The 72,089-nt window shown below is 42.2% G+C and overlaps 1 protein-coding gene and 2 pseudogenes across 1 annotated transcript; 2 read left to right on the top strand and 1 right to left on the bottom strand.

Moving 5' to 3' along the window:
* Window positions 1–19,796: 19,796 nt before the first annotated feature.
* LOC147435267 (pentatricopeptide repeat-containing protein At3g16610-like) lies at window positions 19,797–23,344 on the bottom strand. Its single transcript, XM_086488343.1, has one exon. The coding sequence runs from the start codon at window positions 23,274–23,276 to the stop codon at window positions 20,664–20,666; it is 2,613 nt and encodes an 870-aa protein (XP_086344469.1). The 5' UTR covers window positions 23,277–23,344; the 3' UTR covers window positions 19,797–20,663.
* Window positions 23,345–48,993: 25,649 nt separating this feature from the next.
* On the top strand, window positions 48,994–49,411 carry LOC147435266 (small ribosomal subunit protein eS27y pseudogene; annotated as a pseudogene).
* A 297-nt stretch (window positions 49,412–49,708) lies between these two features.
* On the top strand, window positions 49,709–50,147 carry LOC147435265 (large ribosomal subunit protein uL15x pseudogene; annotated as a pseudogene).
* Window positions 50,148–72,089: the final 21,942 nt, after the last annotated feature.

Below are 72,089 nucleotides of genomic sequence, written 5' to 3'. Positions count from 1 at the left end.
TTTGTTTCCTCTCTTCCCTTTTGGAGTGACAAGGATAAGGACTATGGGTTTTGACCGTTTCCTCTTGGGAGGAGTTGGCAATCGTCTAGACCACCATCTTCGTGGTGCCACATCTTCAGAGGAACTTAGGGATTTGCTTCTTTCTCGTTCTTTGGATTTCTCCTCTCTTATGGGAGAGAGTCTTCTTTTGGGGGTCTCATCAAGAGTCCTCCTAAGCTCTCTCTCCTCTTGGAGAGGAAGGGAAATCCCAGAAGCACAAAGTTATTGAGCAACTTCGGCTTGCAAAGCAGGGTTGCCCATAGCTTGATGCAACCTAGTAATAAGATAATTGACAAACATGGGGGCATCATCATTAGCACCTTCATGTGAAAAATCAAAGTTATCAATGTTATTTCTACTCTCTTTTTTACTGTCAGCCATGCTAATTAAACGTATGTATAGATCACTTTGTGCTTTGGTACCCTCAAAAACCTTAGTCGCTACTCTTCTTTACCTTTGAAAATTAGTTCTCAAGCAGCCACACCCGTGGTTTAGACACTATTGATTGCAAAGACTAGTGGAGAGGGTCTAACTTTTGCTCGATTTGATTATGGTTCCTGTTGAGCTTGCTCGTAGCTCAACAATGGTTAGGCCAAAGGCAAGCCTTGAGAGGCTCCATTATTAAGACTATAGTTCCCAACGGTGTACCTTGAACTAAGTCCTTCTCAACCAAGTTAATAGATCCATGCCCCACTTACCCTATTGCAATAAACAGGCCCAACCTTTCCAGTGGACAACTTAAGGATCTCTCTTCTTAAGCAAGAAAAGAGAAACCAATAGCTCTGATTCCAATGTAATGGAAATGGCCTATGAACTTTGAGAATACCAAAATTAAGAGAACTAGAGTGAGTATTTTTATGAGACTACTTTGAGAACATAGAGGGTGAACTTAATTAGTGGTAGCAACATAGCCATATTACTTAATTAACTTGGCATGAACAATAATTTTGCAAGAGAGAGAGAGAGAGTTTAGAGAACTTGACAACAACTCAGGACTAGATTTATGTGGAGCCGGTCCCCCCTCAAATAGGCTTTTGTATTATAGATTCTCCCATCAAGAGAGACTTGGTACAATACAATCTTTGTGTTCCTTGTGACCTAGGTGATGCAATGAAGATGGAAAGCTTCAAGCATCACGAGCATAGCATAGGCTTTGTAAAAAGAATTAACCATCCCCAGACTGAGTCCCAAGGCCTCAAACACCTTCAAAGGTGGAGAGAGATAGCGGGAAATGAGGATAGGGAAGAGGAAGAAAAAACATTCATAGGAGAAAGAAATAGTTCCTCACTTATCATCACTCTTCTTTCTAGCATACATAATAGCATAGTAATGAAGATGGAGAAGATGGCAAGCTTAAGCATTGAAGCATGGCTCTTGGTTGGATTTGCATTCCATAGCAAAGAGTGTTGGTGTAGGCTCTCAACTTCTCTACAAGCTTGAAGAAGGAGATGGAGCTCTTGCACTTTGCGACTCACACAATGAGTGTTGTATGGTGTGTGGGAGTGTGTACCCCCAAGCTAGCCCCCTCCTTGCTTTGGTCGACCCCCTCTTCTAGCACTAGCTTGCACTTGATTGCACCTCCTCATGCTTAGTGCATATCAAGCAACAAGGGTAGCCTTGGGACAAGTGTCCCTCTTTCCCCTTTGAGAGAGAGGACTTGATAAATGCATAAACAATTAATTAGATTAACTAAATTATCATTGGACCCTTTGGGAGGCCAACCAATAGGTTTAGGCACACTATGAGGGCAACATGAAGAGGACCTTGACAAGTGTCCTATTTGCTTTCTTTATACCAAGCTTGCCTTGTGTGAGAGTGTGTGTGTTCTCTCTCTAGATCCTACAAAGAGGGCTCGCCCCCTCATGAGTAGGGATATGATTTGACTTTTGAACACCTTAACCCCTCAAGCACCTTATTCATGGAGCACCTTAGCACCTTAGTCATTCAGCGCCTCAAGCACCGTAGTCAGCAAGCACGACAAGCACCTCAACAGCCGGGTTCCCACCTCAAGCACAGCCCTAGCTTGCCTAAGGTCAAAGGACTTTTAACACTAACCATATGGAGGTCTTTAATGAAGATAACCCTAATGTATTTAAGCTCCATTATCTAGCCTTGCTCTTTGAAAAACCATCTCTCATTTGGACCCCTTTACCATTGGCCCCATGTTGAGATAGATCTCTAAGCACATGTCTATATTCTAACCCTTGTTCCCATTTATTCTCCCACATTAAATGATCGGTTTAATATGAGAAGATCATATGGTTTGGCTAGATATTAGATTTTATGACGGAAGTAATGAGTATGTTTGACACCTATCATACAAATGACTGATGTCCACCATGAGAACAAAGCCATTAGCATGCTCAGCGAGAGCTTTCATCTGTACAATATTTAAATTAGATCTTTCAAGCATATATTTGAGAATGTTTTTCGGATATATCTAAATTAATTTATACAACACAAATGTACCTTGCAATCATTCATCCAACTAAGATTAACACATTGTAGTAGACACACATTCATATCAAAATTGAATGGGCCACATTCTAAAAACATGCCAATAGCTAGAGAAATACTAAACTGATATCCATGGCACGTCTTATACTTTTTCCATGATGACTTAAGTACACTCAGTTGCCTTTTGTGATGCCCCCTTACTGAATGCCATCTCATGTTGAAACAACTACCCAACTCCTATTTTCTTGGAGTGGATGTAAGTGCATTGATTTACATTCATAATAAACGAGCATCTCTTTTTATGAGCTTGCTTCGTTTTCCAAATCTTTGTTTATCATATGCAACCGGATCTCACTGAGATGTAGCCAAGTCGGGTTGCCAAGCCATCTCTTCACTTCATACCCTAGCAAGCAAGAGAATGAACAAGATTCTAGCCAGAGGAGCTCCAAGCTATGACACAATATGATGCCCATGGAAAACTCCTCACAAAATTACTTTCCCCATTGTATTAAATCATGATAGCTATATAGATCATGTCTTTGGTAGCATGCGTCCTCTAACAAAAAGTTATTAAATTACTTGTTATGGAAGCACTATAAAAGTTTCAAAACGTTTACCGTGGCCCTTTACCATGTTTTGTAGAGAGAGAGAGAGAGAGAGAGAGAGAGAGAGAGAGAGAGAGAGAGAGAGAGAGAGAGAGAGAGAGAGAGAGAGAGAGAGAGAGAGAGAGAGAGAGCCAAATGGGGTTGCCAAAGGGGAGAGAGGGGAGCAGGATCAAGGATTTATTTTGTAAATCAAATACCATGATATGAACCCTAGCCAAAACACTTCATAATAGTATATACTCACACACACAAACATAATTATTCTAAGTGAGGAACTCCTCACCTTTAAATATCCTCGATTGCCCCATATACAAGAGATGCACTTACTTGCATGTGTGCCATGATTGATCTTCATAGAGGAGGATGTGGGTCGCATTGAAGAGGCCACTATAATTTTTGCTCCTTTCTTCCTCTCTCTCTCTCTCTCTCTCTCTCTCTCTCTCTCTCTCTCTCTCTCTCTCTCTCTCTCTCTCTCTCTCTCTCTCTCTCTCTCTCTCTCTCTCTCTCTCTCTCTCTCTCTCTCTCTCTCTCTCCAATATGGGTAATGAGTGCGCAATGTCCGGATGCATGCATGCATGTGCGGGGAAGGGGAAGAGCAAGAGAGTATTTTGTGGGTGGACCAGACCTCGGACCAGACCTCAGAGTGGATGGCTGGATAACAGATGTTTGGCCCTACACAAAGGCACATTGTTTTCAACCCAACAACCTCTCACTTAGAGGTGAATGTACCAATAAGTGGGTGCTACTAAGCTTACGTCCACTATCTTTCTCACTTGATTACATGTAGCCATATCGGCTTTAGTGATAGGCGAGCGTGCATATCCATGCTAGAGCCTGCATGCAAACCCCATAGACAACTCTGTATGGTATGCATAGCTCCACAATGCATCATGCCAGCGTTAGTCATTGTACAACTGACATTCCTTGCTACAAATGCTCCCATTGTAGTTGCTTAGTTGGGACTCTACACTAGTAGTTCGTACATGAGACGGCTGAAAATTGACAAAATTTTTCACAAACCTGGTTGTACTAGCCTTCTCACTGCTATCTGCATGCATTGCATCATAAGGACTACCCATCACATATGGATGTGTCATCGCCGACACTGAGATGGCTGTGTTCCTCTCATCCATATGAGGCACTATGTGTCCTCACATCAACTCTTTAGCTTCTAGCATGCGCATATGAAAGAATTCCATATCCATAATCTCTACTTGTGTCTCTAGGGAGCAGACCCGCTCTATCTTTGTCTGCACAGACTCTGGTAATACCTATTGCATCATAGATAATTGATAACTGAGTTGGTTTTATAGAATGGAATCAAAGGCTATAATGTTTCAAGTCAATCTCAATAGTATTTGATTGCTTGCATAATGCTTACATCATGGATTTCAAGTCCTAGGTATCTATTGAGTGGTATTTTCTATCTTCTTTCCAAATATAACAACTACAAAATGGTAGTGTTGATCTTCATATAATCACAAACCTTGTTGGGTCTTGGTTTTTTCCTCCTACTTTGCAACTTTACCATTGCAAGGATGACAAAGGTCTCAAGTACTATACAAAAATATAGGTTTAGTGCGATATCACCTGCAAATTTTAAAATTTTCCCCTAAGTTTTAGATTTGAAGGTATGAAAACCTTCAAAATATAAACTTATAACTCCATGTGACTTATTTTGGGCAGTTAAAAAACTTTAAAGAGCAGCTTGACAACAAAACTTCTGCATGAAATGTAAAGTGATAGCTTGGAAGTGGAGGAATTGTGCATCTTATTTTTTATCTCTTGATGCAGCAAGTTCCCCTTTGAAAACCACTCCAAATCCTCTCTTGTCCACTAAGTTGGTGAAGGAGCATGTATCAGATTCTATAAACTTTTATGAATACTCCATTAGACGTTTTGATTGACCAACTAGGTCAATCAGCATCGACTCGCCAATATTGTCTGCAATGTCTGAAGACTGTCTTTCCAATAGATCCCTCCTTTTCAACTTAGGATTCCTCATCGATCTCCTCCCACACAGATAGGCAAAGCAACAAATGATAATAAGGAATAGAAAGTCTTCGACACATATTCCTCCAAACATAACAAGTATTTTCCAACAATTTGTAGTTAGAAAATAGGACATAATATGACGCTACAATTGTTTTGCCAAAAAACGTGATGGCTATCTTATTTATTTCTCTCACTATTCCAAGTGCAATTTTGAGTGCAACATTCAGGACACCTGCTATAAAATCAAGTGAATGCTGAAAATCTTACAAGGCCTTACCATCATAAACATTGCAAGAGGTAGCATCATCAAGGAATTCGAACTGGCAACCTTTCGTGCATTTGCAGTCTTGGTAACTACCACAATTTGAGGCACCAGCATTCACCATTGTAGTATTGATATTACACACATTCAGTGAAGAGTAGAAGTTGCATATCTCTCTCTCTCTCTCTCTCTCTCTCTCTCTCTCTCTCTCTCTCTCTCTCTCTCTCTCTCTCTCTCTCTCTCTCTCTCTCTCTCTCTCTCTCATGCACAACCACAAAAAACAGCTGATAGTAGTAGCATACCCCCAAGCAGGAGTATTTGAGGAGGGCACACCATGATCAACCTTGGAAACACCTTCTCCCAAAACATTTGCATCCTCGACAAATATAGTCTGCAATGAGCAATCATCAAAAGGAGCTCCAAGAGAGTACATGGGGGAGGACTTTGAATAGCAGATGAAAAAATCTTTCTTGGTTGTTCTCCTACTTTTGAGGGGCCAGCCCATTGTGCACCGGCTACGGAGCAAAAGGGATGATGCAGGACCTCCATTCATATTGTTGGTCTATAGTTTGATATAACCCATCGTTATTGCAACTTTATATGCTTGATGTAATCTCTCTCTAGCCGCAGATGTCAACGTGTCTACTATATATATATATATATATATATATATATATATATATATATATATATATATATATATATATATATATATATATATATATATATATATATATATATATATATATATATATATATATATATATATACATCTATATATATGTATATATATAGAGAGAGAGAAAGAGAGAGAGTGGAGGACTAGGAGGCTCAATGTAATCTCTCTTTAGTAGCACACATCGATGTGATTTGTGTGTGTGTGTGTGTGTGTGTGTGTGTGTGTGTGTGTGTGTGTGTGTGTGTGAGAGAGAGAGAGAGAGAGAGAGAGAGAGAGAGAGAGAGAGAGAGAGAGAGAGAGAGAGAGCATGGAGGATTAGGACTCAAGAGGCTTTGGTGAGTGAGAGATGAGAAGAGAGAGAAGAGGAGATAGAGAGATTGAAAATTCCCTCTCTAGCAGTCCACACCAGCGTGCGCTACTAGAGAAAGTTTAGCTTTTAATAATTCATGATCATTAACCAATTGAGAGAGAAGAAGAGGAAAAGAAACTTTAACTTCCTAGAGAGAGAGAGAGAGAGAGAGAGAGAGAGGGAGAGAGAGAGAGAGAGAGAGGATCCAAGCGGGATGGGAAGTTTGATCAAATTGTTGTTCTTACAAAATTTGGACTCTCTAGCACTCCACACTGACGTGCACACACACACACAGAGAAGGCAACGTAACCAATCCTCAAAATCGCAGCATCCCACATCTTATAAAGGCTACAACACTCGAACCCATTTAATATTTTGCAAGGCATAGTTGCAAAAGCCGTTGCACAGGTCTACTATGCTCAAAGCCTTCTCGCATGACCATGGGGGCATTATTACAAGAGGTAATTGATAGTGTGACCATGCTCTAAGCTTTTTCACAAAAGGTAGTACCAAATATTTTGCTTGGTCTGTGCCTAAATGGTTGTCTCAAAATGAGAAGGCTTGGAAATGAAGGTGTTCAATGGTACGTTGCGAACTAATACAAGAATGAGACGTCTTCGCCACACATGAATATGGCTATGATATTTTCGACGAGAGTATATTGGCATTGAACCTACAATGTCACGTATTTATCCAACTTGCTTGCATGATATCTACTCATATTCCTTGACCCTCAACTAACATATTAAAATATAGCAAGACAAAGATTTTATAAATGAGAGATTTTTGGTATTGGAGGGATTGGGTCTTCAAGTTGTAAAAAATTATTTTCCTGTTGAATGTCCACCTTGGTTTGAGAACATCCATCAACTTTGTCATGTTGGGTTACCTACAAAGATGCTATCTATAAAAAAATGTGGGATGCCACACTCAACACCACACTTATCTTTTACGCAATTACCATGATTTACAAATTAAACTATTTTCCTATTTTGCTCTCCACATGGCCAATGCTAAGGTGTAGACACCATATCATATACAAATAAAGTATTAAATAGAATGCATAAATCCTAGAAAATCTCCATACACACTATAATTAAACCATTAAAATATTGACATTAAACAAAAATGTTTGAGTCAGATAGAAACACATACTTTCATCCTCTCATTGTGATGCTTAAAGTGGATCAAAATACACTTTGTTTTTAGGATTCCTCCTAAAGAGTCTATTGACATGTCCTGCACAACTATGCTCTGTCTCCTAAGAATATTGAAGCTCACTAGCGAAGCTAACATGTCTTGTCTCTTGCTTATCACATGCCAACAACAAAATCAAAACTATGTTGTCTCGTACCTCAAATGCATGCATAGGATATACCAAGACACTCCGGCTTCTCTGACAATCAATCTCCAATCACTAGCATGATCCTTAATGTATCTGGAACAACTACTCAATAAGCAGTATCTAATGCCCACAATCTGTTAATTGTCTCATTGAGATCAAACTTTGTTTTAGCTGAGAAACGTATTGCATACATCATAACATATAGGATGCACCACTAGATAATGATAAGCAAACATCTCCTGCACCTGCAATGTCAAACACCGAACCATCATGTACACAACCAAAGCTCCCACTAGAGAAAGTGCTAAACCACTCACGATGTGGTGCAATGTTGTCGTGCCGTGGCACGTACATAGTGTGAAATAAAAACATTCACCTTACTTTTGACACTTCTCGATGCATGGAAAAAAAAGCAATAATGTACATATTGTGATATATGCTAAAGCGGCTACTACGGTCGCTATCATGTGCATACCTATCCGGGGAATCCTGGCCCTGGATGTGGCACCTTTGTGTGCTTTCCCACTTGATAAGATTGTTAATTTGGTTTGAAAATATACATATTCCAAGTGTTTTATGGTGGCACACTCATCTCGCCTATAAAGACTGATGCGGGCAAAAACTGCCAAAAAAGCAGCTAATAAGCGTCGTTGCAGGATTGCATGGAAAGTGACCCAAAATGGTATATTGATGAAAAATGATGCTTTTCTATGCTTTTTATGATTATGTAAGTGATCCCACAAATTTAGGAATTTTTCTGACTCCGTTTGGGACTTTTTCGCATCAAAAATGGCATTTTTTGGGTCAAAAATGAGTTGAAAATGACCTAGTTTTGGTCCAAAGTGGCAAAATGGCCCAAAAATTGACACATCAGCTGAGAATACGGTGGGTAAGAGAGAGAGGGCTGATTTTTACAGAAAAAACCTTCATTTTTTCTCTAGTGTGCAATGGCTTCCATGGTTGCTCAATCGATGTGTAGGGCAATCCCACCTCTTCGTAATCTTGTATTTGGGCTTGTGAGGGAGTGTATTAGGGTTTTCCCTTATCAAAATGGTGTGTGGGCTTCACTTTAAAAGCTCTTAAATCTCTACAAATTCATAAAATGGTCTCCATGAAGGTGGAAGCTCTTGCACTCCTTTCAGCTATTTGATGTTACGACTATGTAACTGGGGGTGAAGCTACATGATACCATGAAAGAGGTTTGGGTTTTGATTGAAAGTTGTGCTTCTATGAGAGTTGAAGTTTAATGGCTGAAATTTTAGTGTTATTAATTTCTCTTTTTTAATAAATTTCAATGTGAATTGGTGATCATTTCATCACGAACTCGTCTATGAAAACAAGCAATTTCCAAGCATAATAGGGGGGGAGAGGGTTTGTGACTATCTTGTCACGAACGCTCTTAGATTTCTATACATCTTTAGAAAGAGAGTTGGTGATTTTCCATAAACTCTTTATCTTAAAGTGTTTGTGACTTTCATCATGAACTCTCACAGCCAGAGATTCTGCATCTTCCCAGCTAGACCGCACACATTCCGACAATTCTGGTGAACCCGACGCAAAGTTGCTGGGGTGGGAGTTTGTGAATTGATCTAAACACTTTGTTAGCCATGGATGAAAATCTAGAGACACGTGGGATGTACTTTGATCTTGCAGTCATGCAGATGTTTCAAGCATTTGCCATGTATATGCAGCAACAACAAGCAGCGGAAAGAAGCTAGATTTCAACCACCAAAGCACTGCAGTCCATTGTGAAGAGAATTGACCAGTTTGATGGCAAGGACATCACAAAGTATCTATGAGATAATATGAAGGAAATGGAGTTGAACCAAGTGTGTGAGGAAGACGTGGTTTGAAGTTTTGAGCTAGTTTGTGTCCCAGAGATCAGAGACCATATTAGGGCAATTCAAAATGCTCATGGAAGAAATTGGGAGGAATTCAAGCTTTCTCTAAAAGAAGACTACTTTATGGAGGACTCTGAGAGGGTGACCAAAATAAATTTCTTAGATTGGGTTGCAGAGCCTAAATAAGGGGTTTCTGCTACAAAACTTCTCAAAGAGTTTGAGCGACACTATGCTCAACTATCACAAATTGAACAAGCTATGCTCAACTATCACAAACTGAACAAGCTTCCTTGGATAGGGAGAAGGTAGAACTTTTCCTACAAGCAGTGGGCCTTTGAGTGCAGTGGTACAGGAAGAAAAAGGTTCTTGCCTGATCCGAAGGGAGACGAACCTTTTTCTACAGGTGCCCTAGTAGCAAAGGATGATCAGTATCTTTTATAATGCTTGGATATTTAAAGAAAGGACAAACAATATGTAAATAGTGTATAGAGAAAATACAAAAACCATGATTTGCTAGATGAAGACGAGTACATTTCAGGTGTTTTTGAAGAGGTTTTTTTGTAGATACTATGGGTGATCTCAATGCTATAACAGGTTCTAGTTTTCAACAAGAAAATAACGTGGTAAAAGTAGCTTCTATGGACATGTATAGGATCATTGAGTCTTTCAAAGATGAGGAGTGCTTCAATGTGCAAAAAGATCTAGAAGTACAAGTGGAGACAAAGTACAAGACTATAGCAAATAAGGTGAAACCAATGGCATTGGCTTTGCCTACAGATTGCAAGGAAAAGATGGATCATGCTTCTTTGCAACCTAGTCTCCGAGATCCAAAAAGAATTGGACACAAGTTTACGTAAGAGTCATTGAAGATGTTAAAAGTTGGAAGCAATGACTCCTTGGTAGAGATTAAAAGAAAATGCTTTGAACAGACACTCTTCAAACATGGAAAATCTTTTGCATTTGAGCCACATGAGATAGGGTATGTGGATCCATCTATAGTCGAACCAATGGTAATATTCAATGTATCTCATGTGCCTTGGAATCTACGACCAATTCCAATGCCAAAATCACTCTTGCCAAAGCTTATAGATTTACTCAATGAAAATATAAAGATGGGGATTTTGGAACCTTCATGTCCCCCTACTCAAGCAGATGGTTCACTGTACCAAAGAAAAATGGAGCTCTACGCTTCATTCAAGACATGAAGCCTGCCAACAAAGTCACAATCAGGAATATGGGTATAGGACCAATTGTAGATGAGTTTGCAGAAACAATTTGCAAGAAGGGTAATATATTCTATGGGGGATTTGTACTCAGGGTATGATCAGTTCCAACTAGCAAAGGAAAGCAGGGACTTGACTACCATGAGAACGCCCTTGTGTGCACCTTATCGCAAGGAGAAACCAACTCGGTTGCACACATGATGAACGGTATGAACAAAGTCCTACGTGACTTCATACCTCAAATTACAATGCCTTTTCTTGATGACGTGCCAATCAAAGGATGTGACTTAGCTAAAAAAGATGAGGCTCTGGATTCGAGGGGTGCCGTAAATATGTGGCAAACCACATCAATGATTGTGATAGAATTTTAACAAGGCTGGAAGATGTGAACCTTACATTATCTAGACAAAAGTCAGTGTAAGGGTTGAAGAAATATTGATAGTGGGACATCTTTGTAGTCCTCATGGTCGCCGACCTTGTCCAACTAAAGTGGATGCAATACAGAGGATGAAGGAATTATGCGTAAATACCACAGAGGTAAGAAGGTTTCTAGGTGCATGTGTCTTCTATCTCATATGGATTCCACATTCTGCACATGTCGCAGATCCTCTCTATCAATTGCTAAGGAAGAACCAAAGGTTTCAATGGAATGATGTACATGTAAAATCCATGAGAAAGTTGAAGCAATTGTTGTTGTCTTCACCAACTTTGAGCAAGATTGACTATGAGTGTGGAAGACCGGTGATTGTGACAGTGGACACTAGTCCAACGGGAATCCAATGGGAAATAGGACAAGACGATGAAGAGAAACACATGTATGTGGTGAGCTTTGGGGCCAAGGTTCTAAGCTCTCGCCAAAGAGCATATCCACATGTAAAAAGGGATTTATGGGGGGTGGTTACAACATTAAAGTGTGACAAAGAGTACTTCATTGGAGCATCTGTAGTTGTGGAGACCGATTGCTTACCACTTCTAGGGATGATTGCAAGCTGCTCTACTCCTGATATTGCTATGCTTAGGTGGATTGCTTATATAAAGTCCTTGAACCCAGAATTGAATCACATTGCAGGAAAAGATAATTCAATGGAAAATATGCTTTCAAGGGCAAGGTATGAAAATGAGAATGATATGATTGATGTGGGCACAAAATTCTACAATTTCTCATGCAAAGTGTGATGATATATGCATTGTATCTTCACTTCAGTCCTTTTTAGAGGAGTTCTATGAGGATGAATGGTTGCTCATAGGTTGCTACCTAAGTACTTTATAAAAGCAAAATGATTGGACTAAATCAGAATTCAAAAGGATCAGAAAGAAAGCATATGGATTCTTCTTGAGGGATGGCTACTTATGGAAACATCCTAAAGAAGAGATGGGACTCCATTGTGAGTAGTATGTGATAAGCCTATTCAGCTCAAAATTATCAAAGAGCTTCATGAAACCTATATGCTGGACATCGAGGTGTATGGGCTACTATTTTCAAAGTGAAAGAAGATATTGGTGGAAAGGCATGTATAAGGATGTAGCAGATTTTGTGGAGTCTTTGTCACATGCCAAATGTATTCCAATGTATGCCATTGTGATGGATTGCATCCTACATGCCCATTAGCCATGCACTATAAATGAGACAAACCAAGTAGAAGGGCGTGCATTGAGGACAAAAGCTACAGAAGCTGTTTGTAAATTTTTGCTTGAAGATGTAATTTTTCGCTATGGCTGTGTGGGAAAGATAGTTGTTGATAGAGGTGAGTTAGATGCAGATGAAGCAAGGGATTTCCTTACAAGAATTGGTATCAAGCTAGCCCTAACTTGTGCTTATAATCCAGAGGGAAATGGAAAAAGTGAAAGAGGACATCCTCCTATTGTCAAAGCTTTGGCTAAGGCATGCAAAGGAAGAATGCGTGAATGGCCAAGGTTTCTACCATATGCTTTATGGGCTGACCGTACAACTCATAGCTCAGTGACTGGTTACATGGCTACTGAATTGATGTATGGTCAGAAGCCAGTCATGCCAATTGCCAATTGAGGATGTAGTTCCTACTTGGAACATGTTACCTTGGGAAGATGGTGTAAGTAGAGAGAATCTACTTGCTTTGGGCATAAAACAATTGGAAAGAAGAAAGGAAGCTATAGACATTGCAAAAGCTTGATTGAAGGATGCAAGACTAAAGAATACAGACAGGTTTGATAAAAGACATAGGCTTCAACCAAAGCCTATTGAAGAGGGTGATTGAGTCCTAATGTATGACAGTAGCCTTGACAACCAGCACACCACACAAAGAAAATTTGCAAAAAGGTGGTTTGGTCCCTATGTTGTCAAACATGTGCATGGAAATGCTACATATACTTTGAGGGGGCTCGATGGAATAGAGCTTAAAATTCCCATAGCATGCAAAAGAATCAAGATGTTCAAGAGGAAACATGATAATGATCCTTTTGATTCACAACAAGGCGATGATAAAGAACCTAATGACATTTCTACAGATGAGGATAAAGAAGCAGAGGATGATCTTCCAGACTTTGCAGAAGATGAAAATGACATCCAAATATTTGTGGATCTTAGTGACGATTAAACTTACATAAGGAAAATGTTGGCACATGCCCGAGGATGTGAAGGTTCAGAGGGGGTGGATGTCGTTCCATGGCACGTACATAGTGTGAAATAAAAACATTCACCTCACTTTTGACACTTCTCGATGCATGGAAAGAAAAGCAATAATGTACATTTTGTGATTTATGCTAAAGCGGCTACTGCGGTCGCTATCATGTGCATATTTATCCAAGGAATCGTGCCGCCTTTGCGTGATTTTCCACTTGATAAGATTTATAACTTGGTTTGAAAATGTAAATATTCCAAGTGTTTCATGGTGGCACACTCATCTCGCCTATAAAGACTGATGCGGGCAAAAACTGCCAAAAATAACAGCTAATAGGCGTCGTTGAATTGCATGGAAAGTGACCCAAAATGGTATATTGATTTTAAAAAAATGATGCTTATCTATGCTTTTTATGCTTATGCAAGTGATCCCATAAATCTAGGGATTTTTTTTACTCCGTTTGGGATTTTTTGCATCAAAAATGGCATTTTTTGGGTCAAAAATGACTTGAAAATGACCTAGTTTTGGTCCAAAGTGACAAAATGGCCCAAAAATTGACACATCAGCTGATAATTCTGTGGGTAAGAGAGAGAGGGCTTCTTTTTACCAGAAAAACCTGCATTTTTCCTCTATTTTGCAATGGCTTCCATGGTTGCTCAATCTATGTATAGGGCAATCCCGCCTCTTCGTAATCTTGATTCTGAGCTTATGAGGGAGTGAATTAGAGTTTCCCCTTATCAAAATGGTGTGTGGGCTTCACTTTAGAAGCTCTTAAATCTCTGCAAATTCAGAAAATGGTCTCCATGAAGGTGGAAGCTCGTGTATTCCTTTCAACTGTTTGATGTTACAACTATGTAATTGGGGGCGAGGCTACATGATACCATGAAAGAGGTTTAGGTTTTGATTGAAAGTTGTGCTTCTAAGTTTCATGGCTGAAAGTTTAGTGTTCTTAATTGCTCTTCTTAAGTAAATTTGGATGTGAGTTGGTGATCATTTCATCACAAACTCATCTACGAAACCAAGCAATTTCCAAGCATAATAGGGGAGAGGGTTTGTGACTATCTTGTCACGAACGCTCTTAGATTTCTAGTCATCTTTAGAAAGAGAGTTAGTGATTTTCCATAAATGATTTATCTTAAAGTGTTTGTGACTTTCATCATGAACTCTCACAGCCAGAGATTCTGCACCTTCCCAGCTAGACCACACACATTCCGACAACGTGAAAAATTGGATCCTCATCTAGCAAGCAATGGGGATAAGTTCCACCTCTCGAAGACATGTAAGTAGGAAGAGTGTTAAAGATAAACGTGACATCACCTTCACTAACATATGAATCCATCACTTCCTATGTGTTGAAACCATCTCTGCATCTCATATACATCATTTCCGATGCCTTATATGTCAAAAGCAATGACGCCTAATGTGTTCCGTGTTGACCACAATGCCAACAACACAAGTATCGACATGAAGGAGACCTCCGTCTCTCACGAGCCATATTTGTAGACTCTGAAACATCACATGTATTAGCCAAATGGATGTCAAGAAACCAAAGCTATGGAGAGAAATCCTGGGAAAAAACCAATAGAATCTCCCTTATAAACTGAGCAAAAACTCAAGCAGAATCTCAACCATAAATCGTGTCAAAATGGCAACAAAGTGGGAGATCACTCGACCACTACATAATCAACTGCATCAATTTGATACTCGCATATGCATAAAACGGGTCTATAATTCGTAAACATAAAAATCATCACTAAACCAAGTGAGCTCAATCTGAAACAAACAGCTCAATCAAGCGTAACGTGCATCGCCATATACGCAAGTAGTGAGCAAACGCGATGCTCAAAAGACGTCCATAAACAAATTGTCTATAAAGATGTGACACCGGTCCAAAAATCTATAGGACCTAGAAAGCATGTGGTTGTCTGTAATTTGTAGCCACACAAGCATATGTAACTCTCACTCCTGCAAGAGTGGGTACAACAACACTAAATCCGTGTCCAAATTGACAAGAACCTATCAAAGTGAGTAAAAACTCGATCACTGTCAAAGTGGGAGTCACACTTGTGAAGGGCCTACACCCTAATGTCTTGTGTGCTTACACACTTTGTGATATGCAACCACCACCCACATAGGGGAGGATTGTTGGGGTATGGGCTTTTATTGCATCTCTTGTGTGAACAATCTCTTTCACCTAGAATTGTATCAATAACCCATGTGAAGAACCTCTTACAACCCATGTGCAAAGACTAACCACTTGTGTTTGTGCATAGGCAACCACATCTTATGCTCATGTGTCAAAAAGTTGTCTCTTTGTACATGCCTATGCAAAGGCACATTATACTGAATAAAAGTAAGCCTATCATTTTGCAACTATACCATATTGTCCCTAAGCTAACTCTATTCTAATCATGTTTATTCCATGAATGGCACAGTAACCTATCCACCTTAACCCAACACCGAGTTAATGCGAAGCAAAAAAGTGTCGTCGTCGATCCCGAGAAGAGGACGATGCTGGGAAAAATGCACCTCCAACGTATCGGGATGTGACCGCCACTGCCAGGGATACCAGGCTAATGCTGGGGGATGCCCGAGCTTCTAGCCCGTATGCTAGCCGCTCGCATGAGCCGCTTTTGGTTGCTTGTAATTTTTAGCAACGGTGCCATGTCCATGTATGCTAGGCTATTGCTCTCATTAAGCTCTTTGTTGGGACACGTTTCAACTTGACAATATGTAACCAAATAGGACTTGCAGCATCGATCAGTGGCTTTTACAGCCTAGCTCTCTCGAATGAGTGTTGAAGTGTCTTTCAAACATCACGAACTCATTGCATTGCATCCTTTCTGAAGTGCAACTACCATTGCATGGATTGAAGGTAGACATATATGATCATAATAGTAATGATGTGTGTATAAATGATCACTACTTACTAGTAATTTCCTCATCAAAATGGCTTGCTCAACCTTAGTCATCAATTTGAGTGCCAACCTAGCACCCTTATCGTTATCTTGGTTGAATCTGGGTGTAGCTTTCAATTGCGATCTCCAAGAATCTATGCTACGATGATAGTAGAATCTCTCACATTTGAGTATTTAGGTGGTTCAAGAAAGAATGGAAAGGAAAAACAAGGCTTACTCTCAGGTGCTCAATAGCAACCATGTGACTAGGTTTACAACCATCTATTTATGATTTTATTCTCAAACTTACATACAATTTACATGCGTTATTGTTCACATTTACAACATGCCCAGCAACCACAGAAAGAATTAGAAATTTTCACATGTAAGAAAACGGAGTTTTTCCATTGTTTTTTATACGATGCATTACATCATGAGCTTCTGCTCGGGAGGCACTGCATACCTAGCTAGGTACGATTGGGGGCATGGAACCGTCAGCCCCTTTCCCCCAATTGTACCTAGCTAGGTATGCAGTGCCTCCCTCATAAAAGCTCATGATGTTGAGATAAGTCATTATCGTGAGAATTCGTCCAAAACTGGCCTTCACTTGCCGTTGCCATGCAGACTAAATGCGGGCAAGTATTAGTAGTATGTAGAAGCTTCTGTGAGCCAGCCAAACCTTGTTATGGCACATGAGCCGCTAGCAGCTGCACCCTCTCAACATTCGTTGTTGTCAGTGCTCTTCTTGACTGCTGCAACAAATTAGCGTGAACTTCTTTGCAACCGATGGCGTAGTTTATAGCTTTTGCAAACCATAAGTAGCAGTCCAACCTTAAGTCAATCTGTACAAACCATATTGCATTAACTTCACAAGCATTACTATCAAGAGGGAGAGGGAGAGGGGAGTTGAGAGAGAGAGACTCTCTCTAAAGGTATCCATTTCCACCTCACGATGTGAAGTGCAGTACATCATGAGACTGGCCGTTAAAGGCTATAGGGCATTGCAATGAAGAAAGCATGCATATAGCCAGATATGGCCGACTTGTTGTGTCCACAAACCTATTTTGCCTGCACATGTTGTTTAAGAGAGATGCACAGGCAAAGAGAGAGCAGCATAATGAGTAGGTGAATAATACTGAGAAACCAAGTTAAAAGTAGTGGGTAGAAGAATCTTAAAAGTGAGATATGCCTTGCGTAGTGAGACTTTCCCATGAGCACTCAACACTCAATAGTAATAGTAAGACTCCCATCAAAAAGAATTCAAAGAAAATGCAAAATATGTCATAGGCCTAGTTCCTTTTTTTGTTGTCTTCACTCTTGATACGATTGTGCTATTACAAGTCTTTTGTTTTACCAATAGGATAATTTTTAAGGATAGTATCACAAATTCTCATATTTTTAGTTAGCAACAAAAAACGAGACTGAACACTATAGCCCAAGAGTGAGACTCCTACCCCCTTGGGCGGTAGTGCCACCAACAAGTCGTAAAACATTGGTGTTGTAGAAAAGCTTCATTCACTTGGAAGTCTATTGAGGCATCATGTAGCAAGTATAATGCATCCTATCTCCCAAACCACTTCTTTATGTCTTGCATCCATCCTGTGCTCTAGATCTTGCTTTTATGCGTCTTTTGAACTTTTTTGTTTGCTTCCCATGCAATGGTAGGAAGTCGATGTGAGGGGCTTTGACAAATCTTTATCATGTACTCCACAATCCTTAACCTCAGATCCCGATTCAAGAAGGTAGGAGCATATATGATGTTTGTATATTAACTTGAAGAAAATTTATAAGAAGACGCTTTTGGACACGATCTCAATTGTGTGTGATCATGCATCACCACAGGACATTTGAAGCAAGGGGCGCTACCCAGTTGTGTAAGCCTTGCAACTGGCTGCCCGCATTCAATGCTTGCTTTCCTTAATTCTCTACAGATTCCCACTATCGCTCTCGATTCTGCCTTAATACAATGCTTTGAATTTCCCTGCTCACCTTCTAAGGCTTCCAATGCTCACATCTTTCTCCCAACTCCACTGCACCTGCCCGTTAGTTCTGCAAAACCTGCAGTCGCTGCCTTGCTTTGCTTTGACTAATGGAGCCTACAATTTCTACAATGTGTGTGTTTGTGTCTGTGTGTGTGTGTGTGATCACACACATACAATTTCTACAATGTGTGCGTTTGTATGTGTGTGATCAATCTGCTCTCGACTTGCTTGGCCTGCACAGCTGCCTTCTACTCGATCCACAAAGCCGAATTCTGCTCCTCCTTGCCCACTTCTCACGAGCTTGAGTGCTTTCTCCCAAGCTTTGCCTGATCGCTCTGCCTCCTTCAAGCTCTACAAAGCTCTGCTCGATTCCTTGCAGAGATCCATTCTTTCAAGATTCCATTGAAGCTGCAAGGGGAGTTGCACGTGCTGGGAAGCTCCAAACTCTCCGATTTGCTCACTCTTTGCCGGATCTACCGCCGCCAAGCACCGAGCTCCTCCGCTGCTATTGAGAGCTTGCCGAAGAGAAAGGAGTGCACCGCTCCCGATCATCGCCACGGCTCTGATACTAGTTGTGCGCGGATGCATGCGTGTGTACAAGGAAGGGGAAGAGAAAGAGTGTTGTGTGGGTGGAGCAAATCTGAAATGAAGAGCTCCTTATTAGTTTGTATATATACAAACTAATAAGGATAAGTATGGACAATGGGCGATCGGTCGGACACCTGATGTCCGGCCCCAAGCAAAGACACGTCACCTTTACCCCAAATGCGGGTGCGGTGCATCCAAGCAAACTAGAAAACATCTGATAGCTTCACTTAACCTAAGTTGCATACAAACAATAGCCTTTAATGAAGGGGATAAGAGAGTGCATGCATAAAAACATACTAAGAAACATCTTATAGCTCACTTAGCCTAAGTTGCATCTCTCTCTCTCTCTCTCATCACAATGGATGCTAGAACCATCAAAGCAAAAACTTCTCTCTGCTGTTTTCTCTGTTGTGCCCTCCTCAAAAAAACAAGGTTAGATCCATGCACCCACCCTCACTCCTTGTGCCCTCTGCAAAAAGCAGACATAAACCTAAGAACGAAGGGCATTGACCTCCTTAGGTCCCAATTCATGGTTGTGAATCTTCATCACCCATACCCTTCGCAAAAAAGTGGATGTTTAACACTGGCACCATTCACTCTATCCTCTACAAAAAAGCAATGTAAACTTGTGCATCAAGGACATTGATCTCCCTAGGTCCGAGTTCATGGATGTGAAACCTTATCACCCACATGCCCTTTGCAAACAAGCAAAGATTAAAACACTAGCATCCTAAACCCTGATTCACCCTGTCGAGAGTTAAACCCAACCCATCAAAGGCATTAACATCCCTAGGCCACCTGTGATGCGACAGAGCAATAGATGCATGAAAGGTTTTCTTCTCCCCCTATTGTGTCTTCCTCTCGCTTCTGCAAACACCCAAAAGAACTAAAAAAAACACACACGACAATATCTTATTTCTCGATTACCAATAGGACATGTGAGAAAGCTAAAGAGAGGCCATTGAAGAGAGGTTCCAAGCATGCAAAATAAGGGAGGGAGTAACCATGGAGAAGAGGGAGCAGCTTGGGAGAAGAGGAGTAGCCATAACTATGGTGAGGAGGGGAATCTTGAGAAAGGAGGGAGAAACCATAGCCAAGGGGAAAACCATAGCTAAGGAACAAATTCAAAATTTGAAAATGCTCTCCCTCACGAGTGGTTGCCTTTGACCGACCTACCCCACTAAGTATTTAATGACTCCAGCGTGGACTGCCCCCATCATCACTCATAGCCTCACCACATGGCTCACCCCTAATTCCAAACTTGTGTGGGTTTACGTTTGGCAGTGGGCAACACTGCCCTCAGCGCCGAAAGTCCCCACCACCACACAAATGGCCGAGATCCTTTTGCTTTCCACGACCCACTTGTGCACCCCTCAATGCCATCAAATAGACTTGTCACTTCTAAACAGGAGATAGTCCTAAGAAGCACCGTATCTTCTCAATAGCCAGTGCTTTCTCTCCAAACCGCCTTCTCTTGGATAGATCAATGTGCTCTTGGGAATGTTTCCCACGATGTTAAAATTTCTTCTCTTGTTCATGTAGGCTTCTTCTTCAAAAAACCGGTTGTGATCAATGTGACCTTGTATGTAGGGGGGCAGGGGCTTCCAAAATTAGTTCATTGCACTCGCCTCGCTCCATAGCCATCCTCGAGAGCTAGATGTCAATGCATAGCAATAATGTATCCACACCAATGGGTTTTAACAAAGCCAACCTCAGACAAAGCTCAGACGAGTTCTATCAAACTTCTAAGAGCTACCCTAGAAAAAACCTTGCCCTTGCCCTAAGATTCCAATGGCCAGGCATCTCAGTCCCCACCTTGATTCCTCACTAATGCTGCAGCCTCAAACCTGCCAGCTGCAGCATAAATGTTTGACATCAACACCTGTGGGGCACGATTAGTTAACTCCAGTCTAGATAAGCTCTTCACAACACCTTCCCCTCTTTTCACATCTACATGGACCCTGCATGCACTTAGCAAGCTCATCCACGAGTGCAAATCTGGTTTAAAAGAAACCTGGGCAAGCATGTCCTCAACCTTGTCCAGACATCCTGCTCGCCCAAAGAGATCAATCAAGCAATTGTAATGTTCTACCGTGGGTACCAGGCTATTATCACCTGCCATTAAAAGGAAGTAGTTCAAAGCCTCGTCAACAAGCCCAGCATGGCTAAATGACGAGACAATAGTAAGAAAGGTGATCTCATCAGGTCTTATACCATCATCCTGCATTTGAACAAATAATGTGCAAGCCTTGTCAATATCCCCAATATGGCAAAATGTTGCTATAATGGAGTTCCAAGCAGCCACATTCCTTTGTGGCATCCTCTCAAAAATCCGTTGTGCATCTTCCACGCTACCACACTTACCATAAAAGTTAACAATGGCAGTCCCTAACACAACATCTGGTTGCACACCACCCACCAATAAGAGCTCATGAATCCGTCTTCCTTCTGCTAGGGCTGCCAAAAAAGCACATGCACTGAGTAAGCTCGCATATATTGACATATTCGGTAGCACCCCATGTACCATCATTTGCTTGAAATAACAGAAGGCTCGCTTGGGGTGCCCACTCTGCACACAGGCATTGATAATGGTATTCCAGGTAACAACATTTCTTGTGAACAACTTTTTGAAAGCATTTTCTGCATCACTGAAGCTTCCACAACTGATATACATGCCCAACAACGCATTGCTGACTACAGGACTTGATCCGGTTCTACAATCCAAAATGCAAGCATGAATCAATTTGCCTCGAGCCAAATCCTCCTGCCCATTGCAAGCAGAAAGAGCTGAAGAAAATGCTAACTCGTCTGGAATAATGCCTTCCAATTTCATATGCTCAAAGATCTGATTGGCTCGATAGTTTTGCCCATCCTGGCCATATGCAAATATCAGGGCAGTCCAAGAGTTCAGTGTGCGATCTGGCATCTGGTCGAACACTGATTGCATGTCTTCCAAGATGCCACATTTGGAATACATATTAACAAGGATGCTACCTATGATGCTATCCAAGCAATCCCAGACTTCATGAATATACGCATGCAGTAACTTGCCTTCCCTTAAGTCTCGTTCACCACCAATCGACTGGAGAACACTAAGTAATGTTACCCTATCTATATTCATTGTACCTTGACACATCTTCTGGAAAAGGTCCAATGCCTTCTTGGTGTGCTCCTGCAGGGAATAAGCTGCTATCAGTGAGTTCCAAGAAATTTCATCACGTACTGGCATATCATCAAAAAGCATTTTTGCTATCTTTAGCTTTTTGCACTTGCCATACAAGTTGATTAAGGCGTTCCCGATTAAAATGTTCAACTCATGCCCCGTGGATACTACCTGGGCATGTATTCGCTTTCCATTTCTTAGATCCTCTTGGCTTGAGCATGCTGAGATAAGATTGAGGAAGGTCACATCGTTTGGCAGCACTCCTGCAAGAAGCATTTGTTGCAACAACGCAACAGCCTCTTTGCAACGTTTCTGCTGGGCCAAGACAGTAACCAAGGTGGTCCAAGAGACTACATCCGGCTCATACATCTTGTAAAATACTGAGAACGCATCATTGAGGCAACCACACCTTGCATACATGTTGATAACAGCGCTTCCGATATCAACATCATTATCCAGCTTGCATCCAATGATGTGAGAGTGAAACCTTCTGCTTGTACTCAAATCTTCCTGAGAGATGCATGCATCACAAAGACAAGAATAGGTTACCTTATTTGGCACAAATCCCTGTTGAAGCATGGACTGAAAGAGTTGATGAGCTGCACTATGTAGTCCGTGCCGGTTGTGAGCGGTGAGCATTGTATTCCAAGATACCACATCTTTTTCTCCCATCTCAACAAATACCTTCTGGGCAGCTTTTATGTCACAGCGTTTACCATAAAAATTGAGTAGAGCGTTCTCCACAATGATGCCCGATGCATTGGTATTTGCCATAATGGAGGCGTGCAAATATTGGCCTTCAACCAACGAATTCCCTTTTCCACATGCACACAAAATTTCAACAAGAGTGAAGCTGCTTGGCACAACTGCCTCATGCTGCATCTGATTGAGGAATTGCACAGCATCACTTGCTTGTCCCGCATGCGCATATGCAGAGATGATGAATGTCCACACAAAAACATCATGCTCATGCATTTGAGTAAGCACAGAATGCGCCTCCTCGAGTGCTCCACACTTACCATACATTTGTACAAGAAGATTGCCAAGAAACACATCCACCTCAAGCTCACTTCTAATGAGATGATCATGGGTGACCATCCCCATTGACAGAGTCCTCGTGTCTCCATGGAGACGTAGAAGCAGGGCATAGTTGCAGAGAACATCGTTTTGCTCGCTGGGTTCTGCGCGTGCGATGTTTGCAATGCTTCTTGAGTGGAATAGAGTTCTCGTGGCAGAGTCACGACAGGCAAGCATGAGCAGTCCATGAAACGTACCGCGCAGGTCTACTTGCAGCAAGTGATGAAATGAAACAAAAGTACGGGGGTGTATTCAAGGGGGTAGGGCACGCCACCCTCGTTTATAAGTGACACGGGGTGTCACTCATGGGATCAACGGTGGCGCTCATTAACGGCGAAGCGGGAGGGCTTTGGACCGTTGGATGCATGCAGAGGGGGGGGGGGAAGATCTTGTACACGCGGACTCGCAGCACGGCTGCATGATAGGCGAGCTGGATAGAGCGTGGGAGTCTGTGGGGTGAGGTCCGGGGTTCGAGCAGCCAGCGCTGCGAAGGGGTGCTAAATTTTTTAGGTCACGCTCGTCGAGATTGACGGTGGATCCAACTGGCGTCTTTGATCCCTCGAGGCGACCCCGTGTTCACTATAAACGAGGGCACGCCACCAAGGGACCATGAGGCAGGTGCCTTTTATTTTCTTTTCTTTTTTTGAGGAAAGTGGAATTGTATTAAAAAAGGGTTACAAAGGGAGGGGGGGGGGACCCCCACAGCTGCCTTTGTCTGTTCCTCCAAAGGAAGCAGCGCCAAAGCCAAAACCCAACTCTCCCATGGGGGGCCGGGGGGGGGAGGGGGGGGGGGGGGTATTGACACCTCCTTTTGGGAGGTGGGATCAATGGCTCACGATCACCGGTTGATTGTGACCATTGGATTGTCTATGGAATGCAAAAGATTCCCGCTTTCTCGAATCCGGGGCTTGAACCCACTCACGGAATTGACTCTAACCACTAGGCTATTGCGCGATTACGTTGAAAAGTGTGTGTGTGTGTGTGATAAGTTTATAGATCGCGACGTCGCGGACAAGTTAACACCTAGTTCAGATCGAGTTTACATTGAGTTCACACCAAATTTGGTGTGGTGTGCAGACCCTCCCCAGTTCACACCAAGCTCACACTTTGTTCACGTTCAGTTCACACCGAGTTCACACCAAATCCGTTGTGGTGGACATACCTCCCAAGCTCAATCTTAGTTCACACCTAGTTTAAACGGCGATCGGACGGCCCAGATTGCACCCGCCTTGCGACGCATACTGTGGGCCATGGATCTCACTTCCCTAGGGAGGTGTCAATTAGTGACGGGGGGGGGGGGGGGGGGGGGGGAGAGTGGGGGGACTTATTTACAAAAATTCCAAAAAGGCTCGCAAGAGATACGAACGCTCCCAATAACCCCACTAGCACTTCAAAAAACGGAGGGATTAAGCGAGGGTTAAGGGGGATTTGCTTCGTTCTTGAATGTAGAAGTTTGTAACCCAATCACAGCAACGCACAAGCATTGGCCATTGAATGTAGGAGTTTGTGACCCAATCACAACAACGCACGCACGCTCGTCCTTGTTGAGGTGGTCTTTTTCTACATCGGCTCTGCAGCTTGGGTGAGACTCTATACATGAAACTCCCCCCACTGGCCCGGACACGACCCGATTCTAAGGGTCGTTACACATCCCTATTTGGACACCTGTCCAAATAAGGACAATCAAGCTGCTTGTTACACATTGCCAAGAGAGAGAATTTATTTTTGTTGGCTCCATGCATTCATTGGTTGACAACCTAAAGGTGCAGGTAGCACCATATCTGGGCGACCCTAGGTACCCTCGTCTAAAATGAAAAGTGTTTTGGTGCTAACTTGGATTCTACCAAGGATATGGTGCATGTGTGAGCAGGATAGCGCCTATTCCAGGTGGTCATTTCTAATAAATGCCATGCCTTGAAATAGCGAGCATAATGGGTAGTGTGTAACTGACCTAAGGTTGAAGGCACCTTAATGCGATGGCAACATTGTAGATAAAGTCTTAGAATTATAACCAATTATCAATCAGCCACTCTTAAGTGTCAAGATTAAAGGATTTGTGCATGTCAAGGGCTAGTTTTTTTTTGGCCTGCCCAAAGGGCATAAGGCCTTAGTGATGGTTCTACTTTTTGTGCTAAGTAAAAATAATTTTGGATTTTAGTTTTTTTTGGAAGGAAATGAGTGAGGATTATTTATTGCAGGTGATAAGTGGGAAGATAAGGGTTCGTGGGTTTTGAGTGGTTGAAATGAAAGGTGAGGCTTCTGAGGCGAGTCCTAGGATTCTTATCGTTAGGTGAAATCTTTAAGGCTTAAGAGGTGTAGGGTTGCGTAGGTAGGTTTTGTTAGTGTTGGAGGGTTGCACGCCAGTCTAGGGTTTCTTGGTTTTCGTGTTGCTGCTTGGTCATGTGTCGCCCCGCCATGGCGAACAGGGAGATCTCTCCCTCTCGCTCTCGCTCTCACTCTCCCTCTGTGTTTTGCTATGCCTGCGGGGTGTTTAGGATTTGCAGGGTTGTGCCGCTGTGTCTAGTGGACAACATGCTAGCCGACGGCATGCCATGTAAATTCTTTGGCTTTTCACTTACTCAGGCGCCAATGTCTTCGAAGCTGATAAAAATGGGCTCAAGTGTTGCTGGTGAGGATGCTGATGCAAGGGGAGAGGAAACTTCCGATGCCTAGGCGACTGCTTTCGTTGCCTTGCCGAGTTCAAGACTGCCGCTAAGCGCAAACAGGCTGCCGAGAACACGCTCTTTGCTTGCACAGTTTCTTTTGGTTTGCTTGCAGTTCTCTGAGATCTTGAAGGTGACACTTTGGTCACTGGTGTGTCCTTTGGTTGCCCATTTTTCTTCTTGATCTGTATCGCTACTGGCTTAGACAATCGTACTGACCTCCCGGAGCTTATGCAGGTTCTGGCGTGTGTTCTATTGTCGGCAGTGTCAGCCGCGACCGGCTTGCTTTGCCTCGCAAACAAGGGCATGTCGAGGATGTGATGGGAGGCATTGTGTCCTGCGCACAATTTTTTCTACCACGTGGTAACAACTTCCATTGCAGTTGTCTTTATTGCGGAGCTTCTGCTGGCAGTGCTTTCGATCATGTCCGGCACAGCCTCTTCCACAACTTCTGCACACGGGCTCTGTATACAACCCAAATGCGCCACTCTTCTTTCACCTGAAGTGCATGGGATAGACCCAAGTCCGTGGCTTGCTGCAACTTTGTGCATGGTTCTGGGTACTTCTTTTTTGGTTGGCAGTCTTGCTGGAGAGCAAGAGTGCTGGTTCTGAGTGGCTTTTCGATGGGGCGATCCGTCATCCTTCCGAGACTGCAAAGGGTAATGTGGTCCTCCCTTGCTGTCTTAGTGGTTTGATTGTTTGTTCATCACAAAACACTGATTTTGGGGGCTCAGGATGGGGAGCAGGAAAAAATGCAGCAGAACAACCATGATGTGAAGGCTGGGGCGGGTGCAAAAGTTTGGCCTTCTCTAGTTCGAAGATATCTGGTTCTGACTCTGTCTCGTTGGAGGCTGGGGAGAGTGGAAGCCTATAAAAGAAGGGACGTTCCTTGCTCGAGCACAGTGGGTTTTGGATGCTGTTGATCTCTCTCCACAGAGTTTGAGCTTTAAAGGCCTTCCCCCGTTCACGAAGGCGTTCTATTTCGAACATCCTAGTGTGGTAGCCATGACAGCAAATGATGTGGCTGCCTGTAGACAAATGCGAGGGATAGTAGTGGAGGGTAATGACATCCCCAAGGCCATTCGCTCCTTTGAGGCAGCTTCATTTCCTGGTTGCTCAGCATTGCTCCCTGTTTTATGCGCATGAGTTGTGACAATCACAAAGAATGGAGCATTTACATGATCTCTGGTATTTTAATGTGTTTTGAAATGTAGATTATGTTTTTGGAGGCATCATCAGAGCCGGTTTCAACGAGCCAACAACAATCCAAGCTCAGGGCTGGCTGATGGCCTTGAAGGGAAGAGACCTTACTGGGCTTGCAATGGCTAGGCCAGGGGAAACATTTGCTTACCTATTACCAACAATTGTGAATGTCAATGCCCAGCCTGGTTCATGTTGGATTTTGTTCAGAGTGCTCTTACACATTGTTCATGCCTAGAGCTGATCTTAATCTTTTGTTGTGAGTGCTTGACATGTGTATTTGTTCTTGATTTTGTCTCAAGGGAGTGTGGTGATATGTGGGCTCTTGGATATCTTTTTGCCGTTGAGTACAGCTTGTGACTTCTTCCTGGTTCTGGTGTGGACTGGTTGCCCATGGTGTCTTTCAATTATGCCTCATACGCTGGTATGGTTTGCCTTCCATGTTGCATTTGATTATGCTATTTCAATTGTTGGAGCGTTGATATTGCTTCCATGTATGATATGTCTTGAAGGCCTTCGCATTGTCTCCACATGCAAATATCAAGTTCTCCCTGGTGCAAGTGCAGTGTTGGCATGAGTGGTCGGAGGTGAAGGGGTTCTGTCGTCCGAATTAGTTTGCATTTTGCATTGTTAGCGAGATTTTCATGTGCAGGCAACATACTATGAAATTGGGGGTTCAGTCCAAACTTTTGGGTCTAGATTTTTGATGCAATGATTCTTTGTAGAAATTGATAATAGATTGGGCTCTGATAACTTCTTGCAGCAGTATAATTTCGTGCATGAACAACAAATTTTTTAGTGAATAATGGTTAATAATGGTACTTGCCTGCAATATAATTTCTTGCAGTTTTTTTGTGGGATTATTATTTCTGTTTTGACAGTGTAACAACTAGGTTGAATTTGTGAATGTTTTTTTTTGGCGAAAATTTACTGTGTTTTAAATACACTTTTGTTTCTAAAAACTAGACACCTGTTTAAATTTGATTGGACACTTTTGAGCTGAGTTGTCGCCATCATGAGTTCGCTTTCCTATTGTGATCTATATGCTTATTTTATTGATACCTTGCAAAAGGTATAATTGTTATTCTTTTAAGGCCCACTCCTTACCCCCCTCATTTATTTCTGTCATCATTTGGTCTCCACATGCCTGCTCCTCTCTCTCTCTCTCTCTCTCTCTCTCTCTCTCTCTCTCTCTCTCTCTCTCTCTCTCTCTCTCTCTCTCTCTCTCTCTCTCTCTCTCACACACACACACACACACACACACACACACACACACACACACACATGAATATCCTACAGTGGTATGTATATATTAGTATCCTTGTCCTTTAATGCCCACTCCTTGCTCCCCTCATTTATTTCTCTCATAATTTAGTCTCTTCATGCGTGCCTCTGTGTGTGTGTGTGTGTGTGTGTGAACAGTTCATTATTCTGCCTATAATGGTTTTTATATATTGCTATCCCTTGTGAACAGTTCATTATTCTGCCTCAAGAGTTTACTCCCTATTAACTCTCTTACGCTCTAGGAACTTCTCAAGCTCAGAGGCCCACACATTTCTCCCATCCTCTAGTAAGTTGAAGCTTTCCCTGCTCTTGATTCACCCCATGCATTGGCTATTCTCTCCATATTACTTGCTCTCAAGTTTTGGTGTTGGCCCCTTGTGGATACTTCTATAGCTTGCCTCTTCTATCTTTTGTCTTTCTTCTTGGCAGCATGCTGCCTTGAACCTCTATTTGCCTCGCATACCAGAGTTGAAATTGTTAAAGCCATATGGAAGGAATGGACTTTGAGATTGAGAAGAAGGGTATGTTTTTTGACATGCTTCGATGAAATAACTAGACTTCTTAATGCTTGATTCTTGAAATTGTTTTTGATGTAGACACTTGTATTGAGTCACAAGAGCGCATTGAAACTAGCTCAACAAATTTGATCTCAAGACCACTGTCAAGATCAAAAGTTCAGTCCCCTCTCAAGAAATTGAGTCCGAAGGCGAAAGCATTGAAAAAAGCTTACACACATGGGAGAAGTACGTTAGCAAATGTGGTTTTGAGTATCTTGCTTGTTTATGTGGTGCGTAAACCATATTGCTGTGTTTTGTGAGCAGGTAAAATCTTTAAGAAACCTTTTGAGATCTCATCTTCTCGCTCTCTTGGATATCATGCTGCGTCAAAGCCTGAACCTATTGCTGAAACATTCGGTTCTCAGCTCGCTCTGGCTCCTAAAGGACCTCCAACCTTCATCATTTCAGAGCTTTCAGAGTTGATAAATTTTCGCTTTGCGTTTTTGGGCAAGGTTTTGTGCAAGTATGGGACCTACAAAATCGAAAAAGCTGCTTACCCAAGATTTCTGAAGGCTAATTTGGTTGATCAAGAGGCTAGGCATACAATAACATTTGTTGTGGGGGAAAGTTACATCTCGCAATTTGTTGAGTCTTTTGGGGTGGGGGACTTTGTGCGCATAGAGGGTGCATCCATAAAGCAAAGAGTTCACAATGATGGTGGAACCTTTCAACTAGCTTTGCATGCTGACGCAACAACTATCGCTATCAAGGGGGAACCATTTGAATGTGATTTGGTTTTGTTTCCAGAGCGTAGAATTTGTGATTTGCTTTGTTTGCAAGAGTCTACAACTGTGGACACTGTGGTGACAATTGCATTTACTGTTGTGAGAATTGAGACCACAACCAAAACTGACGGTTCTAGTAGCGCTCGTTTGATGATAAGCGATGGACCTGCGTCGTCTGATCGAGCCACGATAATTTTATTCTTGTGGTTCTTGTGCTTTAAATTTTTGTGAGGCTTTAATAGAAATTTGTTTCAGCTCCTGTTTGTGCCATCTCGACAAGCTGACTACCATCACATGGTCAACTGTGTCAATGAGCATGGGTTTTACAGCTGTGTGGCACGCAATATCAATATCTTCAAGCAACGTTCCAACACTTTATCAATTGTAGATTCTACAATATTGTGTCCTTTGCCTCAAGCTTTGGAGGCAAACTTAAAAGATGCATTGAAGAAACAAATAGCAGCTTTGGGCTTTGGAAAAAAGGTGAGTTAAGAATGGACATTCAAAAGCAATGGTTTTGAAATTTATCTTGCTGTTCTTTTTTACTGCTGTAGGTTTTTGGAACTTTGGAGATTGTGAATGTCAACAATGTTGGTGTCGAGTATATTTGTGAAGCTTGCAAAGGGAATTTCGTGAGTAGACAAACCTCAAAGCCATATTGCTATTCTTGTCAAAAGAACTCTATTATTTTGAAGGTGCCTTGCTTGCAAGCTAAGATCACTTTGCAAGGGGGTTCTTGCATCAATGTGGACGTGAAGGAAAAATTGGTTGATGAAGTGTTGCGTCTATCTCTTCCCTTTGCTGAGCTCTATGATAGTAATGTGGTGGAGTTGAAATCCTCTTTGATGAGTATTAAGAAGATAGGAGAGTTTACTATCGATAAGCAAGGTCATTTGGTTGATTACCAATCGCAACACTAGAACTACTTTGTTGTCCTTGATTGTATATTATAAATGCTTGACATCCCTCAATCCTTTTTTGTTGAAACTCGTGTCAACACCTCAAAAACCTTTTGTAATCGTTGCACAAGACAACGTTCTTTTTTGTATAGTCTCTTTTGAAACACATCAAATTAATCGTTTGGATTACATTTTGCGCAAGTATGCTAAGTGACAGTTTCTGTTTCCAGTTCAACGGCCTCGTGTATGGAATTGATGTCTCCTTCTTTGAAAAAGACCGCTTCAATAATGATGTGCTTAAGGTTCTTTTGTTCGTTCTAAAACTTGAATGTTCTTTGGAGTTATTGAAGCAAAGACTAGTCGACAAAATCATCTTCATGTTGCATGAAAATGATTTGGAGATTTACAATATTTGGATGAAAGTGTGGCATGTTGATACTAGTTCTCAAAATTTACAACAAATCTTGCTTGAGCGGTTGAATAGTAGAACCACTTCAAAGCTTTTAAGCATTAACTTGATTTCACTTGTGGCTCAAATGTTTGGTGTCTTGTGTGTTGTGCATTTCTTTAACGAAGAGTCTTACACTGGGAGTCAACGAGTTGGCTGTGTTGATGCAACAAATTCTCCTAGAATCGTTCATCTGATGCTCTTTGACACAAGTAATGGTTTGCTTGTGCTACCACCAACATTGCAAAAACACAAACGTACCAGATGTGTGTGGTCAAAAAATGATACATGCGTTTTACAAAACTTAATAGATGACACCCCAGCACTAAAAGCTCTGGAAATTGCTACTCGTTTCAAGGCTTTAGTGTTTTCTACTCTCACCTTGAATCAAATTAAAATATATATATATAACATGTGCAATGCTTCCACTTCCCGAACTCACGCCTCTTCAAATTCAAAGCGACAAAAGCATAAGCACAAGAAATTTTTCCAATCCATAAATGACGCACCTATGCATCCATGTGCCTCATGTGATACATTACTGTTTCAAAAAGCTTTGCGACCATTGGATGGTCCTACCACTTCTTCCCTTAAAACATTGCGACTAAACATGTCTTCGGATCATTTTGAGACACTTCAAGTGTGCAAACCTTGCAAGGACTCTCTCTCAAAACAAATAGTTCCACGCTTTTGTATGCATGGTGAAATGACTTTCAACCCTAAAATTGCTATTGTTGAAGACCTGAATTCAATGGAGATTCGTCTAGTTTCGCTTCGCATCCCTTTCGCGCAAATACGTGAGCTTAACTACAAAGGTCAGTATGGGTTACGAGGCAGTATCGTGAATGTCATGGCAGATTTATCAAGAGTGCAAAAAATCCTTCCTCGTTTTATGCATGATGGAGCAACTATTCTCATTGAGATCAAGCGCAAATTAGAGTACAACCATGCATACTTAAGTGGATCTATCCGTCCAGCATACGTAGTTGAGGCATTATCTCGTCTCTTGGAAACACCATTATACATTGAACATGAAGCTTCCATGCATGAGACATGGGCTTCCACATTCTCATTTAATGTTGATTGTGACGTGGCTGATGGCAACAATAACGAAGATGGAGAGGTTGAAGAATTTGACACGCTCATCCATGGGATCTACTTTGTGCAACAGGTTGTCGACCATAATGGTCAAGCCTTGAGTGTGGCACCTTGTGAAGGGTATAGTCCACTTAGCATATTTGATGACGATGCTTGTGAAGAGCTATCATTCCCATCCCTTTTCTTTGGCCATAAAAGGAAATATCATGCCTTTGCGAAGAAGCAATACCAAAAAGTTGCACAATGGGAGCTTAAAAATAAGGACAAAAGGTTTGCAAACAACATCGAAAACCTTTTCTTCAAGACAATGAAAATTGTCATTTCGCAAGTGTTGTCATCTATATGGGTGCGGCTTCGAAAAGGAAAACTACAATGCAAACAACTCAAGGCAAAAGATGTCCAGGCCACCACCAACATTGAGCAAATTCTAAATTCACAAATTGGTTACCATGACTTCCAAAATTTGCGGACATCAATAGACTACAAAAACAAGCTCAAACGCAATATCTTTGCTATGATTAGACAACTAGGCCATCCCACTTTTTTTGTGACATTCTCCTGTGCTGAACAAAGATGGGATCCGTTACAAGCCTGCCTCAAGAAACTGAATCCACAGATTAAAGAGGCTGATTATCCAAACAATGCTGCATTTATTCAAGCGCTTGTCCGAGCTGATCCACTTACAACGGCAAGATATTATGTTCATAGGTTCAAAGCCATGAAGCTTGAGATAAAACGAGATAGTGCTATCTTGGGGAAAGTCATCGACTACTTTTTTGTTACTGAGTTCCAACACAGAGGTAGCCAACACGATCATGGCTTGATTTGGATCAAGGACGCACCATGCTTTGGCGTTGCAACAAACGATGATGTCATAGCCTTTGTAGATAAATACATTTCAACCAACAAAGATTCTTTGCATGAGACGTTGAGAGCACAAACACATTCTCATCGCAAGGCTTGCAAGAAAAGAAAAAGAGCATGTCGTTTTGGTTTCCCGCATGCTCCCTCAAGGGAGACAGTAATCTTGCTTCCAATTGCGACGAGTGAAGAAAAAAAGAGGGCTCTACTTGCAAACAAGGAGAGGATTGATGAGAAACTAGTAGAGCTTGGCCACTCTCCTAACATGACATTCGATGAATGGATGGACTACCTTTCCATGGATGAAGGAACTTACATCAAGTCACTCTCAGTCAAAGTCACAGAACCAACACTTTTGCTGAAACGAGATCCCAAGGATATCTATACAAACAACTTTAACAAAACGTTGTCTACGCTTTGGGATGCCAATACTGATATCCAGTTTATCTTCAACGCCCATGGAGCAGCTGCATACTGCACATCATATATGACCAAAAATGACTCCACACTAAGCAAAGCCTTCCAAACCGCATTAGACACTTGCAAGCAAAAAAATCTTCAAACATTGGAGAGGCTTAAAAAACTTGGGAGTGCTATGATTAATGCTCAAGAGATTTCATCTCAACAAGCTACATACATTGCTCTTTCTTTACCATTGCATAGCGCTTCAAGGCAGTTCGTATTCATAAATGCAGATTATGCAAACCAAAGGACACTACTGTTAAAACGTAGAGCAATGCTGGACTCTCTCCATCCTGATGACGAAAATATCTTCTTCGACGACATCATGGCAAAATATTGTTCACGCCCAATGAATTTACAACACCTATGCCTTGCAGAGTTTGCAAGCGAATACTCTCAACTACGAGGCAAACCGCACAAAAACAAGAAACCTCGCATCATTAGATATACAAATTTTAGCCCCACAAAAGACTCAGAAAGACACTACCATGAGGTTTGCTTGCTCTTTTTGCCATTTGCAGGTTGTGAGAAACAGCTTGAGGAGTCAACGCCTCTGTGGAGGGATAGATATGAGCATAACATTTCTGAGATAACTCGGAACAAGCAAAAATTTTGCTCGATTGAGCTTGTGTCTGGTAGAAACGAACATTCATCGCCGTCCAACTCAGGCTCAACAACCACTGGAGAGGCATTCCAATATGAGGTGAATCTAGATTTTCCAAACTCAAGGCCTCCTGCAGCACATCCTAGAGTTAGCTCCAAAACCCTTTTGCTTCCTAATGATGAGTACCGTTCTCTAGTCGACAAGCTGAATTACGAACAGCGCTTAATATTTGATGACATTATGCTGAGAAAACGTTTGCACCAAACACACCCAATCCACCTATTTTTGACTGGAGGTCCTCGCACAGGCAAGACATTCACACTCCAGATTATCATTCAAGGTTTGATACGACACTACAACACAACCGTCGAGAATGACATTGACTGTCCTGCAGCATTGCTCATGGCTTACACAGAAAAGGCTACGTATAATTTGGGTGGCACAACAATTCATTCAACTTTGCGCCTGCCCCTCATTATACAACACAATCCAAACCTATCGAACAACACTCTGGCAGAACTCTCGCTACAATATAAAAATCTGAAACTAGTCGTCTTTGATGAGGCTTCGTTGATTGGGAATAGGTTACTCGATATCATCGACACAAGATTGCGCACTATCAAACATAGACATGGTCAACCATTCGGCGGCCTTGATGTTATCTTCTGTGGCGATCTTTGCCAAGCAAGCCCTGTGCGTGAACAATGGATTTTTGCCCAACCACAAAAACTTTGTGGGATATTGAGGTCTTCATTTTGGCACACCCATATAAAATGTTATGACCTCAAAGAAACAATGCGCCAAACAAACACAGAATTTGTGGCTTTGCTCAACCGTATCAGGACTGGTACCCAGAGTAACAAAGATTTAGCTTACATCAACTCAGCCTTCAACAAACCACCAACAAACATATTCAACACACCGTACCTCTTCTTCACAAACCAATCCAAGAACCAACACAATCACCTCATCTACATGAACTTGGTTGGCCAGTCTTATATCATCCATTCACGAGACAAACACCACAAAACATGCTCAAAAAATCTCGTCATCCCAAATGATCCTCAAGCAACAGCAGGACTGGCATCCATTCTTGAGCTTAAGCCAGGCATGATAGTGGAGCTCTGTGCAGGGAACATCGACATTTCAGATGGCCTGGTCAATGGAGCTGACGGAACACTCAAAATTATTGAAACTAGACGGGGTGTCTACACAGCATGGATAGCATTTTTTGACGCCACCATAGGCGCAAAGCAACGTTACACCAATCAACAATTATACCACGGAACCATTGAACCAAAGTGGACACCAATATTTCAAACCACAAAAGATTTTCAAGTTGGGAAAAACACACTGAACATGGTTTCTAGGACACAACTCCCTATTCAGGCAGCAAATGCTCACACAATACACAGGTCACCAGGGCTCACGATGGTAGCAGTTGCTTTCGATCCTTCGGGAATCAAGACTCATGGGTTGATCTACACAGCTTTATCTTGAGTAAAAGACCCTGCCAACCTTCACATCCTCAACCCAATTCAACCCAACCAAATCAAAGTCGACAGCGCCGTTCTCAAAGAGCTCCAACGCCTTCAAGCAGAAGCAAAATGGCAATCAGTTTATCCATGTCCTTCCATAAAAAATCACACGCATCTCATTATCCAATCATTGAACATTGTCTCCATGCAAAAACACTCAAACTACATAAAGAAGGATTTAGCATTCAGCTCATCAGATATCCTGTGCTTCCAAGAAACAAAACAATATAATCAAACAAACCACCTTGCACCTACATTCAAACACATTCATCACCACAATGGATACGGGATGTCAATATACTACAAATCAAACCTCAAACTACAATCCATAGAATCATTATCTGCAGCAGGTATTGAGATAATCGAAGCAACGTTTGCCTTGTCAGAAAATTCCGCACTGCAAATTATTGATGTTTACAGATCTCCCAGAGCAATCTTCCACCAGATGATGGCATGTCTAGAACCTCTCACCAACCGAACTGCTCGCACCACCCAAAGTATCATCCTCAGGGACTTCAACATCCATGTCGATACCAAAGCAGCTAACTACAACGCACTGTCCAACATTCTTGCACCTAGAAACTATACTCAAGCCATACAAGATATCACAACAATCTACAACTCAACTTTAGATCACGCTTGGCTCAAAAATTGCCCCCCCACAACGATAACCACCACTCGTTTTTGTTTTTGGTCAGATCACTCAGCAATCCATATACTTTTACCTAAACATTAGTTCGACCAACCCAAATTACATTGACATCTTCGCTTTGAATACAGTACTTTCCATAGAGTCAGCTTCCTCACTACCAAAAAAAACAAAAAATATATATATTTTTTAGCTTTGCCTCTTAGAATATTCTTGTTTTACGTGCACATACGGTGTGTATATACATATGTATATGCATATACATGCATTCATATGATATACATATGTATATATATCATATATATATATGTGTACATGTCTATATATATACATGTGTCTTCTAACGGGCGGGCCTTGTGATTTTATCACTTGTTAACATATGAAATAAAAAGGCCTTTCTTGTGGCACTAGAGTGTGGCATGACCTTTTCAAAAATTGGATATATAGATCAAGCGGTAGATTTTTTTGAATAGATGAAATAAAAAGGCTTTTCTTGTGGCACTAGAGTGTGGCATGACCTCTTGGATGCTTTTCAAAAATGAGTAATATAGACCTTGGAAGTTTTGCTTAAAGCCGAATTTGAAAATACAACAGGTTCTTGATGTGTCTCGTGTTCAAGACATCATCTCTTGGAAGATGCTACCTACAGGATGTGCTAGCTAAGGGCTGCACATGAGGCTCCGGGTTGTTTTGAATTGATGCAAATCAAGGGTAGTCTCAAAGAGGACTACCCCCTTGGCCCCTATGGGATGTCCCTTTAGTGGGGACTAAAAGAACTTAGTTTTTTCCAAAAAAAGAACCGAGGGGGCAGCCAAGTTGGCCTAGCATGATTTTGTACAAATGAATAACATCACGTTGGTACAAGTCACCATCCTAAAAGGTAGAAAATCATTCATAAGCTTCGAACCAGCAGCCAATCTTCCAAATAGTAAAGCAACCTAAAGCTGAACGAAAGAGAGTAGCCCTCACCTGCACCCATAGAAACAACATAACATTCTATTAGCATTGGCTTTGTATGCAGGTGATGCATGGGCATCCTAGTTGTTATCCATGTCACAAAGGTACAACTTATTTGTGCAAGTAAATTATCATTCAAAGAGAAATTTCAAGTGAGTGTAATATCTGCGGTGAAGATACAATAGATATCCGTAGGTAGGTTGATAAACACCTCCGATGAATCCATGGCAAGCCAAAAAAAGTGCAGCACTCTATACCACTAAATATTTTAAGGCATGTTCTTCGTTGAGCACAAAGATTGCAAACCTTTGTCATGATTAGATTCAGGCAGGAAGTAACGTCTTTTGTAACACAAGAAAAGATACCGTTTGAAGGATTAAAAATCCACCTGAACTTTTGGTTGTGTTTTCTAAAAGTAAGGAACAACACAGGAAGCTTACTTGATGTTTCCTCGTATACCATATTGTACAAATCCCTCAGCAAGGCTAAAGCCACATCCTTTAACGTTTCATTTGCTTTTTTCAAATTCATTTCCATCCAACCTTACTAGGGCTGCATCATAAACAAGCTTTTTACAGATAACTGATATTGTGTTGGCAGCTTTATCTAGGCTGACTATAAACCAATCACGAGTCAGCTCATGGCAGTCTTGCATAATTTTTTGAGTGACCCAAGTAGTATCCAAGCTGAGCCATTTATTAGACAAAAGACTGACCTTTTGAAACAAGTTTGTCTTAATCTTTTCACCAAGAGCCTTTAGGATATGTTGCTCCAATTGGAGCTTTAAGGCCAAGTCAGCCAGACAGTCTAGTAGTGCGGACAGTGCCATTCTAGGATTTAGAAGTTCCACAGGTATGTGATTCAAACCCATTCCAAGTAAATCTCGAAGAAAAGAAAACTTTTGTGAGGTCCCCACCCTGTCGTCTCAACAACGGATCTGATGGTAAACCTGGTGGCCACTAGATCTATAGCGGAAGCAAACAAAGTGGTCTGGGTTCATCTAGCGGACGATCTCTCATCACAAAGTGAATTGAGTTCGAGCCTACTAGCAAGGAGATCTAGCTCCACCTCGTAGGGGAAGCGTGATTTAACCTATGTAGGGATTCCTAAGACCCACCTTCCAAGAGGAGAGAAACCTCGAGTGCCTTTTCCCCATTTTTCAGAGGCACGTACTCTCGAGATTTCACCGCTCTAGGGGCAATGAGTATTACTAATATCAAAGTAAGCACAATGGGGACAGAGAGTTCCCGACCAATCGGGACCACCCATCTCGTAGGCATTGGCAACCTGAGCCAAGCCCCCACTTTCCACCCCCACACTCACACTTCCTTGTGTGACCTAATTACTACCACAAAGGTTGTTCAACATAAAGATTCCGTGTTTAATTCCGAATCACATTGTTCGATAATACAGCCCTTCAACCAGTATTGCAAACAACACCAAGACAGAATTCTAGTAAAAATTCTACTCAAACTTATTCATAAAAGTTCCAATAATCTGGAGGTACAACATCCCCCCTCCAGCGAGAGTTCACTCCTCCCGTTGTCGCCTAGCTGCCCATACAACTAGGTATGTCCACCGCATAGAAAGCACGTCATGGACACTCCCACCACATAGAAAGCAAGACGTGGGTTCCCACCGCATAGAAAGCAAGTCGTGGGTATCCACCGCATAGAAAGCAAGTCGTGGATTCAAGAGCCCTTAACGAGGAACTATGCCCCCTGTGATCAGTACGGGGGTCAGGACTGATTCAACATTGGAATTAAAATGAACATGTCGAGCTAAATTTTCCCTAGCAGACATTCTTTCCTAATTGCAACCAGCATACCCATCAATCATTTCCTTCCTACTTTAGAACTTAATGTACAATGAATTCAATGCCGAGGTTTCCGTCGGATTTCTCCAACATGTTTGGGGATATTTTCTTTCCTAACTAAACATGTGCAATGTTAAATTAAACAACTTGAATGAAATTATGATCTACCTCTTCCATTTTTTCGTCGATGGCCCATGAGATGGCCGGTATTTGCTCTTCCATGGGAGCTTTTCCCTTCCCGTTCACCTTGCTCGTTCCTGCCTTGTGGTCGTGGGCTCCACCAAAGCGAGTCCTCTTAACCGGGGCCATTTCTCACTACTTTAAATGATTAGCTTGGAGAAAGAGCTAAGGTTCGCAAGCATCATAACAATCCAATGGGTAGATTAGTGACATTAATTAATCCCTCCTATATGCTAGATCTAGATTTTTCATAAAGCAATCATTAAGGATGGCACATAATCCTATGGGAACCGGCTCTAAGATAATTATTCGACTCACATGATTAAGAATAATTAGGATTTCACTATTGGAATTCCCAAAGAATTGAATTAAGTATGATTAAACTATTTCATGGCAAATAGACGATGCAGATTTACCTTAGGCATATGTGTGAGGAAAACCAATTCTTAGAGTCTTAATGACAGATTAATTCCTCCTTAATTACATCTTAATGCATAAGAGAATGAATTTAATTAAGCTTCATTGTTAATGAGTGATTAAAAGAGTGATTCTCTTCAATCTACACAATTACTAGCTTACCGATTAATTACTATGCTACCTAGAGAGAGAAAATTCTGATAATTATGCTCTAATCATTAATCGAGAGTGATGAATGGCTGATAATTCAGCTATGGAATGATGATCACATAATAGAATATGGATAAGGAGAATTTAGAGAGTAGTCATAGAGAATTACGACTAGGAATAAACATAATAGTGAGGAATTTAGATGGTAGAGAAAAAGATTTACAGATGGCATTAATTAAACTGTCGTTACCGTGATTAAGATCTGGTAATATTCTCGATTTTTTGATCTAATCGAGCTTCTTGAGATGAAAATTCGTTAGCACCTCCCTCCTTGCTTCTTCTTCATAAGGTGTTTGATCCGGCAGCACCTTCCCAATGTGTGTAAGTGTGTGTGTATGCACTGTGTGTGTGTGAGCATAAGTGTGTGTGTGTGTGTGTGTGTGTGCAGGTCTTTAAATAGGCCTCCTCAAGCTGAAAATCGATCTGGGTTGCTAAATGCATCTAGGAGCTTCTCCAGTTAAGCATGGCAAGTCCAGTTCCCTGCCCTCCAAGTGTCAGGTAGGCTTGGTTAACTGGCTCAGAGACTGAGTTGCTGGCTTGGCAGCTTTCCCAGGACTCCCACAAAGCAAGAGGGCGCCCCCTAGCTGCTAAAGCTGATCTGGAGTGGGCTGGAACCTGTTCCCACACAGTCCCGGGCCCCCGGTACCTCCCCAGACAATTTTTAGGAAAATTGGTTCTAGGCTAAAACGGGTCATACGAGTCGGATTTTGATGCCGAAAATTACTATAGCAAGCTCTAACTAAGGCGTACTGGCCCGAGTACCTGCCATATTTAGCAGCCCCCGGGGTCCGAAAATGCATTTTTTCAAATTTGGGGTACGGGTGCAATTTTTCGAGACGATCAAAATTGGACGGGTCGGGTGACCAAAAACTTGCTATTTTTGGAATTTTTTTACAAAAATTATTTTAACTCACATTTCGAAGCTTTAAAACATTCTGAACATCATGGCACTGACAGAATTTGGAAAACTGCTAAAAATAGTAACTTTTTTTATTATGTTCGTTTCATGGTACAATGGTGCTTTTATGATCGGGGTCAGAGATCTTACAACCTCCCCAACGTGAAAAATTTGAGATGTCCTCATCTCAAGAATGTGTTTGGGTAATCTTTTATGAGCGTTGGTTCGTCCTCCCAAGTTGCATCTTCTTCAGGGTAATCCTTCCACTTTACTAGATGCTCCGTGATAGTTCTGTTGCGCAACTTCCTTTCCCTTGTTTCAAGTACATAGTCAGGTTGGAGTTTGAGAACTCCTTGTGCTGGCATGACTATCTGATCTGAGTCTAAAAATTGATCAGGGTTAGGAATATAGGGTTTGAGTAAGATGACGTGGAATACATCATGAACCTTCAAGTTTGCAGGTAACTTTAGCTTGTAAGCTTGGTCACTCACAACCTTAATGATCTCGAATGGTCCACAATACCTTGGGCTTAGCTTCTTATATCTGCCTAGAGATAAGTTGCTTTTCTTTGGTCTGACTCGCAGAAAAACCTTATCTCCTTCTTTGAAAGTTCTTTCCGAACGGTTCTTATCTGCATAGTGATTCTGTCTATCCTGAGCTGCCTTAATGTCCTGGCGAATAGCTCTAATCTGTGCTTCCATATCTTCTAACATCTTCCTAGAAGCTTCTACTCTGATGGTCGGATATGAGAAGTTCAGTGGCCATTTTGGCATACCTCTAGCCTGCTCATTTTCAGCCCTTTCCTCATCAGGTACATCATGTACATCTGCATCAGTAATAGGCTGATCTGTAACATTTTCAAAAACCCCCATAGGCTGTATATTTGCCTCATTGGAACTTACATTCGTATTTCCACCACTGAAAAAAGGCAACAAAGTGTCATAAATGTCCTGTGAGCTTACATTACTGTCTCTAGTACATGATAGCAAGGGCTGAACAGAATCTTCCACAAACACTACATCCCGTGAAACGAGAATACGCTTTGTTTGCGGATGATATAACCTGTGACCTTTGCTTCAGCACTATAACCAACAAAAATACATTTGACAGCCTTATCATTCAATTTTCTGCGTTGTGTTTGTGGCACCAAAGCATATGCCAAACAGCCAAAAACACGCATGTGCTCAATAGAAGGCTTTTTATCATGCCATGCTTCATATGGAGTAATAGACTGTAAATCTTTTGTAGGACACCAATTAAGTACATAAGTGGCACACATGATGGCCTCAAGCCAAAAAGAATGCGGCAAAGCTTGACTTTGGACCATACATCGTGCCATTTCCGTCAGTGTCCTGTTTTTCCTCTCAGCAACACCATTTTGCTGAGGTGTATAAGGCACTGTACATTGGTGTTTTATCCCACAACTCGCCAGAAATGCAGTAAGTTCATGAGACATACACTCTCCCCCTCGATCGGAACGGAGGGTGCCCATAGTACATTTTGAGACATTTTCAGCCATAGCCAGAAATTGTTTGAAGCACATAAAAACTTCGGACTTCGCTTTAAGCAGAAATACCCATGCATGCCTGGAGTAATCATCAATGAAAGTCACAAAGTACACGTAATTGCCCAAGGATGGAGTTTGCATGGGCCCACAAACATCACTATGCACAAGCTGCAACCTGCATGTGGCCCGAACTGAACCATCCTTTGAAAACTTAGAACGCTGCATCTTACCCAAAATACAGCCTTCACAAACATGTTTGATAGGTGGTTCAAGAGGCGGCAAAGAAGCAACCATATCAGATTTCTGCAAACGCAGCAAACTGGCAAAATTCAGATGACCAAAACGTGCATGCCAAAGTTTTGCATTTGAAATAGCCCTTGAATCTGCAACAGCATTTGAAAAATTTGTCCACACTTGTCATACAAAGTGGGCTTATACAGCCCACGACACAAAATGCCAGATGCAACAATTTCATCACCAAAACTGAGATCATGAACTGTACATCTGTCATCCACAAATTTGACTACAAGTCCAAGTCTAGCAAGTGCGGATACAGACAAGAGATTCTTCTTGATCCCAGGTACATAAAGTGCATCAACAAGTGTGAAGGAACTGCCATGTGTAGCAATAAGCACAATCTTTCCAACTCCTTGAACCGGATAAGAGGCATTGTTGGCACAAGTGACTGAATTCCCATGAGGGACAGACTCGAGAGAGGTAAACAATTCACGATGTGAGGTAATGTGCTTTGTAGCACCACTGTCAAAATACCACACATGTGAGTTTGCAGCAACTGACAAGCATGCATCATGGACAGCAGGATTGTGGGTGCACTCTGCGCTAAAAGCCCATTCTGCATCAACATTAGCATTACAGTCTCCTTTCACAGAAGACTCAACAATGGATGCATTTGTAGTGGAACCAGCATTTGCAGTGGAACCACCCTCTTGCTTCTTAGCCTCTTTGGCCTTCAACTTAGGACACGACTTGATCAAGTGATCATTAGCTTTACAATAATGGCAACGCATCTTCTTTTTGCCCTTGTCACCAAAATTGCCTGACGAAGTGCTGCCAGCAGAAGCATTAGGAACATAAGTTTTGCTACTCGCACCAGAACCATAAGAAGTGGCTGCATTGCTGTTACCACCATTTCTTTTGAGAAGCAATAAAAGCCTGTTCAACTGCACGCTGCCTAGTCCTGTTTTTTCTGGCAAGTGACTCTTGCAACAGCAATGTGCATAATGCATCAAACTTGACAACTTCAGGATTTCCTTGGGTCATAAGTCTCCAAGTACTAGCAAAAGTCTGGTAAGAATCTGGTAAGGCATCAAGAACAATCTGCACTAGGGAACTGTCTGAAATGACTTCACCTACAGAAATGAGTTGCTCATTGATATCCTTGACACTAGCAAGGAAAGTGTCCATATCATCTTCCTCATGCATAATCTTCGACTCCAGCTCTTTACGCAGCAAAGCAATTTTAGCCTCATTGCGACTTGCATAAAGACCAACCAAAATATCCCAAGCCTGTTTTGCAGATTTTGTTGAACGAATGTGAGGAACAATGGTGCACTTCACAAACAACGCAATCATGCATGAGCTTGCGCATCCTTAACATCCCAACGAGCTTGTTCTGCCGTAGGCAAAAAAACTCTAACAACATCAATCCTTGCAGCAAGACCTGCAACATCCTCAGAACTAGGACGTACATCAATGCCTGCACAATATTCTAGACACCCTTTGACACAAGAACGTGTTGCATCATATAAGCCCACATAGGGTAATTGTCCCCATCCAACCTGTCCTCAATAGCAAACATCTTGAACACATGTGTGTTGTTGTTGTTAGCCATGGTAAATGCTGCACCTGATGTGAAAACTGCCTAGGAGAAATGGAGCGGGAACAACACGTGCTATATAGCACAAACCGTAGAAGACTATGAGGCACCTATTATGCAGAAAACAACATTGACAGAAATTCTGCACAAAATGATGAAATTGACTGTGCAGACTTGCCTGTAGTGGAAACGGAGGCCAAAATGAGCCTGAAATATTTGTCGACTTGCAAACGCTTGCCAAAGCTCACTGAAATCGGAGAAAGTGAACAGGCGTGTACTGGAGCTGCTGGCGACTAAGCCCGGGAGGACGCAACCTGCTCTGATACCAATTGTTGGAATTAGGGCTGCAGAGAAACGCACACAGCTTGGAGAAGATGAAGGAAGCTCAAGGCACACAATAGAGAGTGTATCACTTAGTGTGCAATGGAAAGATGGATAGCCCTAGAGTGATGGGCGTTTATACAGTGCTCGGGGGAAAAAACCTCCTAAAGAGGGAAAAAATGCCCCGGCGGTCCTAGTGTGTTCAGACTCTTACCATACACCGAGCGAACTTTATCGAGCAAACAAAAAAACGAGCGAAACCCATGTGTGTGTATGTGCGTGTGTCAAAAGGTGAACATAGAAAATGACATGTGCAGGAAAAAAAGGTGTACTTTCAGTGATATAAAGAAATGGTGGTTCGCCATACCAGTGAATGAAGAACATTATTGAATCATTGCACTGCAAAGAAAAAAGAGAATAGTAAGACAAAATGTTACCCCTTCAAAAGAAGCACGAGATAAATAAAATCTACAAGTCGCCCTTCTAAATCACCCTAAAACATATAATTAGGAGGGGTAAATCAAAAGTTTCAAAGGACTATGGTCTCTCTTCAAGAATGAGCCTTTCTGTCTAGCATGGCCTCCTCTAGCTAGATGCGGGCCCTCTGACAAGTGCTTGGAATGGCGTGGTTGTAGAGAAGACATATTATAAGCATGGTATTTAAATGCATCCTTGTTTTGTGTTGCCCTATTGAGAACGACGATGGGAGAAGTGGAACAAACACACCTCTCGTTCAGTGCTCTATACATTATTGCACTAATGTGGGATATTTTAGATTCAACATAGAGGAGATTCACATGCGTGAATGGCTGGGGTAAAGCAGACGTGAGCTGCATTTTTTCCTTACCCTTGAATAAACTGAGCATGGAAAAGTTTTCTCGCTAAACGAAGCCTTGCTCCAACTAACTCTGTTGTTTTTTATAGAGTTAGCTTGCAAGAGCCAACATTCATAGAAAATTGACCTTTAATGTTGTTTTAAAAAGGACAAAAGCTGAAAAATCATGGCTAGGCAGGAGGATCAACTTGATGGAAATTGACTAGGATTTTGGTGTAAAAACTGGTAAAAGCACTGAAACCATCACTAACTGGGAGATTACCAATGCTCAATGCTCTTCCTTTTTCCCATTGGTTGCTGAAAACGTTTTTTGCAAACACTGGCAAGAGCTTCATTTCATAGAAGCAGTCAAAAAACTCTCTCGTCATCAACACATTGCCGCGGCTTGTGTGCAAACACGCTCATCAATGCTAGGGAAAAATCATTTTCTCAAACATACAAAATTCCTTTCCTTGAATTTGCTAAGAGGAGACTTGAAAAAAATGGGTTATTTATTCGATTTGTTATACTAATTTTTTCTATTTTAGGGGGGATTTTTCCCTTTTCCCAACCGGCAGTTTTAAAATGGAAAATGACACCATATTATGTTGAGACACATTTTTTCAGAATAGTGGCGCTCATAATACGTGAAGAGGGTGCGTTGCATGTTGACTCTCGTGGATCAAGACAAGAGGATTGGACCGTCGTTTGGTGCTAGATACTATTGAAATAAAATAAAAAAATGCTAGCTATCATGCCTCGAGAACCCAAAGGGTATGAGCATCCGTTCAGATCACTCATCATCATCCTATTTAACTACCGTATGTATCCACACATATCATCGCAATCCAATAATGCCTAACCACCTATCTGTGTGTATTGTCTCTCTCTCTCTCTCTCTCTCTCTCTCTACCTCTCTCTTCTCCTTCTTTGTGTAACACACACACACACACACACACACTAATGGAATCTCTCATATAATACACAGTCTATGTGCCTTTGATAGTGGGAGGCCTCCTGGCCTTTCACTCCCACATGGTATCAATCGCTGGGTACGGGTCCACGACCTGCAGCCTATGTCTGTCAAAGATACCCTGCATGGCATCATGCACAAGGCTTCAACAATTCACATGCTGCACCTGCATCCTGCACACAATGAGAGAGCCCTGCAATTATTACCCTCTGGTGGCAATGACGATACTTCCTCTGGCCATGCCCTTTGTGGTGCTAAAAAGCCTCTCCATGAGCAATCCTGTAATGTGGCTCATTCTGGCTGTAATTCTCAAGCGGACTGGGCAAAATGCCCACCTGCAACCACTGCGCATCATTCTTCAGAGAGAATCCTCGCCATGTTCGAAAGATATTATGCTCCTCTTACCATACCCACAAGCACACCCTTGGACGTGATGCCGAACCTGTCTATTCTGCTGCAACAATTATATCAAGCACATCCGACTCTCTAATTGGCGTTGAGCCTTTGTCCTACTACTGCGCATGCAATCACGCAGCCAATGTGGTGTCCCGCTTAAATGCAACCGAAGATGGCCGATTCTCACCAACCTGTAACGGCTCACACTTTGGATTCATGACCAATTGCCTCAACCCTCACTACTTATGCTACAACTAATGTAGATGCTAATGTTGCTGCCATTAATGCTGATGTGACTGAGGCAACCCCTGCCACCAAGAAAGACGTCATCAACCCTGATGCAGACATATCAGTTGTTGCAGCCGCACCATATGCAGACGAAAGTGCTACGGCCAATACTGACACCATCTCCCTCAAATTAATAGCTTTTGAAGCGAAGAATGCTGCCCTGGCTTTCGCATTCGCTCCTGCAAAACTTGTTGTTCTGCATGCAACCACAGATGCCGCCATTCTCGATGATGGTGATGCCAATAGTCCAGACGAAGCATTCATTGCTGCAACCTATGATGAGATTGCTACTATCAAAACCTTCTTGGACACTCTTGATGAGCATGATGTAGGAGCACTTGATATCTTCAACATCCTGACCTCAGAAACCGTAGCAGATAATAATGACAGTGCAGCCACCTCAGAAAACCTTGCCGTAGTTGATAGACCATGCAAATCCCTGCAACCTGCTCTAGTAGCTCCTACCGATGTTGATGTTTTCTCTGATGCCATCTTGCAGTCAATGCCTGTCTCACAGATTCGGCGATAGCCAGGTCATTGATGGACGTCGACAAGGATATGGACGAGGCTGAATTTTCGTCCAAATCTGTAAATGCTGAATCAGATGTCGCATTTTTACCCTCTCCAATGGCCCTCTCTTGGCAATGTCTCATGCTTGACCAAGCCCGAATTGCTGCAGCTAATTTGGATGGAATGAATACCTGTAGGCGCTGCCCCCTTCCTGATGCAAATCCGCCTGCAGATGAACAAGATGAAAATTACTTCAGCCCAGCTGATCTGAATTCCGGAGACTTGCCTCCATCTCCGATGCCCAACGTATCTCAACCAGAGAGTATGGGTGGAAGGGGCACTTGTCCCTCAAATTTCTCATTGAGAATCAGCAAAGCTAAGCTTGCTCTTTATAGAGATTGAAGGGTGGTTATTATTGAGAGGATACAAGCATAGAATGGGAGTGGAACGCTGGAAAAACCCTTTTAATGGAATGAGAAATCCACAAAGCGCCAGTAGGGGGTACCAGCTTATAGAAAATCAAAAAATAATGGCATTAGTTAGAAATGAAAAAAGGAGAGGGTTTATATCCTAAGGAAAAAGGGAATAAGAAGACGTGGAAACACCTCCCTCTCTTTCCATTTTCATCTCTCTGTCTCTCTCTCTCTCTCACACACACACACACACACACACACACAGAGTGAGGCTCACTCTCAAGGTTCCTCCTCTTCCTCACCAGCCCCTCAATATGCAGCGCTTCTCAGACCTGTAGGCTTGCGTCTCCAAATTCCACACAGAGAGAGAGAGAGAGAGAGAAAGAGAGAGAGAGAGAGAGAGAGAGAGAGAGAGAGAGAGAGAGAGAGAGAGAGAGAGCTTCGTGGGGCTTTGGTTCACGAAGGAGAAAGAGGCTGCCTTCACTTGATGTGAAGAGAAGATGTTGACATGGGTCGTGAGGCAGGGGCTGTATGAGAAAGCTTGGCAATAGGGGGGGCACTGAGTCAAGGACTGGCGAGGCTTGCGGGCCATGGCTCTGCACACACAGAGAGAGAGAGAGAGAGAGAGAGAGAGAGAGAGAGAGAGAGAGCTTCGTGGGGCTTTGGTTCACGAAGGAGAAAGAGGCTGCCTTCACTTGATGTGAAGAGAAGATGTTGACATGGGTCGTGAGGCAGGGGCTGTATGAGAAAGCTTGGCAATAGGTTGGCGAGGCTTGCGGGCCATGGCTCTGCACGATAGTTGCTTGAAGATGGAGCATAAGCAAAACGTTAAAGGGATGACGGGAGGAATCTTTGAAACAATCGATTTTTTTTTAACGGAGCAAGTAGTAGTAGTAGTAAAGATATGATCTTGATGTGAAGAGAAGATGTTGACATGGGTCGTGAGGCCGGGGCTGTATGAGAAAGCGTGGCAATAGGGGGGGCACTGATTCAAGGGCTGGCGAGGCTTGCGGGCGATGGCTCTGCACGATAGTTGCTTGAAGATGGAGCACAAGCAAAACCTTAAAGGGATGACGGGAGGAATCTTTGAAACAATCGATTTTTTTTTAACGGAGCAAGTAGTAGTAGTAGTAAAGATATGATCTTTAGTACAAAACTGTCGCTGAAACCTTGCCTGTCCGCTTGCTTTGAGCCCTGCTATCTCTACTAGAGACGTCTCTCTCTCACAAAAAACTCAACTCTCTCAAAGAGCGCGTGGAGGCGCGCGCTCTTTGAGAGATTTTTGTGTGTGTGTGTGTGTGTGTGAGAGAGAGAGAGAGAGAGAGAGAGAGAGAGAGAGAGAGAGAGAGAGAGAGAGACTCCACTTCAAATGAGTAATCTTTTGCAGCATCTATAGAGAGAGAGAGAGAGAGAGAGAGAGAGAGAGAGACTGTGGCTGTGCCTCCTTGCTCGAGAGTGCTGGCGCTTCCAGACCATCTTTGCAGCAGAGCAAACGGAGCCTTCACGGTGCCTTCTTTGATACGCCACCATGGTTCTCTCAAATGACATTGACTTGCTGCATCCGCCCGCAGAGGTGGAGAACAAAAAGCACAAGCTCAAGCGACTTGTCCATCATATTTCATGGATGTGAAGTGCCAGGGATGTTTTAGCATTACAATTGTGTTCAGCCATTCCTGTGGTCTTGTGCGGCAACTGTTCGGCGGTATTGTGCCAGCCGACAGGAGGCCGTGCTCGACTTACTGAAGGCCATTACTGAAGGCCACTCCTTCAGAAAGAAGGGTGATTGAGCATCTTACTTGTCAATTCCACATCTTCACCAGCCCCCTATGTACACCTAGTTCATCCTCCAAGCCGAGGAGTATCAGAGTTTCTTTATCGAAATCAGAGTTTATGCGAATCCACATTTTCGAGTGTTAGCTTTCAATGAGGGTCTCTTATGGACTTGATTGTAAAGTGTGAACAAAATCGGAATTTGAGCTTTTGAGGTTTAGTGTGGTTGATTACCAAAAAAAAAAGGGAAAAAGAGAGAGAGAGAGAGAGAGAGAGAGAGAGAGACTTTCTGATTCGAGAGTAGGGAGGCCGCCATGATGACAAGGTTGAAGACGAACAGGAAGAAGAGAGGTCACATCAGTGCATGCCACGGAAGAATTGGCAAGCTGCACAGGAAGCATCCCGGAGGTCGCGGTAATGCAGGAGGTATGCACCACCATCGCATTCTGTTCGACAAATATCACCCTGGGTACTTCGGGAAGGTAGGTATGCGCTACTTCCACAAGACAATGAAAAAGTTCTACTGTCCCATTGTGAATGTTGATCGTCTCTTCTCGCTTTTGTCCGACCTCTGCGAAGTCTGCTGCGGAAGGAAAGGGGCCCTTGTTGGATGTCACATAGTTCGGGTACTTCAAGGTGCTAGGTAAAGGCAATGCTCCCTCCACTCCTCTGGTCGTTAAAGCCAAGTTCTTCTCTAAGCTTGCGGAGAAGAAGATCAAAGAGGCTGGTGGTGCCATCCTTCTCACTGCTTGAGGTCAGATCTTCCCTTCTATTAACGTGTAGGCGGATGATGAGGCTTTTTTTGCTTCTCAATAAAGGATTTTTGTATGGGGACTTGCAGAGATGGGTTTTGATGTCCTAGCGATGATTGAATGTAGCCAACTTTCTCCTTATATTAAAAAAGAAGAAGAGAGAGGGAGAGAGCTCCACGACGAAGAGGAAGCAGTTGCGGCATAAGCAGCCATGACTGTAAGCGTCACAATGGTGGATGTAACAAGCACGGAAGAGGCCACACCAACCCCGTCAGGTGGGCGACATTTGCCCAAGGACAAGGTTGTCAAGCAGTTTCTTGTAAGGAACATTGTTGAAAAAGCTGTTCTGCAAGATGTGTAGGATGCTTGCGTTTATGATGGGTACACAGTTTCCAAGCTTTACGCCAAAATGCAGTACTATGTTTCATGCGCCATTCACTCTCACGTTATCCGTGTGAGATCCCGCACAAAATGAAGAGTTACGTTTGGGAGCCACAACAAAGGTTTAGACGCAAGGAGGATATCTAGAACCAAAATCAGCGTACCAATGTTCTTATTGTTAGGAAGTAGAGAGATGTCTAATTAGTGCAGAAGCTAGGAGAGGAAGAAGGCTCATGAATTTTGACTTCTATCATAGAACTCTTAGAAGACGCATACTACGAGCATTGCCATTGTGGTTGAAGCCATCAATTGGATGGACGTTGAGTGACTTTTGAGTGTTTTGGACGGGCTTGTATCTGATGTTTTGGAAATGTCTTTCTAAAGTTTTTTCCAAAGAGAGAGAGAGCGTAATTGGCTAGATTGGTTGAGAGCATGCACATCCCTTCCATGCAGAGCTCGCTGCCCAGTGATGGAGTCAGGCCCATTTTTGTGGAACTCTAGAAGAAGGTGGAGGTAGGGATTGTTGAACAAGGGCATCGGTGCATCACTCATTTTTTACGCGCGACCAGAAAGGCTGGTTTTTGAGAAAAGATTCCTCGACTGTGATCCTGAAATTGTGGAAGATGAACCTCATTCTCTCTCTCTCTCTCTCTCTCTCTCTCACACACACACACACACACACACACACACACACACACCCCAAACTCTTCATCTTTGTTCTCGTTGAAAGATGGGGTCGAGATGATTGCAAAGGCATTGCATAAGAGGTGATTGCCAAGCTATTGCATGCAAGTGGTGATTATTGTTCATGTCGACAATACCTTATGATCTTCATTACCTCTCCCACCCTTGGCCACAAAGTCCTCGTGATTGGGGCCTCCTCTTTTGCAACTCACCATGAAAACTCTAAAAGAGTCCATAGTCCATGAAAACTATTTTTTTCCAAAGTATGTGATGTGAAGGATATTTTCCCTTTCCTCTTCGTTATTCAAGTGTCATGATTATACGCTGAAAGATCTTTTTTGCGAGCTAGACAAAATGGAGTCACTCACTCAAAAAAAATTCTCCCCAATTTCAATAAGGTACAATCTAGCACCAAAGATTGCAAATACACATTGTTCATATTGGCTCCAACCTACCAATACGATCTACCAAATCTACTTCTTCTATAACTTCCCTACAAGCACTTGCCATAATATTATGTATTGAGAAACCCTCCTCCCCCCTCCACAACATTGCATGCGCACACACACACACTTTTACTTGTCCAAGCATCTACCATGGCTTGAATGTTGATGACCACAAGCCGTGATTGGAGGAGGGAGCATAACCTTGGATATTCAAGGAGTTAATATAAGGGTGGATGATTAAAGTCTCCGTAAGGAATTCTCTAGACGTTTAGAGACAAGATAGATAGATTGTAATATGTAATTTGATGCTAAATGTTTCTATTATGATTTAAGTTCTATGTATCTTGTGGGGTTTTCCTCTTTTCTATGATTTCCCGGAAAGGTTTGCTTGGAGTTTGGAATTCCTCATCGTGCAGTTAACCATGGCTAGGCACATAACCATTTATGGAGGACAATGTGGGCACAAGATTGTTCTTATGTTTGACGATAGCATCTATGCAATTTCTATCTCTTTTGTGATACAACATTATAAAATAACTAATGCATTCAATTTGCATCCATTAACTCTAATGGGAGAGCAGGTGAAGATAAAGGCTATTGAACTTGCTTGTGGTGAACAAATCTTCCTTCTCAATCATGGCCAATGTCAATTCTAGAAGGTTCGCATTGCTATTGAAAGCACACAAGGCATTGGAATGAAGGACACACTAGTAATAGTCCGATGGTCCCTCCAGAGTAGTTGGTATACTATATGCAATGCCTTCACAAAGCAGCCTACACATGGAACTCAAGCAAGCAAAGGATATCATTCAAGTTCAAGAGCTACCTATGCATTATGATGGACATGTGGCACTTGAGTTACCATCTTTTGATCTATTTGTGCACGAAATTATGACAACAACTGCAAAATGTGAATTTACCATGGAGAATAAGTTTGCACAATAAGAGTTTTGGAATATGCTAAGGGAGAAGGTTCAGAAGCAACAATATGAATGTGTATCAATGTGTGTGTGAACACATTAAAGGAAGAGTGTGGCTCTTTTGTTTAAGACTATTTTAATGTGTGTGAACACATTAAAGGAAGAGTATGGCTCTTTTGTTTGAGACTATTTGAGATGCAACATGGTTACTTTGCTACACTATACTCTATAGAGTAATTATTGAGATCTTGATCTAATCTTTTTTATTGCTTATGCTTGCTCGGTTTTTTGTCCGCTCGGAAGTACTCGCTCGAGGATTGGGATTCCTCATGTGTTCACACACATCATTACCACATGTATAGGTAACAAGGATGTAGGCTTTTTCAAAAAAAATGATTCTAGATTGTTGATTGCAAACCAAACAGCATGGTCAAACCATATAGTGCTAGACTCACAAGATGTTTTAGGGTCAAGAAATTTGCAAGCACACTTGAGATATGGTCTGTAAATATTCCAGACTGATTTCACATAACAATCCGCATTGTTATTATTGAATTCCATGAGACCTTTGGTTCTCACATAAAGACCTGCATTAGAGCTACACTTCTTAGAATCCAAAAAATTCATGTTGAACGGAGCTTTAATCAGCTCTCCTTTGTTCAAACATTGCACTCCTTTAAGTACTTTTAGCCAAGAATCCTCCATTGTAGCAGCTGGTAGATTGGCCAAAAAAACCAGGTCTCTATTGAGATAGGAGCCAGAAACCCCCTTATTTGGGAGTAACCAAAGTTTGTGTTCCACCCCTAAAGATTCAACCTCCACTTGTCGTATAGGTAGAAAGGGGAAATTCTAGAAACCTTAGGTACCAATTCCAAAATAGAAGTCTCACTAAGAGAACATAAATCTTTCTGAAACTCTTTAACAGCTTCAGCCGCAATAGCATCCCTACAGAAAAGACTGTTGGTAAGTGGGAGAATCGGAATAGTCGGGGCCGTGACAGAGCTTGGGTTGAGTCCACATTGCTTTTTGAGAAGATTAGCTAGCTCAGCACCATCAGAAGAGAACTTAGCCAAGTCCTCTTTATGAGCTTTAGAGATAGTCGGGATATTAGCAATGATGTCAGTGATAACTGAGACACCCTCCTTACCGCTTTTAACCAAAATAGCCAAAGTTTGACCCATTTGTCTAAGGAGACTGTGTGAATTAGAGAGGTAATAGGATTACTAAACAAGGCCACAATGAGAGCAGATGCTTTCGCATCTTGTATGCATCTAAGAACCAAGAGTGAAGCCCGTGAAAGCGGCTCCATTGGTAAATCCAAACCCTGATACAAGGAAACTGCCTGAAGGAGGCATAGTTAGACAAGTCCCAAAAAAAATTACTTGAAATGAAATATTATAAAAGGAAGAAACTAGGATTTTTTTTTCCTAGAGCAAACTATAAAGAAAACGTGTAGTGTAATATTTTGGTAGCCGCCTCAACCTTTCAACCGCTCAGAAAACATTCATAAGGACCGTGTGAAGCTAGCCCCTTCTAGCTCAGACTGATTGTACCACCAGAGTAACCCGACCTAGCGTAATAATGGGAGCCTAGTCCTAATCCAATGGTAAGAATGGATCTAAGTGCAAATTGTGTGTGTTTTAATTATTCACTTATATTACCTACAGGCAAACATAAACATGTTCAAAGACCAAGGTACCCAGATAAATACGAGTCTTACCAAACAGCGAGCAAACATTCTCGATCAAAGACAAAACCGAGCGACTTTCTCACAACCATTGAGATCTCTTATTAGCAGCCAAAATACAGGTTTCAATGGGGGGTTGGGGTTTTCCAAAGCGATAGCGTCCCTTTTTTAGCGGAGAAAATTGTAGGAGGAACCCATATTGAAGTGTGTAAGTACCTAAAATACATATGATAATCTGAAGCTCACACAGGTAGCTAAAGTTAGGGTTGTAGAGGTCCAAGGCAGCTAATGTGAATGTACTCTTTGTCATAGAGTGTAGTGTTCCTCTCTCTCTCTCTCTCTCTCTCTCTCTCTCTCTCTCTCTCTCTCTCTCTCTTGTAACTTTTCTGACACAAGGCAATAACATCATCACACTGCTTAAATTGTATACCCAAGTAATGATGCAACAGCCCCAAATCTTTCATCTTGAAAGTAGCATTCAAATCAGCCTTAAATTCAGCAATATGTCTCTCATTTGGTCTAGTGATTAGCAAATCATCCATGTAGAGAACCACAATGAGAAGTACATCACCCTCACGCTTTACATACAATGTGCTTTTTGTTGGACTGTTACAAGAGCCTCGTTTGAACAAATGAGCGTCAGTCTTCTCATACCAAGCACGAGGAGATTGCTTAAACCCATACAAAGATTTGTTACATTTCACACTTTATCCTCTTATCCTTTCTTGACAAAACCGCAAGGTTGCGTTACATAAACTTCCTCAAATATGTCACCTTTCAAGAAAGCAGTAACAATGTCTCATTGATGTACATCCCAACCCAAATGAGTTGTCAATGCACATAGAAAATGCACAATAGTCATACGACAAGTGGGAGCAAAAGTCTCTTCATAATCTATGCCTTTTTTATGTGCATAACCCTTTGCAACAAGTCGAGCCTTATAGCGATCAATCTCACCATCTGGCTTGCGTTTCAACTTGTAAACCCACTTCGTACCAATGGCCTTTTTTCCAAGAGGCAAATCACATAAAATCCATGTGTCATTTTCTATCAGTGCATCATATTTTGACTGCATGGCAGCCGTTCAATTTTTTGAATTTTGTTTCATCAAAAGACAAAGGTTCCTCAACATCATGTTAGCTAGACACAACCAAAACATAACAATCTGATGCATAAGATGCATGGTGAGAGCCTGAACGAGTACGGCTAGACAAAGGTGCATCCAATTTACTGTCACGCAATTATGCACCAATCATTTTGGCATACCTCTAGCCTGCTCATTTTCAGCCCTTTCCTCATCAAGTACATCATGTACATCTCCATCAGTAATAGGCTGATCTGTAACATTTTTTGAAACCCCCATAGGCTGTACATTTGCCTCATTGGAATTTACATTCAAACTTCCAACACCGAAAAGAGGCAACAAAGTGTCATAAATGTCTTATGAGCTGACATTACTGTCTCTAGTACATGAGAACAAGGGCTGAACAGAATCTTCCACAAACACAACATCCCATAAGACCAAGATATGCTTTATTTGCGGATGATACAACATGTAACCTTTGCTTTCAGCACTATAACCAACAAAAATACTTTTGACAGCCTTATCATCCAATTTTTTGCGCTGTGTTTGTGGCACCAAAGCATATGCCAAACAACCAAAAACACGCATGTGCTCAATAGAAGGCTTCCTATCATGCCATGCTTCATATGGAGTAATAGGCTGCAAAGCTTTCATATGAAACTGATGAGTACGCGTGTGCGTGTACGGAGTGTGTGCAAGAGAGGGGAAGAAGAGAAATGGGGAAGGGGAAGATGCACAGGCAGCCACTGTGTTGGTTAGTGGAGAAGAAAGAGTGAAGTCAACACTTCCTCTTTCTCTCCCTATATTGAATAGGTGAACTTAAGTGTACAAGGCTGGTTTCCCACGGCCACCTGGCCTACACCCCAACAACCTCCCACTTGAAGGTCATGGTGGCCAATAGTGGCATTAGTATAGTTAATCTATACAAAATTGATGAAGCATTGCCGAGGCTTCATCCTACACCCATAAGTTCTATACAATGTGTAAATCGCTCCGAGGCTAGGCTCTTTGTGAGAGCATCTGCGGGGTTGTCATCAGTGTGAACCTTGACAAGCTCGATACTCTTGCCAGCCAACACATCTCGTATGACATGGTATCTGACCTCTATGTGTTTCGACTTTGAGTGAAACACTGGATTCTTTGCCAAAGCAATGGCACTCTGACTATCACAATGTAGTAATGGAACCTCGTAAATACCCAAATCTCCCACTAGACGAGCCAACCATATGGCTTCCTTGCTGGCGTCAGACGCAACAACATATTCTGCCTCAGTGGTAGATGAAGACGTGCAATCTTGGACACACGATCTCCAAGAGATAGCTGCTCCAGCAAACATGAACACATAGCTAGATGTGGATCTTCTACGATCCACGCAACCCGCATAATCCGCATCCGTGTAACCTATAATAGATGCATCACTGTTTCCGAAGCGTAAACACTTGCTAGCTGTACCTTTCAAATATCTGAGGATTTTCTTCACTGCTTCCCAATGCTTCTTGCCAGGGTTTGCCATGTACCTACTAACCACTCCCACTACATGTGCAATGTCTGGTCTTGTGGCTACCATAGCGTACATCAAACTGCCAACTGCTGAAGAATATGGTACTTTCGCCATTTCCTCTTTCTCAGCCACTGTCTTGGGAGAGTCTTCCTTGCTAAGTTTGGAGTATGCTTGCATTGGGGTACTCAATGACTTCCCCCCCTGCATACTAAAACGTTGCAAGACTTTGTGAATGTACTGTTCTTGAGATAATTCAAGAATTCCACGTTGCCTGTCTCTCTTGATGTGCATACCAAGAAAGTGATTGGTATCTCCCAAATCCTTCATGGAAAACTGAGTGTTTAGCATCTTTTTCAACTGATTGATTTCATCAATTGATTTGCCTGCGATAAGTATATCATCTACATACAAGATCAAGATGATTAAAGAACAATCGTTCAATCTTTTTGTGTATAAGCAGTGATCCTCTTGACTTATTATGTAATCCTGAGACTGCATGAATTTGTCAAATTTTTGATACCATTGCCTTGAACCTTGCTTGAGGCCATAGAGTGCCTTTTTAAGTCTACAAACCAATTCTGTCCTCGTTGGTTTTTGGGTTTCCCATACGAATCCCTCTGGTTGTTTCATGTAGACATCTTCATCTAGATCCCCGTGGAGAAATGCTGTGTTCACATCCATTTGGACAAGTTCCATGTCCTGGATAGCAACCAAGCCAAGCACGGTGCGAAGTGTAGTCATCTTGACGACTGGAGAGAAAATCTCATCAAAATCCACACCTTTTTGCTGCTTGAAACCCTTGGCAACTAGACGAGCCTTGTATCTAGGCTCGGGATCTTCCGCTGTATACTTCTTCTTGTATACCCACTTGCAAGGTAAAGCATTTTTGCCTTTTGGTAATTCAACCAAATCCCATGTCTCATTAGCCACAATCGAATTGTATTCTGATTGCATAGCCTTCTCCCACTTAACACTATCCTCCATTTGTATAGCTTCTTTGTAGCAGGTTGGCTCTCCACTGCCAGTGACCAAAATGTGGTGTATACCCGGCTCAAACCGCTCGGGCGCACGTGATACTCTCTCAGAGCGTCTGAGTGCCTGACTGCTGGATTTTTCTCTCTCCGGAGCAATAGTAGTATCTTGCACTTGAGGAGTAGGTGCAACACTACTGAACTGAGTTGGTTCGGAGGCTACAACCTCAAAACGAACACGTCTGTACTCAACATCTTTGATGGGCTTTTTGTGCATTTTTGATTCATTGAAAATCACATGTGAGCTACGAATGACTTTGTTTGATTCTGGGTGCCAGAGACGATATCCCATCTCTCCGTTTGCACCATAGCCAATAAAGATGCATTTGTGTGATCTGGGATCTAACTTCCGACGAAGTTCTTTGGGCACATGTGCATATGCCTCACATCCAAATACACGTAGATGCTCATAGCTTGGCCTTTTTCCAGTCCATAATTCCTCTGGAATTTTGAAATTCAAAGGAGAACTAGGTGACCTGTTGATGATGTGCACTGCTGTCAGAACAGCTGCCCCCCAAAATTCGGGAGTAAGCTTCGCCATAGACATCATAGAGACAACTCGCTCTTGAATCGTACGATTCATTCTTTCAACTATCCCATTTTGTGCAGGTGTGTATGAGGTAGTAAACTGCCGCCGAATGCCTCTTCTATTGCAAAAATCCTTGAACTCTGTGGAGTGTATTCTCCACCATTGTCCGTGCGAAAAGCTTTGAGCTTTGTTCCTGATTGGTTCTCAACCATGGCGAGGAATTTTTGGAATGTCGAAAAGACTTCTTCCTTACGCTTAAGGAGATACACCCACACCTTTCTGGTGGAATCATCTATGAATGTGAGAAAGTAGTTCGCTCCCCCTAGAGTTTTATGTGGCATTGGACCACACAATTCACTGTGCACCAAGTCTAGAGGTTCTCCTAGTTTCTTATTCAATGGCGAAGATGTCAATCTAGTCTGTTTGCCATATAGACATGCTCACACAATGGAAAGTCCGTGTAATCTAACACAGGTAAGTAGCCAAAAGTGAAGTGTTTTCATTCCCTTTTGGCTAATATGCCCTAGCCGGCTATGCCACAACTCAGGAGACGACAGCTCGGCAACATAGATAGAGTGTTCGTCGACACTCGAAACAAACAAAGAGTACAGGGATCCGTTTTTATTGCCTTTCATCATGATAAGGTTGTTCTTGCGGATCATCCAAGAACGATTACCAAAAACTGTAGTGTAGCCAAGATCATCCAATTGCCCTATAGAAAGCAAGCTTTTCGTAAGCTTGGGCACATGTCTGACATTCTGCAGCACAAAAGTAGTGCCATTATGCATCTGAAGTTTCACATCACCAATGCCAATAATGTCAAGCTCATAGGAATCACCAAGTTTGACTATTCCATGCATGGGTGCATAAGAGGAGAACCACTCTCTATGCGGTGTGACATGAAAACTTGCACCAGAATCAAGGATCCAATTCTGTGCATAACCCTCATCCTGTGCAACCAAAGCATCTGGAGTGAGATCTGAAGTGAAAATGAGAACATCGGAGGCATCTGTTGTCACCTCGGGATGAATCTCTGTGGGCATAATGAGCATCACTGGAGGAGGAGCATCCTCTACTGCAGTGGTAGGCATGGGAGACTCAACGATATTGAGCTCCTCAATCTTTACTGTACTTTTGCCTTTGCTAGAATTATCATTTTGCATGTTTTTCTGATCTCTTAGGAAACTGCGACAATCCTTTTTGTAATGACCCTTCTTGTGGCAATAGTAACACTCGACATTTCTGGTATTGCGGTCTCTACTTTGGTTCCTGTGTCTGCTAGGACTACGAGGATTCCGCTCTCTACTTTTGCTTTTGTATTTGTTCCTGTCACGGCCTCTTGCCTTTGTTGAACTACCAGCCATATATGCATCTCCATGACTAGCATTATCGAGAGATTTACGACGAATCTCTTCAGTGAGCAACGCATCTGTGACAGCATTGAATTCTAACTTGCCATTCGGAGCCGAATTGCTAATGGCTGTGCAAAATATATCCCATGAACTGGGTAGAGAGCATAATAAGAAGATAGACTTGAGTTCATCGTCAAACTCCTTAAAGCCCTAAGATGTCAGCTGACTGAACAAGGAGTTGAACTCATTTAAATGACTAGAAACTGTGCTACCTTCTTTCATGTTGAGCTTCATAAGCTTTTTCATGAGAAAAACTTTGTTGGATGCACTTTTGCTCTCCCATGCTGAACATAAGCTATCCCAAAGTTCCTTGGTTGTTTTCTTCCCTATGATAGTGAAGAAGACTAACTCGGCTAGATGTAGACGTATCGTAGCCATGGCTTTTGCATCCAAAAGCTCCCATTGAGCTTGTGTATAATCATCATCCTCTGCGCGCTCTTTCAATGGTTCTGAGAGGCCTTTGTTTATCAAAACATCTTTCATGCGCTCTTTCCACATGGTGAAGTTGCTGCCATCGAACTTCCGAATGAAATACTCCTCCTTTTCTGAAGAAGAAGCCATCGCTGATAAGAGAGTTTGAGAGGTGCCACACTATGGCGAGAAGCTGTAGAAATTTGGACAGAGTAACCTTTGTATCGGGAGTAAAATCTCAAATGAAATAGACTCAAAAGTGCCAACAATGGAAGTCACAACTCCCGGGAAGTAAATCCGGCAGAGTTTCCTTTGTATGAGGAGTCAAAACTCAACTCAAAATGCATATAAATGTGCCAACTGCACTAACTGGATATCTGCTGCACAAAACAACTGCTATGTGAGTGCCAACTCGGCGTCAAAAGCATAAATAACCGCCCAGATACATATCCTATGGCGAGGGTACCGTAAAGGGGAACTCCAGCTACCTGTATCACCGAAAGTGTCTCAACATTCGAGCATACCCCAGCTCAAAGAAAACCTCACGCTATCGACCCTCCAAAAGGCTAATGCAGACACAAATGGACTAGCCACAGTCTCAGAAAGGGCTCTTCCGGTCCGAGTCTCAGAAACGGCCGGGAAAAACTGCCAAAATAGCCAAAAATGGCTCCACATGTAGTACAGTGGGCAGCGTCCGCAACTCAACGTACAGGAGTAAAATCGCACTCAAATAGGCGCCAAGAATTGTTGCATGCAGTGAAAGTGATCCCTGCGGGGATATCTGCTGTCGAAATGACTACCAAATCGCCTGTGAAAGCGCTGTGTCTGGTAACCTGGAGAATCTGTGAGTGAATGGGCTGAAAACCCCCCCTATAGCCTATAACTTGCGTGTCGGTGTCGCTATGTGTCGATTTTTGCCACCGGGCAGAAATATGCTAGTCGAATAGCCGCCAAAGGTGTCGTATCCGTAAACTGTGTAGTACAGGGCGATTGGTGCGCTCGGTGCCGATGCCGGGTGTCACTCCTCTATGATAGAGGTGCCTCACCCGCGCATGTCACAAGCACGGTCGTCGATCGCGGGAATGCGCTCGTGTGGGGAAGCGCCCGGTGTCTGGGTCGGATGTCGGAGATCCGCCGAATGAGCAGTGTCGAGCCGGTGCGCATGAGCGGTGTCGATGTCGATGTCGCCTTCTGCCGCCGGGCGGAAGTGGCTAGCCGAGTAGCCGTAAAACGCCAATGCTCTAGCGGTCAATATGGAGTCGGATCGGTAACGATCGCAGATCTTACTCGATCTGTGAAGATTGCTCTCCACTTGTTGGACTCGGTGGCTTGTGCTCGCTCGCAAGCACGGTGTCAAGCTCTCTCTCTCTCACTCTCTCTCTCTCTCTCTCTCTCTCTCTCTCTCTCTCTCTCTCTCTCTCTCTCTCTCTCTCTCTCTATTTCAGAAGCTCTCTCTCTCTCTTTCTATCTCTCTATTTCACAAGTGCAAATTTCTGAGAGACTTTCTTTTCACGAGCTCGAGGAGAGGAGTCGAGGAATTCGATCGTAGGCTCAGTGGGAACGAGCCCTTGCACACACACTATTGTGGGAGGGTGTAATTAAAAAAAAACGATGTCTTTTTGTCGAAACCTGCCTGTAGTCGACGACTGTGGGTGAGTGTGTGTGTGTGAGTGCATAGAAGGACTCCTGTTCTCAGTGCTCTCTGGCGGCCCCAATTTGCTACTCGTCAACACACTCCTAAGCTCCCAATGTCTGCACACGCTACCGGCTTGTATTGAACAGCGCTGCCAGATGCACTGCAAGCCACCCGAATCTCCACTCGAGTGTGTGTGTGTGTGTGTGTGTGTGTGTGTCGACTTCTGCAGCTCGCCTCACATCAGCTAGCTTCACAAGAAATCGTGTTCTCAGCGCTACCAAGCTTTGTCTCATGCTGGTTCCCTGACGCTACTGCTCAAAATTGCACCTGCTACATCGTTGCCTATTGCAAGCTTGAGTGTGTGTGAGAGCCGTGCTGCTCGAGCTCGCTCTGTTGCATCAAGCTTCAAGTCTAATTGCATATTCCGATACAAGCCTTCAAGGCTTCAATGCTCGACATCGGCTGTTGTTGTTCCTACGGAACCAAGCTTTAGAAAGCTCAGGAGGCCACGAGCTTTTGGTTTCGGTGCCAAGTCCTATATGTTGGCATCTCCGAGTATCAAGCTCGATTGCCTGCTCGAGTCACACTGGTGCGGCCTTACTTCGGGACTTGATGCCTTCAAGGATTGCAATGCTTCTTTGCTGCGCTCTGTCCGATGCTTCCCCCTTGAATGCTGTGGCTGTCAAGGCTTCAAGCCTTTGAATGCTTCATGAGTAGACCTCCGAGCTGCCTCGATTCACTTGCTGAATGCCCTTCAAACCTTCGATTTGAGCTACTGTTTTGCTCCCGAGCTTCCAAAGCTTGCAATTCTTGCTCATAATGAAAAAATTTGACTGTCTGTCTGCAGAGCTTCCTAGACTCTTCCTTTCTTGCTTTGATTCCTTAGAATCTCCAAGATCTCCCTCCAAGCCAAGAGGGGTTGCGCACGTCGGGTAGTGAGGAACCGTCGACCTTGCTCGATCTCTCTGATCCGTGTCAGATCCGCCCCAAATCAGCCTGATCCGGTGCCGTGAAGCGTCGAGCTCCAATCGAGCTCCGCCTCCGTCGAGAGATCACCGTTGTCGCCTAGCCATAGCTCTGATACCTATTGATGAGTACGCGTGTGCGTGTACGGAGTGTGTGCAAGAGAGGGGAAGAAGAGAAATGGGGAAGGGGAAGATGCACAGGCAGCCACTGTGTTGGTTAGTGGAGAAGAAAGAGTGAAGTCAACACTTCCTCTTTCTCTCCCTATATTGAATAGGTGAACTTAAGTGTACAAGGGTGGTTTCCCACGGCCACCTGGCCTACACCCCAACAGAAACCTGTTAAGTACATAGTGGCACACATGATGGCCTCAAGCCAAAAAGATTGTGGCAAAGCTTGACTTTTGACCATACATCGTGCCATTTTCGTAAGTGACCTAATTTTTCCCTCATCGATACCATTTTGCTGAGGCATATAAGGCATTGTATATTGGTGTTTTATCCCACAACTAGCCAGAAATGCATTAAATTCATGAGACATATACTCCGCCCTTCGATCGGAACAGAGGGTGCCCATAGTACATTTTGAGACATTTTCAGCCTAAATACTTCGGACTTTTCTTTAAGCGAATACACCCATGCATGCTTGGAGTAATCATCAATGAAAGTCACGAAGTAAAGGTAATTTCCCAAGGACGGAGTTTGCATGGGCCCATAAACATCACTATGCACAAGCTACAACCTGCATGTGGCCTAACTGAACCATCCTTTGGAAACTTACAACGCTGCATCTTACCCAAACTACAACCTTCACAAACATGTTTGACAGATGCTTCAAAAGGCGGAAAAGAAGCAACCATATCAGACTTCTACAAACGCAGCAAACTAGCAAAACTCAAGTGACCAAAACGTGCATGCCAAAGTTTTGCATTTGAAATAGCCTTTGAATCCACAACTGCATTTGCAAAATTATACCCACACTTATCATACAAAGTGAGCTTATACATCCCACGACATAAAATGCCAGATGCAACAATTTCATCACCAAAACTGAGATCAGTATTGTATATCTATGATCCACAAATTTGACTACAAGATCAAGTGTAGCAAGTGCAGATACAGACAAAAGATTCTTCTTGATCCTAGGTACATAAAGTGCATCAACAAGTGTGAAAGAATTTCCATTTTCAGCAGTAAGCACAATCTTTCGAACTCCTTGAACCAAATAAGAGGCATCCTTGAACTGAATAAGAGGCATTGTTGGCACAAGTAACTGAATTCCCAGGAGGGACAGACTCAAGAGAGGTGAACAAATCACGATGTGAGGTAATGTGCTTTGTAGCACCACTGTCAAAATGTCAAAATACCACACATGTAAATCTGCAGCAATTGATATGCATGCATCATGGACAACAGGATTATAAGTGCACTCTGCACTAAAAGCCCATTCTACATCAACATCAGCATCACAATCTCCTTTCACAAAAGCCTCAATAATAGCTGCATTTGTAGTGGAACCAGCATTAGTAGTGGAACCAACCTCTTTCTTCTTAGCCTCTTTGGCCATCAACTTAGGACAGTGCTTGATTAAGTGATCATTAGCTTTATAATAATGGCAACAACATCTTCTTTTTTCCCTTATCACAAAATTTCTAGACGAATTGTTTCCAATAAAAGCTTAGGAACAGGTGATTTTCCACTCACAGAAGAACCATAAGAAGTGGCTGCATTGATGTTACCACCTTTTCTTTGAGCATCAATAAAAGCCTGTTTAACTGCACTAGTTCTATTTTTTCTGGAAAGCGACTCTTGCAATAGCAATGTGCATAATGTATCAAACTTGACAACTTCAGGATTTCCTTGGGTCATAAGTCTCCAAGTACTAGCAAAAGTCTGGTAACAGTCTGGCAAGGCATCAAGAACAGTTTGCACAAGGAAACTGTTTGAAATGACTTCACCTACAGAAATAAGTTGCTCATTGATATCCTTGACACCAGCAAGGAAAGTGTCCATATCATCTTCCTCATGCATAATCTTCGACTCCGGCACTTTATGCAGCAATGCAATTTTTGCCTCATTGTGACTTGCATAAAGACCAGCCAGAATATCCCAAGCCTGTTTTGCAGATTTCATTGAACGAATGTGAGGAGTAATAGTGCGCTTCATAGACAACACAATCAATGCATGAGCCTACACATCTTTTATATCCCAACGAGCTTGTTTTGTCGTAGGCAAAACAACTCTAACAACAACAATCCCCGCAGCAAGACCTACAACATCCTCAACATCGCCTACATCCTCAGAACCAGGACGTACATCAATGCCCTCCACAATATTCTAGATGCCCTTTGACACAAGAACATGTTGCATCATGTAAGCCCACATATGGTAATTGTCCCCATCCAATCTTTCCTCAGCAACAAAAATCTTGAACACATCCGTGTTGTTGTCGACCATGACGAATGCCTGCACCTGATGTGAAAACTGCCCAAAAAGAGGAAAAATGAAGCGAGAACAACACGTGCTATATAGCACACACCGCAAAAGATTGTAAGGGACCTGTTATGTAAAAAACAGAACTGACAAGAATTTTGCACAAAATGACAAAATAGCCTGTGCAGTACTTCTTGTAGTGGAAACAGAGGCAGAAATGAGCCAAAGCTCACCAAAAATTGGAGAAAGTGAGCGGGCATGTACTGGAGTTGCTAGCGACTAAGCCCGGGAGGACACAACTTGCTCTGATACCAATTGTTGGAATTAGGGTTGCAGGAAAACACACACACCTTGGAGAAGGCGAAGGAAGCTCAAGGCACACAACAAAGAGTGTTTTACTTAGTGTGTAATGGAAAGATAGATAGCCCTAGAGTGATGGCCGTATATACAATGCACGAGGAAAAAAACCTTTTAGTGAGGGAAAATATGCTCCGACAGTCCTAAGTGTGAACACACACATCACTACCACATGTATATGGTATAACATTGAAGTAAAATAGATCGTTCCATTTTTACTTTCATGTGCAGTCCGGATTCAGTGGTGCCAAGTTCAAACAAACAAGAGCATTCAAATCCCAAAAAGCTACTGAGTTTATGAGTGAAACCCATAAAGTATTTTGACCATTCAATGATGTAAGATGGTCCTGGCGTGCCCACTTTTAACCACTACCTTTCAACACCTTTATGCTTTCACTTTAGATTGTACAGAGATTCTACATAAAGGAATGATAGTACCTTCAGTACCTTTAGGCTTTCACTAGACATAGCTTGCACATAAGGAATAATAGCGTGGTCCCCCCACAAGATGTTTATAAGAAATTTTTTGAGAAAATAGGCTTTTTTTTCCCTCACTTCATTTGTCAATCAAGGCACACTTCTGGGACAAAAACTTTCATGGGTTGTTTCTATCACTTGGAAACAGAAAGGGATAACTAACACCTTAAGAATTAAGGAATTCAAGCTACTCCCTCAAAAAAAAAAAACACTAGGGAAACTTGTATGTAGACCGCTTTTCATTCGAGAAAATGCATGTCTTCCATGTGGAAAATTACCTAATGAGATTTTCTCATGGAAACAAAGTGTGATAATTGAGGGAGTATTCCCCACTTCATTCACTTTTGTTAATGTCCACTTGGACACGTGATATTTTCTCGTGGCAATGTTTATTTCAATTGGAAATAATGTACATTTCTTGTGGGGACTTAAGAATACCTCAAGGGTGTCCTTGTCCACTTCAACACATTGAGTTCTTCTTAAGTCCCTCACAAGAAACGTACATTCTCAAATTTTTTGGCCCAATAACACCTTTTAAGAAGCAAACGAAGTAAGGGACGTTTAATTTCATAAAGTTGTCAAGTACTATTAGCTTCAAGTTTTGTGTTTTTATGTGTTTGCACGTCAATGCTCACATATCCCTCTTTGTAGTGTGAATTTCTCAATCGAGAATGAGAAATCTTGGTTGTAATTTCAATGGACCTTAATTTCCAAGTTAAAAAATTGGGTATTTTACGTATAAAGCCTTGTAAACACCTTAGATTACAGCATAAATTCCTATTGTCTCATCAATATAACTTTAAAAAACAAGGTCAAGAAAAAGGTTTTTTGGAGTTTTGGTGTACATGTGTGTGTGCACGCGCACATGTGGGTGTGTAACCATGAAGTGGGTGAATACTTAAAGTACTTACAATATGATGACATGTATCTACAAGCATATGAAAATAAAATAGGAAAGTGACAACATCAATTGGAAAAGGAGGAGTTGTGGTGAGTGGACACAAGCAGTACAAGACATTACTCTCAATTCTAGATAGCACCACTAAAGGTACTGTAATGAAGTGTTCATCTCCACTAGAAATTTAAAGGTATTCCTAGTGGCTTCTAAGAAATCAAAAGGTATTCCTCATTCAAAGGTTCTCTCAATAACAATAAAAACGATGCGTTAGTATATAGCACAGAGCAACGGACAATGACGAAGCACTTAGATTTGCAACAATATCAATTGGAGATGAGAAAGACGGATACAACATTGAGAGAGAGAGAGAGAGAAAGAGAGAGGACACAAATGCCAATGACCTCTTTATATGGATACAAAAGGTGTTTTGACTTTCTACCTTTCTATGTCTTTTGATTTTCCATTGAAAACGCTTTAAAAAAAAAAAAAAAAAGAAGAAGAGAGACACAAATGCCAACCACCTCTTTATATGAACACAAAAGGTGTTTTGACTATCTACCTTCCTATGTCTTTTGATTTTCCACCTTCAGATGTCTTTTGACTTTCCACGTTCATCTCTCTTTTCATTTCCTAAACTCACCCTTCACTAACACACTTTATATGTTTTGAAAGATTTTTTATTTTTTCTCCAAAACTCCGTTATCCTCTCAATTATTCTGCAAGTTGAGTGCTTATTTTCATAATATATCACATGCTCAGTGATACTTATTAAAATGCTCAATAAACATATTATTAGGACACTATGGTAACAAAAGAAAAAGACTATCCTCCATGTTTTTCTATGAACAGATATACTTGCACTAGTAGAAAATACACCGCAAATCATTGTACGACATATACACTACTTTGGCTACTCACAAGTATGGGGCTATGAAAGGATTCTCCACCCTCTTCTACTAGATTGTCAACTTCCTCATGTTCCATAGATTTACTTGTGTTTTGCGATGGCTAGAGAACCAAATGGAAAAAGCATTTATTTAAGAGTCTTATTTACTAAAGATGAAGTCATAATAAAACATCAATGTACCATCATATTGCCAATTTCAGCCCCCAACTCATCTTTTTTTTTTTTTTTTGGGCAAAACTCACAAATGTGAGTGAATTATATTAATCAACCCAAATAATTACAAGGTCTTGTCATGCTCGTGTTGAGCCATAACATCCTCCGGGGACCATAATTACATCGGCAAATAGGGAAGCCATCCCTATGAACTTACCCCCTTATCCTTGATACATAAGGTCCATTATCATGTTCTTCTAAGATCTTTTAATTATCGATGGCCAAGACTTTCCCCCATCCTAAGCATGCCCTCTGCTGACAACAAGGCACAAGTAGTCCTAGACCAATCCTCTGAGTGTTGCTTGCGCATGAGCGTCCATATTAGCACTTTGCTTTCTTGTATAATTTCTACGAAGCTTGCCACCTCAAGACCTCCTTCAAACACACGGCGGTTCCTTGTCTGACATACATTATGTAAGAAGAGTACCTGACGATTTGAGTGTTGATGAGGAGGGCACGACCACCTGAATTCTTCCCTCTAAGGAATAGATCAATCTTGTAAAAACCAATTTTCCATGTTCTTTGGACCCATTTGCATATTTTCCCTGCAAGGCCTTTGATAGTTGGGCAATCCATGAAGAGGTGGGCCAGATCTTCACTAGCCAACCTCCACCCCAAGCATCGACCTGACCCAATCCCTCTTTCTTGAATCTTCACCCCCATCGGTAGAGCACCCCAAATTACCTTCCATAAAAATACCTTCATGTGTTGCGGAACCTTTGGCTTCTAGATGTTCTCCGTTACTTGCTCCCACCTTTCCTCCGGCCATTTTTTTTTCCATATCTTGTTAAGGGGGCTAGACCAATTCTTCTTATGCATCATTGTATGATAAATATCTTTAGGATGGGGTTTCCATAAGAGACTGCTTCCGGGCCATTTCCAGGTATTCCAGTCAAACTCAGAATCACAGATAGGCATCACTACATTGTCAAGCTCTTTCATCAGTTTGTGGACCAGCAAGATCTCCAAGCTATTCAGTTGGTACTGGGTAGACAGAAGGTCAATGGTTTTCCAACTCTTGTTGTCACTGTCCCAGAAGTGCCCCAGACGATTCAGACCCTTATTATTCAGCTTCCTAGCTGGGTGAAAGCATGTATAGGTGGCCTGGAAAGTAATGTCAAGGACATTTCTTTTTTGCGCTTAAAAGTGGGTGTTTTAAAAGTGCTTCAAATCTCAAAAAGAATATCACTCTCCTAAGGTACGTCAATTAAGTCTCCTAACGTAACGTACCACAATTAATGAAACTAAATGTAATTTACTACTGAACGTTGGGCCGCTTCTTTCCCGCTTCAACCTGTCTGAGCTTTCTTTGTCTCTGAGATCTCTCTTGGAGCTCTATCTAGCTCCTCTCTGTCTCTCTCTCACAGAGCTCTTGCTGAGCTTTCTGTATTGCTCAGCCCCCTCTCTCTCTCTCTAAGCATGGCTCCTCTTGTGTCTCAGCTCGCGCTCATCTCTCTCTCTCTCTTAGCACTCTTTCTCTCTCTCTCACGAACTCTATCTCTATAGGTTCCTCTTCTACTTGATGATTCTTGAGGTATGTAAACACTTATTATGCTTTGTTAGTATCTTGCTAATTAGTGCAAGAAGTGCCATGTATTAATTAAAAGTATAGCGTGTAGTTATGATTTGTATTGTATTTCTTGTAGAGCAATCCTTTGAAAGTACTGCAACAATGGAGCACAGTGAAGAACTGTCTATCAGCTCATCGTCATTGAGTAGAGAAGCTCAACTTCAGCGTAGAAAATTAATGAGGGAATATTGGGCTACTCAGAAACGAAAGCAACGTCAGGCAACGGTCAACTTTATGACGGAAAGCAATACAAGGGAGATGGATGAAAGAAAGAAACGAAGGATACGTCAATCTATGGTACAACACTTTGATACCTTAACCGTGGGAATGGATGCAAGTGGTAGGAAGGAAATCTTTGATGAACTTCTTCAACATCCTTGCTTCCTTACTATGCAGAGTAAATCCAAAGAGTTGGAAGCAATTATGCTGAGAAACATCCGCAACACTTTGAATCATGTGAAGGTCCCAAGATCTTCAGACGAGTTTTTTGTGAAGAAATCAGCAATGATGATGTTGGTGAATGGTGGAAGCAAGGAGCAAAACACTGACATGAGCATACCACAAGCTGCCAAGTTTATGGGGATCCACAAAAGAAACTCATATTCAACCAAACATCACTTAATAGTGTCAAGTGAATCCGATGGTTCGTTCCCTGCATCTGCGTATCATAGAGATGATGCACGGAGAACTCACATCACTCAAACTGTTAAAGACATAGCCTTTCAATTTTGGATGGATGAGACGAGGGTGTCCCCCAACAAGAAAGATGTTTGCAGTAAGAGACTAGCTAGATGTTCATATGTAAAGCATCCAATCCACCTTCTTGAGGAGCCTCAGGTAATTGATATATTTTTTTAGCACTTTTTATTGGTGCTACAACTCATATTCCTGCTACAACATTATGTTTCTATACCACTTTTTATTGGTGCTACAACTCATTACTGCCATAACATTATGTTTCTATACTTCTTTTTATTAGTGCTATAGCTTGTTTTGGTGTTTTGCACCACTTTCTAGTGGTGCTGCAACATTAAAAAGTGGTGAAACATAACTATACTGGTCTCTAATTGAATCTGAACCACTTCTAAAATTTGATCAATAGTTCTAAATGTTTTTGAAGCACTTTTACTTGTGTTTCCACACCACTTTTTAGTGTCTTTGAACCAGTTTTTAATGTTTTGCAGTAGGTTTTAATGTTTAAGAAACAGTTTTTACTAGAAATGCACCAACGCTTCACCGTAAACCCTACAAAGTGGTGTTCACCCACTAAAAAGTCTTGTTTACCCAATGCTAACAGATGTGTTTTACAAACTCGTAGGGGTGTTACAGGTGCAAACGTTTTTGGTGGTGCAGCTCACTTTTTCCAAGTGATGTAGCAGCTTTTAGTCATGGTGCAACAATTATAGTAGTGCCATAGACTTTTTACTACTGCTGCACGAATGGTGCCCACCACCTTATGATGGTAACCAAAACCATATTAGTGGAGTTTGAACACATTTTGCTAGTAAACACTTACAAGTGTTGTCACACCACAATGAAGCGGTGGACACAACACTTACAAGTATAAAAACCACTTTCGTGTGGTGTCTGACCGCATTCAAGTGGTGAGAAGCCACTTTCATGTGCTAAGTCACTACGTCAGTCCATCACTCCATGCAAGTGGTGAGGCACCACTCCCAAGTGGTGTGACACCACTTTCAAGTAGTAACTAAAACCTTATCACTGCAATCAAGCGGAAAGTTCTCGCTTTCAAGTGGTTAGACACCGCATTCAAGTGACAAGAAAACTCGTTAAAGTGGTGACTGCCCACTTTGAACTAGTTTCTCACCACTCTCAAGTGGTCATCAAGTGGTGAGACACCACTTTCATGTGCAAAGTACTACGTTAGTCATCACTCCATGCAAGTGGTGAGACACCACTCCCTAGTGGTGAGACACCACTTTCAAGTGGCCGAACATCGCATTCCAATGACTTGAATCCGCGTTCAAGTGGTGACTGCCCACTTTGAACTAGTTTCTCACCATTCTCAAGTGGTCATCAAGTGGTGAGATACCACTTTCAAATGATAGCTTAAACCTGGTCACTGCAATCAAGCGGCAAGCTCCCACTTTCAAGTGGCCAGACATCGCATTCAAGTGACCAGAATCAGCGTTCAAGTGGTGACTGCCCACTTTGAAGTAGTTACTAATTTCAAGTGGTCATCAAGTGGTGAGACACCACTTTCATGTGCTAAGTCACTACGTCAGTCATCACTCCATGCAAGTGATGAGGCACCACTCCCAAGTGGCAAAACACCACTTTCAAGTGGTATCTAAAACCTTGTCACTGCAATCAAGCGGCAAGTTCCCGCTTTCAAGTGGCCAGAAACCGCATTCAAGTGACCAGAATCCGCGTTCAAGTGGTT

The sequence above is a fragment of the Adiantum capillus-veneris genome, chromosome 18 (genome assembly GCF_014529385.1).
Source record: "Adiantum capillus-veneris isolate H3 chromosome 18, ASM1452938v2, whole genome shotgun sequence".
Taxonomy (NCBI): Eukaryota; Viridiplantae; Streptophyta; class Polypodiopsida; order Polypodiales; family Pteridaceae; genus Adiantum; species Adiantum capillus-veneris.
Note: the sequence above shows the minus strand (reverse complement) of the source record. Positions and strands in the feature narration are given on the sequence as shown.

Coding starts and splice junctions, on each gene's coding strand:
- LOC147435267 (XM_086488343.1), bottom strand. CDS start 23,276: ATGCTTGCCTGTCGTGACTCTGCCACGAGAACTCTATTCCACTCAAGA.